The 72,089-nt window shown below is 38.1% G+C and overlaps 2 non-coding genes across 2 annotated transcripts; both read right to left on the bottom strand.

Moving 5' to 3' along the window:
• Positions 1-34,684: 34,684 nt before the first annotated feature.
• On the bottom strand, positions 34,685-34,788 carry LOC112739665 (small nucleolar RNA R71). The gene has a single exon (XR_003170598.1). It is a non-coding gene; the product is annotated as a small nucleolar RNA R71 (small nucleolar RNA).
• A 29,460-nt stretch (positions 34,789-64,248) lies between these two features.
• On the bottom strand, positions 64,249-64,355 carry LOC112739256 (small nucleolar RNA R71). The gene has a single exon (XR_003170191.1). It is a non-coding gene; the product is annotated as a small nucleolar RNA R71 (small nucleolar RNA).
• Positions 64,356-72,089: the final 7,734 nt, after the last annotated feature.

Here is a 72,089-nt window from a genome sequence, read left to right as displayed (position 1 = left end):
TCCTTTCCTCTGTGATGGTTGGCGTTGTCTCTGATGAGCAAAGAAATATTGGTTGTTTTCCACCATGTCAATGAGGTTTTGGGCCTCCTCTGCGGTCTTCATCAGTTGCAAAGAGCCTCCAGCTGAGTGATCCAGTGCTTCTTGAGCCTTCAGAGTGAGTCCTTCATAGAAGTTTTGCAGTTTGTCCCACTCAGTGAACATGTCTAGTGGGCATTTCCTGAGCAGAGCCTTATATCTCTCCCATGCCTCATATAGAGTTTCAGCATCCAATTGTGTGAATGTTTGCACTTCAGTCTTCAATCTAATAATCCTCTGAGGTGGGTAAAATTTGGCAAGAAACTTGCTTACCAAATCTTCCAAAGTGTTGATGCTCTCCCTTGGGAATGTCTCTAGCCATTGAGTGGCTTTGTCTCTGAGGGAGAATGGGAATAGTAGCAGCTTGTAGATGTCAGGATGCATACCATTAGATTTGACAGTATCACATATCCTCAAGAAGGTGGATAAATGTTGGTTTGGATCTTCAAGTGGCCCTCCTCCAAAAGAGCAGTTGTTTTGGACCAATGTGATGAGTTGTGGCTTCAGTTCAAAGTTATTTGCATTGACATTTGGGGTAAGAATGCTACTCCCACAATGTCTAAGATTTGCAAATGTATAAGAGGCCAATACTCTCCTTTGTGGTGGATTGTTGTTGACCCCTCCTTCTGGATGATTGGAATTAGAGGGATCCCCTTCCATTTCATGATATTCTTCCTCAGAATCTTCCTCTCCAACAACAGCCTTCCCTCTAGCTTTTCTTCTTACCCTTCTAAGAGTTCTTTTGTCTTGTTCACAAAAGGTAGGTATAGCTCTCCTTGTACCTGACATACAAACAAAACACAAGAAACACACAAAACCAGAAAACTAGTAACACTTCAATCTATTGCTAGAGTGAAGTTTTGGTTAGCTTAGGCAAAAATTCAAACAGTTAATGTGTTAGCTGAAAACAAAGAAAAAATGCTTAATCTAGATCACCACCTCACTTAATCATTATCAACCTAATCAATCCCCGGCAACGGCGCCAAAAACTTGATGTGTGGAAAGCGATCCAACACAAAACTCACCGGCAAGTGTACCGGTTCGCATCAAGTAATAATAACTCACAGGAGTGAGGTCGATCCCACAGGGATTGAAGGATTGAGCAACTTTAGTTTAGTGGTTAATTTAGTCAAGCGAACAAGAGTTGATTTGAGTGATTTGTAATTGACAGAAGCTAAATTGCATGAATTGTAAAGGGAGAGGGAAGAATTGAAGTAAATTAAAGAACTAAATAAGTAAAAGTGATGAATCTTAAAGAACAAGTAAAGTAAATGACAGAAACTTAGATTGCAAGAAATGTAAATTGCTGGAATCTTAAAGGGTTCAAGGAGCTGGGATTGTAGAATTTAAATAGGGAAAAGTAAATTGCAACAAGTCGGAAAGTAAAAGATGAATTGAGTCGAAATAAATCTCAAATAGAAAGGTAAATTGGCTTGAAGAAGCCTCAGCAGATAAACAGAAAGAAAAATGAAGGATCTCAGGGGTCAAGAGACTAGAAAACCAAGTCTAGATCTCATTGCCTTCCTTGATCCAATTCAAAGATCAATTGCAAGAGAATTAAAGATCAAATAGTAGAAGAAATAAATTCAAGTCTCAATTTCTCAAATGATGTAGTGAAACGAAAATAGAGAGAGATCTCAAGGTGAGATTGAGACAGAATTTCCTTAATTCTCAACACCCAAGACTCAAGCAAAGTATGTAGAAAAGAAGACAAGAAAACCCAGAGGAAGAGAATTCAATTCTCTTTCCCAATTCTCCCCAAAAACTCTAAATCTCAAGAAGAACAATGAAAAATAAAATTGAGCTCTCCACTGAAGTCCAGTAAAAAAACCTGAAAAGAAAAGCTCTTTCAAAACTTAAATCCTAAGCTATTTATACACTCTCTTCTAATGATCATTAAGCCTTGAATTTGGGCCCTTGGCCTTGATGAAATTGGGTTGAATATAGACTCTGTTGATTGCTCTGGTCTTGAGAAGAAATCCGTTTGCACTATGGACTTTGGGATCATTCACGTTTGAGTCAACGTTTGAGGCAAACATTGACTCAAACGTCTTCATGTGATGGCGTTATGCAGAACAGGTGGTTGCTATCACTCACGTTTGAGTTCACGTTTGAGGTCAAACGTGAGCTCAAATGTGATCCTCCGCAAGGCAATCTTCAGCCAACGTTTGACCTCACGTTTAAGGCAAACGTTGGCGCAAACGTGGCTCCTCCTCCAGGGTATTCTTAAGCCAACGTTTGATCTCACGTTTGAGGCAAACGTTGGTGCAAACATTGAGCTCCTCCCAGCGTATTCCTTAGCCAACGTTTGACCTCACGTTTGAGGCAAACGTTGGTGCAAACGTTGAGCTCCTCCAGGGTGGTTGTGCTGTTATCCATATTTGAGTTCACGTTTGAGGCAAACATGAACTCAAACGTGATCATCTCAATGCTGCCTTCATTTTCATTCCTGACATCCCCTTTCTTCAACCTTCCTCTAAGCCTTTTGGTCACCTATCATCAATTAACAAATGCATCAATGCTACGCTAAAATCATGAGACTTCTTCTTATCCTTGACATATAATCAATTATAGCACAAAAGCTCATGAAAATGCATCAATTTACTCATGGTTGATTGAATCCAAGTACTCATGAATTTCTACCCAAATGGCTAACTTGTAACTCAAGAAAGTGTATAAAACCTAGTAAAAACAAAGGAAAAAGACTAGTAAGACGAGGCTAAGATGCCCTGGCATTAGACTCTTCCCATCTCCGAACCCTGTGAAATAAATGTAGCAGCCTATTGATAAACCACTATGTTATGGTTTATCTTGTGCTCAATTGAGTGGTTTTTATCAACTCTTTACCCACTTATTCATACTATTTGCATGGTTTTACATTTGCCTTCCTAATTATGTGCTTTGATTGAAAACATGCTTCTTTGGCCTTTATATTGCTAATATTAATCCTCTCTTATCACCATTAGATACCTTGATATGTGTGTTAAGTGATTTTAGAGATTACAGGGCAGGAATGGCTCAGAGGATGGAAAGGAAGCATGCAAAAGTGGAAGGAATACAAGAAACTGAAGGAACTGCTAAAGCTGTCCAACCTGACCTCTCTGCACTCAAACAGTCATAACTTGAGCTACAAAGATACAAATGATGCGGTTCCAGTTGCGTTGGAAAGCTAACGTCTGGGGCTTCGATTTGATATATAATTTGCTATAGCTGCTCTGACGTTAGGTGATGCGAACGCGTGAATGACGCGCCTGCGTTTTATCTGCGAATTGCAATCCGCGCGAACGCGTGGACGACGCCTCCGCGTCACTTTCCCGCGACCTGAACGTAACAGAAACCACTGGGAGTGATTTCTGGGCTGTTTTTGACTCAGTTTTCAGCCCAGAACACACAGATTAGAGGCTATATAAAGTGGGGGAATGCATCCATTCATAAATATGCTTTCATAATTCATAATTTTTAGTTTTAGATGTAGTTTTTAGAGAGAGAGGTTCTCTCCTCTCTCTTAGGATTAGGATTTTAGGATTTCTATTAGTTTAGTTCAACTCATCTTCAGTCACAGGTTCAATATTCTTTTTATTTTATATTTCTCTTTTACTTTCAGATGCTTTAATGCTTGTATTAGTTATGTTGCCTAATTGGCTTATGAACTCCATGTTAGAATTGATTTCTTTATTTAATATAATTTGAGGTATTTCAGAATTTTGATTGCTTTCTTTTATTTATATAAATAATTTAGATTTTTCCCTTTTGGCTTTGGTTGAGTCATTGGAGACGCTTGAGTTATCAAACTCATGGTTGATTGAAAATTGGAATTCTTCCAGAATTAATTTGGGTTCCAATAACTCTAACTTTTCCCAAGGAAAGACTAGGACTTGAGGAATAAGAATTAATTCATCCACTTAACTTACCTTCATAGTTAAAGGTTAACAAAGTGGGAGAAAAATCCAATTCTCATTACAATTGATAAGGATAACCAGGATAGGACTTCCAGTTTTCATACCTTGCCAAAAGTCTATTTTATAGTTATTTATTTTATTCTTATTATCATTCAACATACTGCTTCCTTACTTTCAAAACCCCCAATTTACATGACTCATAACCAATAATAAGAACATACCTCCCTGCAATTCCTTGAGAAGACGACCCGAGGTTTAAATACTCGGTTATCAATTTTAAAGGGGTTTGTTACTTGTGACAACCAAAACTTTTGTAAGAAAGGTTGATTGCTTGGTTTAGTAACTATACTTTCAACGAGAGTTTACTATAACCTCTAAACCATCAATCTTCAGTTCTTTCAAAATGGCGCCGTTGCCGGGGAATTGCAAACGTGTGCCTTATTATTGGTTATTGTAAATATTTACTTTTTACTTGTTTATTTGTTTTTATTTTTATTTTTATTTTTGCTTTTTTTCATAAATTAAGAGGTTATTGGTTTTTATTTAGTTATTAAAAAAAATTTTCAAAAATTTAGTTATCTTATCTTATTTCAAAAATTCAAATTTCAAAATTCAAATTTAAAAATTTTCAAAATTTAATTTAAAAATTTTCAAATTTCAAACTTCAAATTTCAAAAAATTTAAAATTCAAATTTCAGAATTCAAATTTCAAAATTTCAAAATTCAAATTTCAAAAATTTAATTTTCAATTTCAAAATTTAAATACCCTTTTAATTTAAAATTTGATTTTATTTTCGTTTTTAATTTTTATTTACTATTATGAGTTCTCACCCCTCTCGCTTTGAGTTTGGTTCCAATGTTGTTACAAGGAATGGAAATTATAATAGGGACATGCATCGAGGTCAAAAGAATCAGAGATGGAAGGAGCCACGTGGATCTGATCAACCCTTTCGGCAACATCACCTTCCAAAATACCATGGACAACGACCATCCTACAATGCATGCAAAGACAATAGATATGGTGGACCCCCTTGTAGTTACCAGCAAGCTCCATCATATGCCAATAAACCATCTCCTCAACACAACTTTGAACCACCATACTCACAAGCCCCTTACCACCAAACACCACCATATAACCCTAATCCTTATCTACCACACCAACCACCATATGAACCACGCCCAGAACCACCACCTCAATATTCACCATCTCCATATCCATCAATCCAAGAGCACTATGATCCTACTTATGATAGCCGAGCACAACAAGAATCAAAGGATCGTCACAAGAAAATAGTGGAAAGATTTCATGCAACCCTTCACCAATTGAATCAAGCGATAAACAATTAGCTTCCCGATGTTCGGACACTCAAGGAACCCCCATGGCTTCATGTGGACAATCTAATGAAGAACGTAGTATGAAGGAGACATTAGAAACTCCGGTGGACAGCAAGGAGCATGAATTTGTACTGGAACAAGTGGAGGAAGCCAGAATTATTGAAGAAAAAGAAGTGGTTGAAGACTTAAGAGATGCTGAACCTCCTTGGGAAAGTCAAGACATAGAGCCTCCTTCAAAGACGTTTAAAATTGATGTTGAAGAGGGTGTACAACCTCCAAGACATATCATGGTTGAAGACTTTGAAGAGGATGATCAAGAGATGGATTCAATCATTGATGAATTCTTATCCGCAATTGAATCCTCTCCCATTGAACTTGACATGGAGATGGAAGAAGAAAAAGCACAACCTCCCACACTCTTGGTGAACAATGAAGAAGAAATTGAATTGGAAGATAGCTACCAAGAGGAAAAGGTTGAAATTGAAGAAGCTTGCAAAGAGGTGGAAGCTGTTAAAGAAGAGCCCAGGGGAATGGAGCTTGAAATTACCTTGCCGAAGTTATTGGAGACCCCTCCCCCTAAGTTGCCATCATCCTTCACAACATTCAAGTGGGTAAAATTCATATCCTTTAGCTTTCTAATCCCACTTGAATATGGTCTACTGGAGACGGATGGTCAACTTAGAGCTCTTTGTGGCATTAAGAGTAAGAGGAAGATGGTCAGTGGTAAGAATTCTCCTGTAAGGTTCATTATGGTTGGAAGCTTTAAGTTTAAACGCAAAGGTTGGTGTAGAGCTCAATTGAATGGGTCTAGGAAGTTGTTTGGATGCTTCAGTGAGAATTCTAACCCTGAACCACCTAGATGGAATCATGATAATCAGCTAGAAGACGGGTGCAAAAGCAAGATTTGGGACCCCGGAATTCATTCTGGCAATCAACACTCTTGGGGCCTTGTCACTTGCTTTAACCTGCTTGAAGGCTTTCTGCGCCTAGTTTGGGATCCCAGAGGCTACTGGAAGTACAAACATTGGTAGAGATTCCTGGATGAGTTCAAGCACAAGCCACCATAACAGGGAGCTCATCAAATGTCCAACTTAAGGACTTTAACTAAAAGTGCTAGGTGGGAGACAACCCACCATGGTATGATCGTTTCTTTTTCAATTTTATTTCGTGTTGTTTGTCTTTATTTTATTTTATTTTCATTGAACCTAGAAGTATTCATAGCATCTACATTAGCACTGCATATTGCATACTGCATAATTACATATAAAAAAAAGCACGCACGCGACGCGGCAGCGTCGCTGATGCGTCCGCGTCACCAGTGCATTGGGAAGAAAAGAAATCGATCAGAAAGTCACGCGAGAGCGTGGCTGGAGGTGTGCCTTTGGCACAAATTGATCCACGCGACCGCGTCGCTGATGCGTCCGCGTCGTGTGGGAAAAATGCCTCCCACCCGTCTGCGTCACCCACGCGAACGCGTGGCCCTGTGAAATCGACGTAAAGGGGTGCATGGCAGAGAGTTATGATGGAGCAGGGCTGGAATGGTGCTAGCAGCACAAGCCCCACCACGCAAACGCGTCACCCACGCGTCTGCATCATATTGGAAATAAGGCCACCCGCGCGATCGCGTCAACCACGCGACCGCGTCACTCAAAAATTTGGCGAAAAGAGTTTCGAACAGAGAATTATGCGAATGCGAGGCTGCACTCGGGCCAATCGCAAAAATCAGGCCACGCGATCGCGTGATCCACGCGTCCGCGTTACCTGACCTTATCGTGCACCACGCGACCGCATCACCCACGTGTCCGCGTCGCCTGCGCTGCACAGCTTATCCAGATCAGCGCCAAATATATTATCTTTTCTTTTCTAATCCTAATCCTTTCTATCTTTTCTTCTTTCTTCTTTCTTTCTTACTTCATCTTTTTAAATTCTCATCTCTCTTCACTTTCATTTTATTTTATTTAATTTATTTGCATACTTTCATCCATTGCATTTTAATTTTGGGTATATTTTTATTTTTTTTCTAAAATTATTATTTTTTTCAATTGGTGTTAAATTTTCTTTAACTGTTGCATCTTCTCTTGAATTATTTTAGGTGCTTAGTGACTTGTTTAATTCTGATTGAGTAATATTATTTAAATCAATGCCAATCTTTTATATCTGTATTACTTTTACATTGACATGAATTTATATTATCTCTCCTTCCCCACTCTCTTCCCCATTGTTGCAAATTTTGCACCATTGGTATGCCATGTGCTTCTATTATTTTCTCACGTACATGTTGAAGCTTCCATGTAAATGAGACCCTTATTATTTGGCATTAACACCCATATTTTATTTATGTTCTTATCTTTATTTCTGGGTTACTTTCCTTCTTTTTCTCTTCTTTCAGGATGGCCACCGAGGAAGGGAAAGGGAAAGCTTCTAACTGGGGAGACAGGCAAGTCAATCTGCATAATCTATAGAGAAAGACATCAGTGGGAGCAGCCCGTCCACTTGTACATCTTAGCATGCACTGAGGACGGTGCAATCTTTAAGTGTGGGGAGGTCGATACCGATCTCTATGGGTTAGCTATTTTCTTCTTTTCAACACCATTGTTTTATTTTCTCTGTTAATTCATTGTTGCATTTGCATATTTAATTGCATGTTTGTTTGATTTTATGCATTTAGTTACTACTTGGTTGAAGTAATATTTTTTTTTCAAGAAATTTTTATAGTATTTTACTAATTTAAATTGAAAAATTTGTGTGTTAAACTTGTTTGAAGTTGTATTTGGAACATGAATTATAGCTAAGAACACACAACCTGTGAGATTTTGAGCTTATTTACATGGTTACATTATTTAACCATAAATTTTTATTCTTGTGTGTTTTCTTCTCTATAATTGTAATCTTTGCTTTGTTCCATTCTATATGTCCATTATTTAGTGTATTTACATGCTTGCATATGATTGAGGCCATTATTTGTTAATTAGCTCACTTATCCCAAATAAGCCTACCTTTTACATCACCTTTGTTAGCCACTTTGAACTTTTTAACCCCCTTCTATTTCATGACCATTACTAGCCTTAAGCAGAAAAATAAAATAAAAATTCCAAGTTGAATCCTTGGTTAGCTTAAGATAGATATTGTGTATAATTTAAGTGTGGGGAATTTTATGGGAACATGGGATGATATGAAAAAAAATAGGGAAATAAATTGAATAAGTTATTTGAAAATTTGGGAAGTATGCTCATATGAAATCAAAATAATTAAATTACCATGTGCATTGAAAAAAAATATTAAGTAATTAAATAAGGGGATACAAAAAATAAAAAGAAAAAGGAGAAGAAAAGAAAAGAGAAGAAAAATAATATTACCCCAAATGCAAAATAAAAAGAATCAATGCACATGGGACAAAATTCAAAAATAAGTTTAATACTTGAGCATGAAAATACAAAAGTGAAAAAAAAATTGGGTAGCTAGGTAAAGTATTTTAAATTATATAAAGTATGTATATGTTAGGTGAGATCTTAGACTAATCAAGGATTCACTTTATAAAGCTCACTTGGCCATACATATATCCTTACCTTTACCTCAGCCCCATTACAACCCTAAAAAGACCTCATGATGTTTGCATTGATATGCTAAATATTTATTGATTGGTTAGATGAAGAACAAAGTTTTAGAAAGCATGACTAGAGAAGAGTTGAGTGAATTACCCTATACACTTGAGAGACTAGAGTGATATACACTACCAGTGAGGGTTCAATGCTTGATTCTATGTTCCCTGCTTTTATGAGCTATCTTCTCACAAGTTTACTTGTCTTTTATTATATGATTTGAATTAGTGGAATTTGAATTATTTTTGTCTTGGAGAACATGTTTACCTTTAACCAAGTAGGTCGAAACATCTTAGCATATAGTTGCATTCATATAGATAGGTTGCATTGCATACTCTCTATCATTCCTCTTCACTCCTTTATAGCTTCTCTTGAGCTTAGCATGAGGACATGCTGATGTTTAAGTGTGGGGAGGTTGATAAACCACTATTTTATGGTTTATCTTGTGCTCAATTGAGTGGTTTTTATCAACTCTTTACCCACTTATTCATACTATTTGCATGGTTTTACATTTGCCTTCTTAATTATGTGCTTTGATTGGAAACATGCTTCTTTGGCCTTTATATTGCTAATATTAATCCTCTCTTATCACCATTAGATTCCTTGATATGTGTGTTAAGTGATTTCAGAGATTACAGGGCAGGAATGGCTTAGAGGATGGAAAGGAAGCATGCAAAAGTGGAAGGAATACAAGAAACTGAAGGAACTGCTAAAGCTGTCTAGCCTCACCTCTCTGCACTCAAACAGTCATAACTTGAGCTACAGAAGTCCAAATGATGGGGTTCTAGTTGCGTTGGAAAGCTAACGTCCGGGGCTTCGATTTGATATATAATTTGCCATAGCTGCCCCGACATTAGGCGATGCGAACGCGTGAATGACGCGCCCGTATCGTATCTGCGAATTGCAATCCGCGCGAACACGTGGACGACGCCTCCGCGTCACTTTCCCGCGACCTGAACGTAACAAAAACTGCTGGGAGTGATTTCTGGGCTGTTTTGACCCAGTTTTCAGCCCAGAATACACAGATTAGAGGCTATAAAGTGGGGGAATGCATCCATTCATAAATATGCTTTCATAATTCATAATTTTTAGTTTTAGATGTAGTTTTTAGAGAGAGAGGTTCTCTCCTCTCTCTTAGGATTAGGATTTTAGGATTTCTATTAGTTTAGTTCAACTCATCTTCAGTCACAGGTTCAATATTCCTTTTATTTTATATTTCTCTTTTACTTTCAGATGCTTTAATGCTTGTATTAGTTATGTTGCCTAATTGGCTTATGAACTCCATGTTAGAATTGATTTCTTTATTTAATATAATTTGAGGTATTTCAGAATTATGATTGCTTTCTTTTATTTATATAAATAATTTAGATTTTTTTCTTTTGGCTTTGGTTGAGTCATTAGAGGCGCTTGAGTTATCAAACTCATGGTTGATTGAAAATTGGAATTCTTCCAGAATTAATTCGGGTTCCAATAACTCTAACTTTTCCCAAGGAAAGACTAGGACTTGAGGAATCAGAATTAATTCATCCACTTAACTTACCTTCATAGTTAGAGGTTAACAAAGTTGGAGAAAAATCCAATTCTCATTACAATTGATAAGGATAACCAGGATAGGACTTCCAGTTTTCATACCTTGCCAAGAGTCTATTTTATAGTTATTTATTTTATTCTTATTATCATTCAACATACTGCTTCCTTACTTTCAAAACCCCCAATTTACAAGACTCATAACCAATAATAAGAACATACCTCCCTGCAATTCCTTGAGAAGACGACTCGAGGTTTAAATACTCGATTATCAATTTTAATGGGGTTTGTTACTTGTGACAACCAAAACTTTTGTAAGAAAGGTTGATTGCTTGGTTTAGTAACTATACTTGCAACGAGAGTTTACTATAACCTCTAAACCATCAATCTTCAGTTCTTTCACCTATCAAGTTTGAACGTAAAAGTATCGTCTGCATGTTTCACTGTTTCAAACGTCACTAGGGCTTTATAAGCACTTATCTCTCTGACTTCAACAACCTAAGGCACAATCTTGCAAATAGATCTTTTCAACGATTGGATGTCAAACGATTTTAAAGTGCTACCTACTACGCTCCTCCCTAACCACTCCAAGTTCGCTTGCGCTACTGCAGTGTCAACCCTCTTCTTCCTACTATGGTCAGCTTCTTGCGCATCATCCTTGTTCACCTCACTCTCTTGTGCAATAACTCCTTCTTTTCCACTATCAGATTCCTTAGGCTCTCCCTTGCTTCCACTATCAGCTCCCTTATGCCTTCCCTCGTATAAAACCCTCTGATCCACATGCACCCATCGTTCCCGCTCTTGTAAGTGTCTTCTAAATTTTGCTTCACTAATAGACAATAACTTCCCTCGTAACCTCATATGATTCATCTCCGTGATCGCTTTCAGAGCGGCCCCTTTCGTCGTATATCGTACAAAAGCAAAAAGATAAACCAATCCCTGTTTACGTTTCCGTGAGAGGTATATGTCAATGGTTTTGCCCGTCCACCCAAACAAGTGGTATAATTCCTTCTTTGAAATATCTTCCGGTAAATTATCAACAAATACATAAAAAGATTCTTTTTCCAGGCGATAATATTCTTCCCGATTCCAAACCCTAGGATCCTTTGTACCCCATTGAAACAACCTAAGTCTACCTCGCTCAGTGTTTCCCCCCTCACATGCTCTCTCGCTCTCTCTCTCTCTCATTCTCTCTCCTTGTTTATGTTATTGTAATTAAAAAAAAAAACTTCTTAAACTTAAACTATTACTTGTCCCCAAGTAGCCAAAAACAAAGTAGCATAAAAAGAAATATAAGGATGCAATAAATTTCAGAGTTCTCAATGAAGCTCAGTTTCAAACAGATGAGCGGGACTAGTAGCTTTTTGCTTGTGAGTAGTTTTGGCATATCACTATCCATTGAAGCTTAGAATAGTTGGCATCTCTAGGAACTTAGAATCTAGATGATATTATTGATTCCCCTAGTTAAGTTCTTTTTTATCCTTGAACACAGTTTCTTTAGAGTCTTGGCCGTGACCCTAAGCACTTTATTTTCCTGTATTACCACCGGATACATAAATGCCACAAACACTTTAACTGGGTGAACCCCTTAGGATTGTGACCCTGCTTTGCTAGAGTCCCCAGTCAGTGGTGTCCAGGGTTCTTAAGCACACTCTTTGGTTTGGACCACGACTTTAACTGCTCAGTCTCATGTTCTTCACTTGACACCTTCACACCATAAGCATATAATTAGGGAAGCAGCTCATTTGAACTGCCTAGGATAAGATTTCTCTTTTAGGCCCTCCTAACCATTGATGCTCAAAGCCTTGGATCCTTACCTTGCCTTTTGGTTTAAAGAGTTACTGGCTTTTTGCTCTTGCCTTTTGGTTTAAAGAGCTATTAGCTTTTTCTGCTTTTTATTTCTTTTTACGCTTGCTATGCATATTTTTTTTGCATATGTTTTTCTTTTATTGCTTTTTTTTGCTGCTTTTTCTTACTTCAAGAATCAATTTTTGGATTTTTCAGATTAGCAATAATATTTCACTTTTATCATCATTCTTTCAAGAGCCAATATTCTTAACTCCAACATCATTTATGCACTGTTTATTTATACATTCAGAGAATAAAAGCAATGCCACCACATCACATAATTGAACTATTCTTAATATAAAACTTGAAATTCATGCATCTTAATTTTCTTTTTTTTTAAAAAAAATCTTTTAAGGAAGGTGAGAGATGCATGGAATATTTCATAACTTTAAGACATAATGACAGATGATCATGCATGGTGCATGAATCCCCACACTTCGTACAGCTGTACCAGCAAGTGCACTGGGTCGTCCAAGTAATACCTGAGCGAGTCAGGGTCGATCCCACGAGGATTGTGGTTTTAAGCAAGCTATGGTTATCTTCCAGGTCTTAGTCAGGCGGATAGAAGAGTTGTTGGATTTATTTAAATGCAGTTTGATTGTTTAAAAGTAAATAAAGAAAAAGGGCAATCAGAACTCAGAAGTAGTGTAAACTATGATAGGAAGGTGGTTAAGGCTTGGAGAGATCGCCAATGCTCCCCCAGATCTAAACACCATAGTTAGTGCGCTGATGATGGGATTTTTGAAGGTTTAGAATTCACAATAAATTCTCGTTGCAATATAGTTTCTAAACCAACGCTAATCCTTTCATACAAAAATTTGTTTGTCACTCAAACAAACTCCTAAATTTATAAACCGAAGTATTGGAACCTCGGGTCATTCTCCCTAGGAATTGTAATAAAGTGTCTTGTTATTGGTTATAAGGTAAGTTTTGGGATAAGAAACATGAAATACAAAGGGCAATAAAAATAAGCTAACAACTAGAAAAGCTCTTGACAAGGAATGAGAATTAGAAGTCCTATCCTAGTTATCCTCCTCAATTGTGACCACAATTGTCCATTGCTACCACTTAGTTAACCTCTAACCATGGAGGAAAGTCAAGTGGATGAATCAACTTGATTCCACAAGTCCTAGCCAACTCCCAAGGGAAAGACTAGCTTTAGTGGTATCCAAATCAATTAGCAACTTCTAATTGTCAATCAACAAAGGAATTAGATAACTCAAGCATTACTAATTACTCCACCTAGGCCAAGAGGAACAAAATCTACACTAAAATTCAACCAAGCATTTCATCAAACACTTGGAAGGCAAAAAAGGAAGCATAGTAAATTAATAACAAAAATAGAATCTAACAATAATTGAATGTAAGAGATCAACAACAACAATTAAAGGAAACACAATTATTATGAATTACCTCAAATTGAACTAAAAGAAAAGAGAAGGAACAATAGTAGATCTACAACAAAATATAGAAATAACTTAAAGGAAATTACAACAAAAGAATGAAAGAAAAAGATATAGAAACATAGAATTAAAAGGTAGAAGTAGATGAAAGCAAAGATTAAAACCTAGATCTAAGAGGAGAGATTATCCTAAACCTAATCCTAATCCTAATTCTAGAGAGAAGTGAGAGCTTCTCTCTCTAAAACTAACTTTCCCTCCAAAAATTAAACTAAAACTAAACTAGTGTCTAAAGTGTCTCTCATCCCTCTTCAATTCTTGGGTTAAATAGCATCATAAATGAGTTGGATTGGGCCCACAAGGCTTCTAAAATCGCTGGCACGAGTTGCATTAAGTGAATCATGTGCACCCATCGGCGTATACGCGTACTGTGCACGTGTGCACCCCTATACGCGATGCAACTATGGCAAATCTTATATCATTTCGAAGCTCTGGATGTTAGCTTTCCAACACAACTAAAATTGCATCATTTGGACCTCTGTAGCTCAAGTTATGATCGATTAAGTGCGAAGAGGTCGGCTTGACACCTTTGCGATTCCTTCATTTCTTCATGAGTTCTCTATTTCTACATGCTTTTTCTTCATTCCCTTGATCCAATCTTTGCCTCCTAAATCTGAAATCACTTAACAAACATATCAAGGCATCTAATGGAATCAAGGTGAAATAAATTTAGCCATTTTAAGACCTAAAAGCATGTTTTCACACTTAAGCACAAATTAGGAGATAATCATGAAACCATGCTATTTCATTGAATAAATGTGGGTAAAAGGTCATAAAATCTCCTAAATTAAGTACAAATGGGGTTTATCAACCTCCCCACACTTAAACCAAGCATGTCCTCATGATTAAACCAAGAGAAAGCAAAGGATATCAACATTTATTCAATGAAATCTAACTAAATGCACCCTACCTATATACAACTATCTACATGAATGTAATTGCTTGGTCAAAATAAATCAATTCCCAAGAAGCCTATATGCACAAGGGCTAAGGACTAGCAAGTCTAATCCACAATTGAATTGAGTTATTAAATATTTTTACAAACTTGCAAGAAAAGTGATGATTATAGGTGAAAACATGTAATTGAGCATCAAACCCTCACTGGATGTGTTTGCACTCTATTCGCTCAAGTGTTTAGGGTTGATTATCTCAATTCTCCTCTATTTCATGCTTTCTAAGATTTCTTTTTCTTCTAACAATCAACATTTATTCAATGCATGCACACAAGTATCATGAGGTCTTTTCATAGATTGTAATGGGGCTAGGGTCAGGGTAGGATGCATATAGGGTTAAGTGAGCTTGAAATTTGAATCTTTGATAATCTTAGACTTTCCACCTAACCTATGACATCCTATACAATTAAGTTCTAACCTAGCTACCCATCTTTCACTTTTTCTTCTCATACTCATGCATTTTCTTTTCATTTCACAACATATATGCATTGATTTTATTGAGCTTTGCTTTGGGGCATTTTGTCCCCTTTTTATTTCTTTCTTTTTCTTTTTTTTTCTTTTTTTTCTATTATTTTTTTTCTTTTCCTTTCATTTGTTTTTCCATATTCTTCTTCTTTTTTTTTTCTTTGAAACTATATGCAAGAACATCAATACATAAGGTCTTACATTCATTACACATGAGCATGTACCCAATTCCCAATGTTTACAACAAAAATACAAAACTACCCTTTTATTCAACTAATGTCCTAAGGTTCCCATACTTGAATGATACACATACTAGCCAGAGCTAGTCAAAGATCCAAATAAAGGATATTTATTATTTTTCGCTTAAAGACTTGTAATGTGCTAAAATTAGAACAAAGTGGGTTAATCGTAGGCTCAAATTTGGCTAACAATGGAAGATAAAAGGTAAGGCTATTTGGGTAAGTGAGCTAAATGAAATGATGGCCTCAATCATATAAATGCATGAATACACAAAATAATGGACATAAAGAATCAACAAATCAAAAATCACAATCATAGAAAGAGAATAATGCACACAAGAAGGAAAAATAAGTGGTTATAAGATGTAACCACGCCATTAGGCTCAAGTCTCGCTTGCTAGTGTTCTTAGCTCAAAAATCATGTTCCACAATATATATGATTCAAGCAAGTTTTATGAAAAGTTTTTACTCAAATCAATTGAGGTGCCCTAAAACAGTTTCTTGGAAAAGAAATCATCACCTTAACCAAGTAGTCCTAACATAAAAGGGAAGTGGTAAAATATGTACAAATTCTAACTAACATGCAACCTATTATGCAGTGCAACAACTAGCTAATATTGGTGTTGAAAAAGAAATTTACCCACGGAGATTGGTCGGACAACCTCCCCACGCTTGAAGATTGTACCGTTCTTGGTGCATGCAAAGGAGAGCAAGGTAGACGGGTTGCTACAACTGATGAGCTCCTTCAAAGGGTTGTGCGGTTGGACTTGTTTGTTGCCCCATTTAAAAGCTCTTCCTTTTCTTCCTTCAATGACCAACCTAAAAGGAAAGAAAAAAAAGAAAATTAAGCCTACAATAAAGATAGCAAAGCAAATAGAACATAGGCGGGGGCTAAAGCCAAATAAGAGTAAGGTTATCACCACATGGTAGCTACAACATGTGGGTGAGAAAGCAATGTAGGCAAAGGCATATTAACTGACACTTGATGCAAGGGTAAAGTCAAGGCATGAAGAACATATTGAGCATCAAGATCAAATAGGAATTGACACAAACAAGACTAGTGATAGGCATGAGAGCATTTGGTTCCATCCTAACTCAATGATAATGAAGTACAAAAACAAAGGATAATGAGTTAGGAAGGACTAAAGCACTAATCTTGTGTGTAGAACAAACATTACAATTAATGCTACAAGTCACGAAGCACCAAAATAATACAAGAAAGTCTCAACAATTGAGTAGGAGAAGTCAACACAATTATTAAAATGAGAAACTCGAAAAAATAAAGTAAAAACAGACTATAAAAACAAAATGAAAATGCAAAGAATATAAGTATGCGAATGAAGTGGACAAAAGAAAATAGAAGATGAGAAAAAAAAACTCCTTTTTTTTAGAAATACTATAAATAGCTAAAAATCTCCCTAACACTACCTACATCTAAAGATCAACTAAAATGCAAAATTAACAAAAAATTTCATGTGCAAACAAACATAAATTGCACTTTAAGCAACTAACAACCAATATATTAAGATAAAACTACATGAAGAGGAAAAACTACCTACAATGGCAACTCAAATCACTTATTAGTCAAATCTACAAGAGAGTGGAAAGAGTTTACCATGGTGGGGTGTCTCGCACCTAGCACTTTTAGTTTAAGTCCTTAAGTTGGACATTTGATGGGGTCCTTGCTATGGTGGCTTATGCTTGAATTCATCCTTGAATCCCCACCAATATTTACACTTCCAATGACCACCGGGATCCCAAATTAGGCGTATAAAGTCTTCAAAGAGGCGTAAGTAAGTGACAAGGCCCCAAGATTGATGATTGTCTATGTGTATTTCGGGGTCCCATACTTTGTTTGTCAACCCCTTTTCTTCTTGATTTTCATGCTTCCAATAGGATGACAAACTTATTGAATTCTCTTTGTAACTCCTTCTTATCATCCTAATTCCATTGACTTGAATTCCACTTCACCTTTGAATCCTAAAATTTGAGTTTTTACCCACTATGTACCTTGATTCTTGTTGCCAACCAACATCCAACTCTTTTCTACTTTCTAACCCACAAATAGTTCTAAGTTGACCATCCCTTTCTAATAATGCATATTGATATGGGCCAAGAAAATTAAAGGATGAGACGATTACCCACTCAATTTGTGATTTGGATGGTGGCTTAGCAAGGAAGATATCCAATGGTCTTGACATTATAGGCCCCACTTCCTTTGGCTCCTCCTTGATTATTTCCATCTTTTGACAACTTTCTTCAAATTCTTCTTGGTTGCTAACTTCTTGCAAATCTTCCTTATTGATCAAGTCATGTGTTGGAGGTTGCGTACCCTCCTCAACATCGGGTTCACATGTCATGGATGAAGCTTCAACAAGATCACCATTGTCGCTTGGTGTAGAGTTGTCTTCAATGATGGAGTTTCCTTCTTGTTCAACCTCCCTAGTGTCTTTTCCCACTTCTTCTTCTTCAACAATCTCCATCTCTTCCGCTTGTTGCAAAACACGCTCTATTTCATTGTGCTCAACTTGAGACTCTAAAATCTCCCTCATACTTTCCTCTTCGGTTGCTTTTTCACAATCATCCGTGGACATATTTTGCTTGTGGCATGAATCCCACGAGTCCAACTTTTGACGGATGGTTGCTTGAAGCCGATCCATTGCTTCCTTGAGATGATCCTTTGACTCTTGTTCCTCTTGATGGACATGGACATTCTTCCATGGAGAGTTGCGTTGGAAAGGAGAGTTCATCATGTGGTTGGAAAGGAGGCTCATCAAAGCTTGGAGGTTGGAAAGTGTTTTGGTTGTTGGTAGAAGGTGGAAGTATACGGGACATAAGTTCTTGGAGGGTAGAGGTGAAACTAGTGAGTACGGTTTGGAGCTCTTCTTGCTCTTGAGGAATGATACCAAGTGTATCATCCATGGGAACTTGGTTTGGAGGGTAAAGATGTTGGAGTGGTGGTGATTCAATGGTTGCTTGTTCATAATTATCACAAGGATATGCATAGGGGGAATATGAATTAGGATTGTATGGAGGCAATTGGTGGAAATAGGATGTGGATTAAGAGTATGGTGGTTGGAATGATGGTGTTTGAGGGCTATGTTGAGAGTATGGTGCATGGAATGCTGGTGGTTGAGTGGAATAATCATGATAAGAACCATCGTATCCATTGGAATGATATGCATTATAGGAGGGATTACCATCATAGTAGCTTGAATGAGGAGGTTGCCATGGTGATTGCTCATATGGATGTGGCTCCCTTTTCAAGTATTCATCTCTCCCATAATGTGAGCCATCATTCAAGTTTTCATCACCTACAACATAGTCATAACCATTTCCAAAACCACAAGGACGAGAATTCATAGTGACAAATAAAAACAAAACTAATAGAGTCCTAAAACTAACAAAAAACTAAAAAACAAGCAAAAGACAAACATATTCACAATATTCACATATATACAATAACTAATAACAAGGCACACAATTGCAATTCCCCAGCAACGGCGCCATTTTGATGATAGGATTTTTGAAGGTTTAGAATTCACAATAAATTCTCGTTGCGATATAGTTTCTAAACCAACGCTAATCCTTTCATACAAAAATTTGTTTGTCACTAAAACAAACCCCTAAATTTATAAACCGAAGTATTGGAACTTCGGGTCATTCTCCCTAGGAATTACAATAAAGTGTCTTGTTATTGGTTATAAGGTATGTTTTGGGGGGTTTTTGGGATAAGAAACATGAAATGCAAATAGCAATGAAAATAAGCTAACAACTAGAAAAGCTCTTGACAAGGAATGAGAATTAAAAGTCCTATCCTAGTTATCCTCCTCAATTGTGACCACAATTGTCCATTGCTACCACTTAGTTAACCTCTAACCATGGAGAAAAGTCAAGTGGATGAATCAACTTGATTCCACAAGTCCTAGCCAACTCCCAAGGGAAAGACTAGCTTTAGTGGTATCCAAATCAATTAGCAACTTCTAATTGTCAATCAACAAAGGAATTAAATAACTCAAGCGTCACTAATTACTCCACCTAGGCCAAGAGGAACAAAATCTACACTAAAATCCAACCAAGCATTTCATCAAACACTTGGAAGGAAAAAAAGGAAGCATAGTAAATTGATAACAAAAATAGAATCTAACAACAATTGAATGTAAGAAATCAACAACAACAATCAAAGGAAACACAATTATTATGAATTACCTCAAATTGAATTAAAAGAAAAGAAAAGGAACAAGAGTAGATCTACAACAAAATATAGAAATAACTTAAAGAAAATTACAACAAAAGAATGAAATAAAAAGATATAGAAACATAGAATTGAAAGGTAGAAGTAGATGAAAGCAAAGATTAAAACCTAGATCTAGGAGGAGAGATTAACCTAAACCTAATCCTAAGCCTAATTCTAGAGAGAAGTAAGAGCTTCTCTCTCTAAAACTAACTTTCCCTCTAAAAATTAAACTAAAACTAAACTAGTGTCTAAAGTGTCTCATCCCTCTTAAATCCTTAGGTTAAATAGCATCAGAAATAAGTTGGATTGGGCCCACAAGGCTTCTAAAATCGCTGGCCACGAGTTGCATTAAGTGAATCATGTGCACCCATCGGCGCATACGTGTACCATGCACGTGCGCGCCCTTATACGCGATGCAACTATGACAAATCTTATATCATTTTAAAGCCCCAGATGTTAGCTTTCCAACGCAACTGGAACTGCATCATTTGGACCTCTGTATCTCAAGTTATGATCAATTAAGTGCGAAGAGGTCGGCTTGACAGCTTTGCGATTTCTTCGTTTCTTCATGAGTTCTCCATTTCTACATGCTTTTTCTTTATTCCCTTGATCTAATCTTTGCCTCCTAAATTTGAAATCACTTAACAAATATATCAAGGTATCTAATGAAATCAAGGTGAATTAAATTTAGCTATTTTAAGACCTAAGAAGCATGTTTTCACTCTTAAGCACAATTAAAGGAGAATAACAAAAACCATGCTATTTCATTGGATAAATGTGGGAGAAGGCGATAAAATCCTCTAAATTCAATACAAGATAAACCCTCCAAATGGGGTTTATCATGCGCATCCAGTCTAATTGAGGGTGAAGCTCCTGCTGTCCATTCTCCTTAATGATCCTACTCAAAACGCCACAGACAAGGTCGAATCTTCCAGATCAGAGAATACTACGCCTTTGGATTCTAGCCTCTACCATAGAGACCCTAATCTCTTCGTAAATCGGCTGAATTGGTATCTCGAGAAGTCCCCAACAAAGTCGTGGATTAGCCGTCTGAGAGATGTATAATCAAGCTGGCGGTTCCTGCTTTCCAGTCACGTATTCACACGGACCCAAGTAGACACGGGTGGTTGTTAGGCACGTGATCTTAGTATGATGAACCGAGCTGATTGCCACGGATCATCTCATTCACCATGTTGAAGAACGAATATACATATTATAATTGATCAAACACGGATTGAAGAGAAACAGTAATACCTTTATTAATTCATAGAACTCAGCAAGGCTCCTCCCCTCAACCTACGAGGTTTAGAAACTCATACTGATAGGAAATACAATGACAAAAATGAAAATAATGTGTAAAAATGGTCGAAGATCCTTAACAAAGAGTGATCTTTTACTTTAAATACTAAACTAATGACTAGTAAGGATAAAACAGTCTTTTTAATGCTAAAATCCACTTCTGGGGCCCACTTGGTGAGTGCTTGGGCTGAGCTTTAATGAGATCCACGTGCTAGGGGGCCTCTAGGGCATTGAACACTGGCTAGGGGGTCCTCTTTGGGCGTTTGGATGCTAGTCTCTTCTCCTTGGGCGCTGGACTCCTAAAAAGGGGTAGGAGGCTGGCGTTGGACGCCAGTTTTGGGCCTTCTAATCTGAAGAAAAGTATAAACTATTATACATTGCTGGAAAGTTCTGGAAGTCAGCTTTTCATAGCCATTGAGAACTCTCCATTTGGACTTTGGTAGCTCCAGAAAAACTCTTCCGAGTGCAAGGAGGTCAGATCCGGACAACATCTGTAGTGCTTTCTCTGTCTCTGAATCAGATTTTTCCTCCAGCTCCTCAATTTTAGCCAGAAAATACCTGAAATTGCACAAAAACACACAAACTCATAGTAAAATTCAAAAATATGAATTTTACACTAGAACCTATGAAAACTTAATTGAAATAAAAAAAAGATGCTAAAAACTATATGAAAATGATGCCAAAAAGCGTATAAAATATCCGCTCATCACAACACCAAACTTAAATTGTTGCTTGTTCCCAAGCAACTAAAAACACAGTAGGATAAAAAGAAGATTAAGATACAATAAATCTCAGAGTTTCTAATAAAGCTCAGTTTCAATTAGATGAGCGGGGCTTAGTAGCTTTTTGCTTCAAAATAGTTTTGGCATCTCACTATCCATTGAAACTCAGAATGGTTGGTCTCTTTAGGAACCTAGAATCCAGATGATATTATTGACTCTCGTAGTTCAATTTTTTTTATTCTTGAGCACAACTTTCAAAGTCTTGGCCGTGACCCTAAGCACTTTGTTTTCCAATATTACCATCGGACACATAAATGCCACAGACACTTTAACTGGGTGAACCCTTTCAGATTGTGATTCAGCTTTGCTAGAATCCCCAGATAGAGGTGTCCAGAGTTCTTAAGCACACTCTTTTTGTTTTGGAATACGACTTTAACCACTCAGTCTCAAGTTTTTCACTTGACAGCTTCACGCCACAAGCACATGGTTAGGGACAGCTTGGTTGAGCCGCTTAGGCCAAGATTTTGTTTCCTTTAGGCCCTCCTATCCATTGATGCTCAAAGTCTTGGATCCTTTTACCCTTGCCTTTTGGTATAAAGGGTTACTGGCTTTTTCAATCTGCCCTCCTTTTCCTGCATTTTTGGGTAGTAATGGATATTTCTCTTTTCTCTTTTCTTTTTTCGCCATTTTTATTATTTTTTTGCATGCATATTTTTTTTTTCTTTTGCAACATGCTTTTTTTTTTTGCTGCTTTTTCTTGCTTTAAGAATCAATTTTTGGATTTTTTAGATTACCAATAATACTTTTCCTTTTTCATCATTCTTTCAAGAGCCAACATTCTAAAATTCCAACTTCAAATATGCACTGTTTATTCATACATTCAGAAAATAAAAGCAATGCCACCACATCAAGATAATTAAACTATTCTTATTATAAACTTGAAATTCATGTATCTCTCAATTCTTTTCAAATAAATTTTTTTTTAAGCAAGGTGAGAGATATATGGAACATTTTATAGCCTTAAGACATAAATGCAAATGATCATGCAATAAGAACAAGAGAATAGACAACACAACACAACATAATAGAAAATAGAAAATATAAAATAAGAGGAAATAAAGAGAACGAATCCACCTTTAATGGTGGCGGCTAGTGCTCCTCCTTGAGGATCCAATGTGGTGCTTGATCTCTTCAATGTCACTCCGTTGCCTTTGTTGTTCTTCCCTCATAGCCCTTTGATCTTCTCTAATGGATCTTTGGTCTTACCTTATTTCATTGAGGATGGTGGAATGCTCTTGATGCTCCACCCTCAATTGCTCCATATTAGAGCTCAATTCTCCCACAGAAGTATACCATTGATCCCAATAGCTTTGAGGAGGAAAATACATACCTTGAGGCATCTCAGGGATCTCATGCTGAGGCGGCTGCACAGGTTCTTGTGCATGCTCTCTAGTTTGCTCCATCCTCTTCTTGGTGATGGGCCTGTCCTCCCTAATGGAGATATCTCCTTCTATGACAATTCCAGCTGAATTGTATAGATGACAGATGAGGTGTGGGAATGCCAACCTTGCATCGGTGGAATGCTTATCAGCTATAGGTGCACGAATCCCCCACACCTTCGTACAGCTGTACCAGCAATTGTACTGGGTCGTCCAAGTAATACCTGAGCGAGTCAGGGTCGATCCCACGAGGATTGTTGGTTTGAAGTAAGCTATGGTTATCCTGGAAGTATTAGTCAGGCAGAATCAAGAGTTGATAGATAAATATTTGTGGGATTTAAACTAAATTGACACGTAAATAAAGAAAATAGGAAATTAATAATAAGAATATATTGTATAAATTAAAATCAGTAATAGGAATTAGGTAAAGGATTGGAGTTGCTTTGTCTTTCTGAATTAACTCTGATATCACTATCTTCTTTGCTTGTGAGTGATCTCTTCAATGGCAGGCTGTATGTTTAACGCATTTATTGAAAGGTTACAAATACTCCTCCAGATCTGAATCCCAGGGTTAGTGTGGATCCTGCTCTGCTTGAGGGTGAAGGCATACAGTCCATTCTCCTTAATGATCTTACTCAAAATGCCACAGACAAGGTCAGATCTTCTGGATCAGAGAATGCTGCATCATAGGGTTCTAGCCTCTACCACAGAGACCCTAATCTCCCCGTAAATCGGCTGAACTAGTGTCTCGAGAAGTCCCAATGAAGTCGTGGATTAGCCATCTGAGAGATGTATAACTCAAGCTAGTGGTGCGTGCTTTCCACTGAAGTATTCACACAAACCCAAGTAGACACAGGTGTTTGTCAGGCACGTTTGTCTTAGTATGATGAACAGAGCTGATTGTCACTAATCATCCTATTCACCATGTTGAAGTACGAATATACATCTTAGAATTAATCAAACACGGGTCGAAAAAGAAACAGTAATACTTTTATTAATTCATAGGACTCAGCAGGGCACCTCCACTCACCCTAGGAGGTTTAGAAACTCATACTGAAGTAAAATACAAAGTGAAAATGTGTATGCTGAATGAGATGTTCGAATAACATAAGTTAAATCCCTTAAATACTAAACTAATGACTAGTTAGGGTAAAACAGTCTTTTTAGTTCTGAAATCCAATGTTGGGGCCCATTTGGTGAGTTTTTGGGCTGAGCTTTGATGAGATCTACGTGCTATGAGATCTTTTGGGTGTGAAACGCTAGCTAGGGGGTCCTCTCTGGGCGTTTGGACGCTGGGCTCTTCTCCTTGGGCACTGGACGCCAGTTTTGGGTCTTCTAATCCAAAACAAAGTATGGACTATTATACATTGCTGAAAATCTCTGAAAGTCAGCTTTCCATAGCCGTTGAGAACACTCCATTTGGACTTTTGCAGCTCCAAAAAATCTCTTCCGAGTGCAAGGAGGTCAGATCTGGATAGTATCTGCAGTGCTTTCTCTGTCTCTAAATAAGACTTTTGCTCCAGCTCCTCAATTTCAGCCAGAAAATACTTGAAATGGTACAAAAATGCACAAACTCAAAGTGGAATCCAAACATGTGAATTTAACACTAAAACCTGTAAAAACTTAATAAAAACTAAACAAAATATATTAAAAATTATATGAAAACTATGCCAAAAAGTGTATAAAATAACCGCTCATCACAACACCAAACTTAAACTCTTGCTTGTCCCCAAGCAACTAAAAATAAAATAGGATGAAAAGAAGATTAGGATGCAATAAATCTCTGAGTTTCCAATGAACCTTAGTTTCAACTAGATGAGCGGGACTTAGTAGCTTTTTGCTTTTGAATAGTCTTGGCATCTCACTATCCATTGAAAATCAGAATGGCTGGCATCTTTAGGAACTTAGAATCTAGATGATATTATTGATTCTCCTAGTTCAGCTCTTTTTGAATCTTGAACACAGCTTTCAGAGTCTTGGCCGTAACCCTAAGCACCTTGTTTTCCAATATTACCATCGGATACAATAATGCCACAAACACTTTAACTGGGTGAACCTTTTCAGATTATGACTCAGCTTTGCTAGAGTCCCCCAGATAGAGGTGTCCAGAGTTCTTAAGCACACTCTTTTTGCTTTGGACCACAACTTTAACCGCTCAGTCTCAAGCTTTTCACTTGATACCTTCACGCCACAAGCACATGGTTAGGGACAGCTTGATTGAGCCGCTTAGGCCAAGATTTTATTCATTTAGGCCCTCCTATCCATTAATGCTCAAAGCCTTGGGTCCTTTTACCCTTGCCTTTTGGTTTAAAGGATTTTTGGCTTTTTCAATCTACCCTTCTTTTCTTGGATTTTTGGGCAGTAATGGATTTTTCTGCTTTTTATTTATTTTTTTCTTTTCGCCATTTTTTTCTTTTTTTTCGCATGCATAATAATTTTTTTTGCAACATGCTTTTTCTTTTTCTTTTGCTGCTTTTTCTTGCTTCAAGAATTAATTTTTAGATTTTTCAGATTATCAATAATATTTTTTCTTTTTTCTTCATTCTTTCAAGAGCCAACATCCTAAAATTCCAACTTCAAATATGCACTGTTTATTCTTTCATTCAAAAAATTAAAGCAATGTCACCACATCAAAATAATTTAACTATTCTTTATTGGAAAGCTCAAAAATTTATGCATCTTTATTTCTTCTAAAAAAATCTACTATTTGATTCATGTTTAATGATGATAATCGGAATAATTTATAGCTAATTAGAAAAATAAAAATTAATTAATTACTTACGAATGCTTATGTAATCCTAAAAATTAAAAGACATAAAAAAAATAAAAATAAAATTAAAGACTTAAATATGACTAGTGATCATGCAACTCTAAATTAGGATGAAAATACGTGAGACAGGAATAGGAATAGTCACAGGGTTGAAACTCAACAACCTTCAGCTTGAGAGACTTTGGGCTCTTCAGTTTGAAGGACACATGGTTCTTCAGCTTGAGGGGCACTAGGCTCTTTAGGAGAGAGCTTCTGGCACTTCAGCTCCTCAATTTCACGCTCCTGCTTCTCTTGCTTCTTGATCGGTTTGCAAATCATGCTAGTCTAATCTTTCTGCTCCTCTCTGAGCTGATTTACATTGCTCTGCAAGTGTATTACAGATGCCTTTAGCTGGTCCCAATACTCCATTGGAGGAATCTCTTGGGGAGGCTCAGGTGCCTTCCTTTTGAGTTGATCCTCTTCTATCTTGGAACTCTCCATCACCTGCTTGGTGATTGGTTTTTCCACTGGGATAAAGTTACCCGATGGAATCATAACCTTAGCCTCTTGGCATAGGCAAAAGATGAGATTTGGATAAGCTAGCATTGCATTAGTGGACACTCTATTTGCCAGCTTGTAAATCTCATGGGGGATTATTTGGTGGACTTCCACTTCATTCCCCATCATGATGCAGTGAATCATCACAGCTCTTGAAATATTGACTTCAGAGTGGTTACTTGTGGGGATTATAGAACGCCCAATGAAGTCTAGCCATCCTCTAGCAACAGGCTTGAGGTTCGCCATTTTTAGTTGGCATGGCTCCCCTTTTGTATTCTCAATCCATTGAGTTCCGGGTAGGCATATGTCCTCTAGGACTTGATCCAGCTTTTGGTTGGCTACAACCCTTCTGTTGTATGACTCACGGTCATCCTTTTGCAGAGGTAGTTTGAAGATCTCTCTCACCCTGTTCAGGTGAAAATACATGATCTTCCCTCTGACCATGGTGCGAAAAGTATGGAAGGTTGTTTTTCGTTTGCTTATCTGTCATCCATATATTTTCATAGAATCCCCGAATCATGTTGTATACAACATTTAATTCAGGATTACTTAGAATCTTCCAGCCTCTCCTTTGAATCTGCTCTTGGATCTCTGGGTATTCTTCTTCTCCTAAATTGAATCCCACTTCAGGGATTACTGGCCTTTTGCTCATTATCTTGTTATAATGTTCTTCATGTTGCTTGGTAAGGAATCGAACAGGTTTGAAAACAACTATTTAGTTGTCTTCTTTCTTGTTCTTTGGGGCAGTCTTGCCACATTTTGGAGCCATGGGATTGAATTCTTGATGAGAGAACAGGGCTCCTGCCATACCAAACTTAAAAGTTTTGCTCGTCCTCGAGCAAAAGGTAACAAAGGAAGAAGTAGAAAAGAGAATTAGAGGAGGAAGAGGGAGTAAAAATCGAATGAGAGGTGGTGAGTTAGGGGGAGAGGCACGGTCACATATATATAGGGAGGGGGAGGGATTTTTGAAAATAATTATTAAAGGAAGATAAAGATTTTGAAAAAGATAGAAAAAGATAAGTTGTTAAACTTGAAAGATAAGAAAAGATTTTTGAAAAGATAGAAAAGGCATTAAAGATAAGATATGAAAAAGATTTGAAGGTTTAATAAAAGATATGAACAAAATAAGAAAAGATTTTGAAAGAAATTGAAAGCAAGTTGTAAAAGATATGAAATTTTGAAAAGGATTTGAAAAGTTTTGAAAAAATGGTTTAATTTTGAAATTAAATTGAAATTGAGTTACTTGAACAAGATTTGATTTAAAAATCAAAGAATATTTGAAATTGAATTGGAAAAAGATAAGTTGAATCAAGAGAAGATTGAAAATTTTGAAGTTACCTCCATGATGCCTTGCTGGCGTTTAAACGCCTAGAATGCTGGCATTTTGGCATTTAACACCAGAGTAGTCCTCCCTCTTGGGCGTTAAACGGCCAGCTAGAGCTCCCTCGCTGGCGTTTAACACCAGTATGTGCACCTTCTTGGGCGTTAAACGCCCAGCCAGGGCCTCCTGGCTGGTGTTTAACGCCAGGCTGATGCTCCTTCTTGGGTGTTAAACGCCCAGCCAGGGCTTCCTGGCTGGCGTTTAATGCCAGACTTGCTGTCTCCATGGGCATTTGAATGTCCACTTGCCTTCCCTTTCTGGCGTTTAACGCGAGAAAGATCCTTACTCCAAGGTATTCTGTTTGCTGTTCTACATCATTCTATCTTTGTTTAAGCAATGTATATGATCACTAATATTAAAATTAACTTAAAACATAATGAAAAACTATTTGAAAAGAAAACTAATTAAAATGGAAACAACTAGAAAATTAATAATGTATGAGTGAATATTGGGTTGCCTCCCAAGAAGCGCTTCTTTAATGTATTTAGCTAGACTTCACTGTACTTAACTTAGTAATAGTGTTGAGCCTCCTGGCTCTATATCTCCTCCAAGGTAATGTTTGACCCTCTATCCATTGACAGTGAACCTTGTCTCAGGATCTTTACCTTGAAGTTCTATGTGCCCATAAGGGGATACTCTAGTAATCATATTAGGTCCTTTCCAACAGGATTTGATTTTTCCAGGGAAGAATTTGAGTCTTGAATTGAAGAGCAGGACCTTCTGTCCTGGTTCAAAGACTCTGGAAGCTATCTTCCTGTAATGCCACCTCTTGGCCTTTTCCTTATAGATCTTTGCATTTTCAAATGCAGCTAAGCGAAATTCATCCAACTCATTTAGTTGGAGCAGCCATTTTTCGCCTGCTGTTTTAGCATCAAGGTTAAGGAATCTAGTGGCCCAATAGGCCTTGTGTTCTAGTTCCACTGGCAAATGACAGGACTTCTCATATATCAACTGGTATGGTGAGGTTCCAATGGGAGTTTTGAAGGCTGTTTTGTATGCCCACAGAGCATCATCAAGCTTTCTAGCCCAATCCTTTTTAGAGGAACATACTGTCCTCTCTAGGATTCGCTTTAGTTCTCTATTTGAGACTTCAGCTTGCCCATTTATTTGGGGATGATACGGTGTTGCTACTTTATGGCGAACTCCATAACGACTTAAAACATAATCCAACTGTATGTTGCAGAAATGAGTATTTCTGTCACTAATTAGTGTCCTAGGGACATCAAATATGCTGAAGATATTCTATTGGAGGAACTTCATTACTACTCTGGTGTCATTAGTGGGTGTTTCTATTGCCTCAACCTATTTAGACACATAATCTACTGCCACAAGGATGTAGGTGTTTGAGTATGAAGGCAGGAAAGGTCCTATGAAATCTATGCCCCATACGTCAAACAACTCAATCTCTAAGATTCCTTGCTGAGGCATGCTATGACCATGGAGGAGATTGCCAGCCCTTTGGCAACTATTACAGTTACAGATGAACTCTCTAGAATTCTTAAAGAGAGTAGGCCAGTAAAAGCCACTTTGAAGTACCTTAGTGGCTGTCCGCTCACCTCCAAAGTGTCCTCCACAGTCTGAACCATGGCAATGCGATAGAATTCTCTGTGCCTCTTCTTTAGACACACAGCGTCGAATTATTCCATTCGAGCATCTCTTAAAGAGATATGGCTCATCCCATAGGTAATATTTTGCATCATGCATGAGTTTCCAGGCTTGCTGCCTGGTAAACTCCTTAGGAATGAACCGTATAGCCTTGTAGTTTGCAATGTCTGTAAACCAAGGTACTGTCTGGATGGCATAGAGTTGCTCATCTAGAAAAGATTCAGATATGTCAGTGGAGGGAGAAGAAGTCCCTGCTACTGGCTCAATTCAGGACAAATGATCAGCAACCTGATTTTCTGTCCTTTTTCTGTCCCTAATTTGTATATCAAACTCTTGCAGGAGTAGTACCCATCTTATAAGTCTGGGTTTAGAATATTGCTTAGTGAGTAGATACTTTAGAGTAGCATAGTCAGTATAAATAATGACTTTAGATCCTACTAAGTAGGATCTAAACTTGTCAAAGGCATAAACCACTGCTAGTAGCTCTTTTTCTATAGTAGTGTAGTTTTTCTGCGCATCATTTAGTACACGACTAGTATAGTAAATGACATGCAGAAGCTTGTCACGTCTCTGCCCTAGGACTGCGCCAATTGCATGATCACTGGCATCACACATTAGCTCAAATGGTAAGTCCTAGTTGGGTGCAGAAATGATAGGAGCAGTGACAAGCTTGGCTTTCAGAGTTTCAAAGGCATGCAGGCATTCTTGGTCAAAGACGAATGGAACATCAGTGGCCAAGAGATTACACAGGGGTTTTGAGATTTTAGAGAAATCTTTTATGAACCGCCTGTAAAATCTTGCATGTCCCAGGAAGCTTCTGATTTCCTTGACACTAGTAGGTGGAGGCAAGCGTTCAATCACTTCCACCTTATCTTGATCCACTTCTATCCCCTTTCTTGGGATCCGATGTCCAAGAACAATGCCTTCAGTTACCATGAAGTGGCATTTCTCCCAGTTTAGAACTAGGTTAGTCTCTTGGCATCTTTTCAGAACTCGGGTTAGATGATCAAGATAGGAGTCAAATGAGTCTCCAAAAACAGAGAAGAGAAGTCATCCATGAATACTTCAAGGAACTTTTCTACCATATCAGAGAAGATGGATAACATACATCTCTGAAAGATGGCAGACTGATGAGCGAATAATTTATACCCTTTTTGGCATTGTTTTTACATAGTTTTTAGTTTGTTTTAGTTACTTTTTATTATATTTTTATTACTTTTTATGAAAAAATCACATTTCTAGACTTTACTATGACTTTGTGTGTTTTTCTATGATTTCAGGTGTTTTCTGGCTGAAATTGAGGGACCTGAGCAAAATTCTGATTCAGAGGCTGAGAAAGGACTGCAGATACTGTTGGATTCTGACCCTCCTGCACTCGAAGTGGATTTTATGGAGATACAGAAGCCTAATTGGTGCACTCTCAATTGAATTGGAAAGTAGACATATTGAGCTTTCCAGCAATATATAATAGTCCATTCTTTGCCCGAGATTTTATGGCCCAAACTGGCGTCCAGACGCCCACCAAAGACACTTTTTGTGGCATAAAACGCCAGAACTGGCACCAGAACTGGAGTAAAATGCCCAAACAGGCACCCAAGCTGAAGTTTAACTCCAAGAATGGCCTATGTACGTGAAAGCTTCAATGCTCAACCCAAGCACACACCAAGTGGGCCCCGGAAGTGGATTTCTGCACTATCTGCACTTAGTTACTCATTTTCTGTAAACCTAAGTTACTAGTTTAATATAAATAGCACTTTTTACTATTGTATACTGGGAGACTTTTATGCTTCGAACCCCTTTGGGAGGCTGGCCACACGGCCATGCCTAGACCCCTTTCTCTTATGTATTTTCTACGGTGGAGTTTCTACACCTCATAGATTAAGGTGTCGAGCTCTGCTGTTCTTCATGAATTAATGCAAGTACTATTGTTTCTCTTTCAATTCACGCCTAATTCTTCTCCAAGATATACTCTTGTACTTAATTAAGTTAAGTCAGAATGAAGGGGTGACCCGTGATAATCACCCACTATCTTCGTTACTCGCTTAGCCAAGATCTGTGTGCCTGACAACCATAAGCGGTCTACATGATGTTCAACGTAGTCATTGGATGACAGTCAGTGTATATTCTCTTGGGTCTCTAAGCCACGGCTCGCATTGTCTCTCCTGACAACAGAGCATCTGAATTCGTGATTAGAACCTTTGTGGTATAGGCTAGAACAATTGGTAGCATTCCTGAGATCTGGAAAGTCAAAACCTTGTCTGTGGTATTTTGAGTAGGATCTGGGAAGGAATGACTGTGACGAGCTTCAAACTTGCGAATGTTGGGGCTAGTGACAGTGTGTAAAAGGATAGAAAGATCCTATTCCGACGCTAGTGAGAACCGACAGATGATTAGCCATACGGTAGCTGTACCTGGTATTTTTCATCCGAGACGTTAAATCCGATAGTTGATTAGCTGTGCAGAGATGGTACCTGGTATTTTTCATCTGAGAGGATCATACAGCTTGCCATGAAAGGGAGCACGTATGATTGGAGGAAGACAATAGGAAAGCAGAGGTTCAGAAGCAACAAAGCATCTCCAAACGCTTATCTGAAATTCCCACCAATGAATTACATAAGTATCTTATTTTATTTTATGTTTTATTTATCTTTTAATTATCAAAACCTCATAACCATTTGAATCTGCCTGACTAAGATTTACAGGATGACCATAGCTTGCTTCAAGCCGACAATCTCCGTAGGATCGACCCTTACTCACGTAAGGTATTACTTGGACGACCCAGTGCACTTACTGGTTAGTTGTGCGGAGTTGTGAAAAGTGTGAATCACAATTTCGTGCACCAAGTTGTTGGCGCCGTTGCCGGGGATTGTTCGAGTTTGGACAACTGACGGTTCATCTTGTTGCTTATATTGGGTAATTTTATTTTATGTTTAAGCTTTTTATTTTTATTTTTCGAAAAAATAATATAAAAAAATATATGTGTTTTCGAAAAATTCAAAAAAAAATATGTGTTCTTCAGAATTTTTAAGAATGAATTCTTGAGCTTCATGAAATATGTTGAGAATTTTTAAGAATGAATTCTTGAGCTTCATGAAATATGTTGAAACCTGGCTGGCTGTTAAGCCATGTCTAATTTCTTGGACTGAGGTTTCCACTTTCCATTGCAAAAAGGACATGTCTGTATTTGTTATGCTAAAGCTTGGCTGGCCATTTGGCCATGTCTAATTCTTTTAGACTGAAGCTTTAGACTAACATTACAGGAATCCTGGAATTCTTATTAAAAATTTTGAATTTCTTTATTTTCATTTTTCCAAAATAATTTCGAAAAATATACAAAAAAAATTAATAAAATCATAAAAACCAAAAAAAAATTGTGTTTCTTGTTTGAGTTTAGTGTCAAATTTTAAGTTTGGTGTCAATTGCATGTCTTAATTTTTCTTTAATTTTCAAAAATATATGCATTGTGTTCTTCATTGATCTTCAAGTTGTTCTTGATGATTTTGCTTGTTTGATCTTTAAATTTCTTGTTTTGTGTCTGTTCTTGTTTTTCTTGTGCATTTTCGAATTCATTGTGTTTAAAAGTCAAAATTTTTTAAGTTTAGTGTCTTGCATGTCTTTCTTTTCTTAAAATTTTCAAAAATATGTTCTTGATGTTCATCATGATCTTCAAAGTGTTCTTGGTGTTCATCTTGACATTCAAAGTGTTCTTGCATGTATTATTTGTTTTGATCTTAAATTTTTATGTCTTGAGTGATTTTGTTGTTTTTCTCTTTCTTCATTAATTCAAAAAATTTAAAAATAATATATTTCCCTTATTTTACTCATAAATTCGAAATTTTGGGTTGACCTAGTCAAAAATTTTTAAAATTTAGTTGTTTCTTGTTAGTCAAGTCAAAATTTCAATTTAAAAAAATTCTATCTTTTCAAATCTTTTTCAAAATCAAATCTTTTTCAATTTTCTTTCATGTTTTTCGAAAATTCTTCAAAATAAATTTTCAAAATCTTTTTCTTATTTTTATTTCATAATTTTCGAAATCTTTGCTAGCATTTAATGTTTTGATTCAAAAATTTCAAGTTTGTTACTTTCCTGTTAAGAAAGGGTCAATCTTTAAATTCTAGAATCATATCTTTTAGGTTCTTGTTAGTCAAGTCATTAACTTTAATTTTAAAAATCAAATCTTTTTAATTCCCTTTTCAATCTTTTTCAAAATAAATTTCAAAATCATATCTTTTTCAAAACTTTAATTTCAAAATCTTTTTCTAACTTCTTATCTTTTCAAAATTTACTTTCAAATCTTTTTCAATTAACTACTTGACTTTTTGTTTGTTTTACTATTTCTTATCTTTTTCAAAACCACCTAACTACTTTTCTCTCTCTAATATTAAAAAACCACTAACAACTTTTTCAAAATTCTTTTTAATTAACTAATTGTTTTAAATTCTAGTTTTATTTTATTTCTTTTAATAATTTCGAATTCTAACTATTAATTAAAATAAAAATAAAAATATTTTTCTTTTCTTTTAAATTAATATTCGAATACTCTTTCTCACTCATCTCTTTCTATTTATTTATTTAATTACTAACACTTCTCTTCTTCTTAAAATTCGAACCCTCTCCCTCTCTCTGTGTTCGATTCTCTTTATTCTCTCTCTACCTTATTCTTCATTCTTCTCTTCTTCTACTCACATAAAGGAATCTCTATACTGTGACATAGAGGATTCTACTTTTCTTTTTGTTCTCTTCTTTTTCATATGAGCAGAAACAAGGATAAGGACATTTTTGTTGCAGCTAATCCTGAACCTGAAAGGACTCTGAAGAGGAAGCTAAGAGAAGATAAAACACTACATTCTGGAGAAGACCTTACAGAAATTTTCAAAAAAGAAGAAGACATGGCAGCCAAAAACAACAATAATGGTGGAGATGCAAGGAAGATGCTTGGTGACTTTACTGCACCAACTTCCGACTTCTATGGAAGAGGCATCTCAATTCCTACAATTGGAGCAAACAACTTTGAACTTAAGCCTCAATTAGTTTCTCTAATGCAGTAGAATTGCAAGTTTCATGGACTTCCATTGGAAGATCCTCATCAGTTCTTAGCTGAATTCTTGCAAATCTTTGATACTGTTAAAACCAATGGAGTTAATCCCGAGGTCTACAGACTTATGCTTTTCCCTTTTGCTGTAAGAGACAGAGCTAGGAGATGGTTGGACTCACACCTAAAGAAAGCCTGAACTTTTGGGAAAAGTTGGTCAATGCTTTCTTGGCCAAATTTTTCCCACCTCAAAAGTTGAGTAAGCTTAGAGTGGAAGTCCAAACCTTTAGACAAAAGAAAGGTGAATCCCTCTATGAAGCTTGGGAAAGATACAAGCAATTAATCAGAAGGTGTCCTTCTGACATGTTTTCAAAATGGAGCATCCTATGTATATTCTATGATGGTCTGTCTGAATTGTCCAAGATGTCATTGGACCACTCTGTTGGTGGATCTCTTCACCTGAAAAAATGCCTGCAGAAGCCCAGGAACTCATTGAAATGGTTGCAAATAACCAGTTCATGTACATTTATGAAAGAAATTCTGTGAATAATGGGATGACTCAGAAGAAAGGAGTTCTTGAGATTGATACTCTAAATGTCATATTGGATCAGAATAAAATATTGACTCAGCAAGTCAATATGATTTCTCAAAATCTGACTGGATTGCAAGCTGCATCCGGTAGTACTAAAGAAGCCTCCTCTGAAGGAGAAGCTTATGACCCTAAGAATCCTGGAATGGAAGAAGTGAATTACATGGGAGAATTCTATGGAAACACTTACAATCCTTCATGGAGTAATCATCCTAATCTCTCATGAAAGGACCAACAGAAGCCTTAACAAGGTTTCAATAATAATAATAATGGTGGGAGAAATAGGTTTGGCAATAGCATGCCTTTTCCATCAACTTCTCAGCAACAGACAGAGAATTCTAAGCAGAGCCTCTCTGACTTAGCAACCATAGTCTCTGATCTATCTAAGACCACTCTCAGTTTCATGACTGAAACAAGGTCCTCCATCAGAAATTTGGAGGCACAAGTGGGTTAGCTGAGTAAAATAGTCACTGAAATCCCTCTAAGTACTCTCTCAAGAAATACAGAAGAGAATCCACAGAGAGAGTGCAAGGCCATTAATATGTCCAAAATGGCCGAACCTGTAGAGGAGGGAAAGGTAGTGAATTCCAGTAAGGAAGACCTCAATAGACATCCATTGACCACTAAGGAGTTCCCTAATGAGGAATCAAAGGAATCTGAGGCTCATACAGAGACCATAGAGATTCTACTGAACTTACTGTTGCCATTCATGAGCTCTGATGAGTATTCTTCTTCTGAAGAGGATGAAGATATTGTTGAAGAGCAAGTTGCTTAGTATCTAGGAGCAATCATGAAGCTGAATGCCAAGTTATTTGGTAATGAGACTTGGGAGGATGAACCTCCATTGCTCATCAATGAACTGAATGCCTTGGTTCAACTGAAATTACCTTAGAAGAAACCGGATCCCGAAAAGTTCTTAATACCCTGTACCATAGGCACCATGACCTTTGAGAAGGCTCTGTGTGACCTGGGGTCAGGTATAAACCTCATGCCACTCTCTGTAATGGAGAAACTAGGGATCTTTGAGGTACAAGCTGTAAGAATCTCACTAGAGTTGGCAGACAAATCAAAGAAACAGGCTTATGGACTTGTAGAGGATGTCTTAGTGAAGGTTGAGGGCCTGTACATCCCTGCTGATTTCATAATCCTAGATACTGGGAAGGATGAGGATGAATCCATTATCCTTGGAAGACCCTTCCTAGCCACAGCAAAAGCTGTGATTGATGTGGACAGAGGAGAGTTAGTCCTTCAATTGAATGAGGACTACCTTGTGTTTAAGGCTCAAGGATATTCTTCTGTAACCATGGAGAGGAAGCATGAAAAGCTTCTCTCAATACAGAGTCAAACAGAGTCCCCACACTCAACTTCTAAGTTTGGTGTTTGTAGGCCACCATTAAGCTCTGAGCCTCTGTGAAGCTCTCTAAGAGCTCACTGTCAAGCTATTGACATTAAAGAAGCGCTTATTGGGAGGCAACCCAATGTTATTTAATTATATTTATTTATTTTCCATTATCATGTTATGCTTTTTTTTAGGTAAGATGATCATGTGAAGTCACAAAAATAACTGCAGAATTGGTAGACAGACTGGCGTTTAACGCCAGAAAAGGGTGTCTGGTGTCTGGTTGGTGTTAAACACCAGAAAAGGGCATCAGCCTGGCATTTAACGCTAGAAAAGGTAGCAGAGTTGACGTTAAATGCCAGAAATGGCACACAAAGGGCATTTAAATGCCAGAAAGGTGCAGGGAGCAGAATTCCTTGACACCTCAGGATCTGTGGACCCCACAGGATCCCCACCTCTCTTTCTCTCCTCTTCACACCTTTCCATAACACTCTTCCCCAAATACCATTCACCTATCAAATCATACCCTCTTCCCTATACTCTCTTCCCCACTCATATCCATCTACTATTCCCAAAACCCACCAACCCCACCTACCTCACCATTCAAATTTAAAAACATTTCCCTCCCAACCCAACCCGCTAATACACGACTTCCCTCTCTCTTAACCTATAAATACCCCTCCTTACCACCTTCAACTTCACACATCATAAACACTTACACCCCCCTTGGCTGAATCCAAAACACACCTCCATCTCCTCTATTTCTTCTTCTTCTCCTCATTTCTTTCCTCTTTTATTCGAGGACGAGCAAACTTTTTATGTTTAGTATGGGAAAAAGCTCTGCTTTTTGTTTTTCCATAACCATTAATGGTACCTAAGGCCGAAGAAACCTCTAGAAAGAGGAAAGGGAAGGCAATTGCTTCCACCTCTGAGTCATGGGAGATGGAAAAATTCATCTCAAAAACCCATCACTAGAAAGAGGATGGAGCAAACAAGAGAGCCCACTCATGGACCTCAACAAGAGCATGAGGAAATTTCTCATCAAGAAATCCCTGAGATGCCTCAAGGGATGCACTTTCCTCCACATAACTATTGGGAGCAACTCAACACTTCTTTAGGAGATTTGAGTTCTAACATGGAGCAACTAAGAATGGAGCACCAAAAGCACTCCATAGGATCTTCAAGAGGAAGAACTAGCCGCTGTCACTAAGGTGGACCCTTCTTTAATTTTCTTGTTCTTATTTTTCTATTTTTCGTTTTTATGCTTTATGTTTTGTCTATGTTTGTGTTTATATTACATGATCATTAGTGTTTAGTGTCTATATCTTAAAGCTATGAATGATTCCATGAATCTTTCACCTTTCTTAAATAAAAAATGTTTTCTAAAAAAGAAAAAGAAGTATATAAATTTCGAATTCTATCTTGAAATTAGTTTAATTATTTTGATGTGGTGGCAATACTTTTTGTTTTCTGAATGAATGCTTGAACAGTGCATATTTTTTATAGAGAAGTTTATGAATGTTAAAATTGTTGGCTCTTGAAAGAATAATGAAAAAAGAGAAATGTTATTGATAATCTAAAAAATCTTAAAATTGATTCTTGAAGTAAGAAAAAGCAGTGAAAAACACAAAGCTTGCGAAAAAAAGGGGGGGGGGCGAAAATAATAATAATAATAAGAGTAAAGTATCGTTTTTGTCCCAAATGTTTGGGGTAAGTCCTGTTTGTGTCCCTAACGTTTAAATCGTCCTATTTGTATCCTTAACGTTTATAAAAGTGATTCAATGTTATCCTACTATCAATTATACTAACAAATCAGATTATATTTTTCAATTATTCTCATTTGGATGTATTCATTCTCAATTAGGTCTCACATGGATGTGGTCAATTTTAATATTATACCCACTATTTGTGTTTAGATTCAATTATATCCTTAGAAAAGTGAATTATGTAAATGTTATAGGAATTAGTTTTAACATTTGATGAGCAATTTTTCGGAGTAGATCATCGATTCTATCCCAAACATTTATATTCTAACTTCAAGAAGAGGTTTTTAAAATTCAAACTAAAGCGTTCATGATGTGTAATTGACAACAGGATAACATTGAATCACTTTTACAAACGTTAGGGATACAAATAGGACGATTTAAACGTTAGGAACACAAATAGGATTTACCCCAAACGTCGGGGACAAAAACGATACTTTACTCTAATAATAATAATAAAATAAAAAAAGAAAAAGAAAAAGCAAGAAGAAAAAGCCAATAACCCTTTAAACCAAAAGGCAAGGGTAAAAAGGATCCAAGGCTTTGAGCATTAATGGATAGGAGGGCCCAAAGGAATAAAATTCTGGCCTAAGCGGCTAAATCAAGCTGTCCCTAACCATGTGCTTGTGGCGTGAAGGTGTCAAGTGAAAAGCTTGAGACTGAACGATTAAAGTCGTGGTCCAAAGCAAAAAGAGTGTTCTTAAGAGCTCTGGGTACCTCTAACTGGGGACTCTAGCAAAGCTGAGTCACAATCTGAAAAGGTTCACCCAGTTATGTGTCTGTGGCATTTATGTATCCGGTGGTAATACTGGAAAATAAAATGCTTAGGGTCACGTCCAAGACTCATAAAGTAGCTGTGTTCAAAGATCAACATACTAAACTACGAGAATCAATAACACTATCTGAATTCTAAGTTCCTATGGATGCCAATCATTCTGAACTTCAAAGGATAAAGTGAGATGCCAAAACTGTTCAGGAGAAAAAAGCTACTAGTCCCGCTCATCTAATTGAAACTAATATTCATTGATATTTTTGAGATTTATTGTATATTCTCTTTTTTTTATCCTATTTTGTTTTTAGTTGCTTGGGGACAAGCAACAATTTAAGTTTGGTGTTGTGATGAGCGGATAATTTATACCCTTTTTGGCATTATTTTTACATAGTTTTTAGTATGTTTTAGTTACTTTTTATTATATTTTTATTAGTTTTTATACAAAAATCACATTTCTGGACTTTACTATGAGTTTGTGTGTTTTTCTATGATTTCAGGTATTTTTTGGCTGAAATTGAGTGACCTAAGCAAAAATATGATTCAGAGGCTGAGAAAGGACTGCAGATGCTGTTGGATTCTGACCCTCCTGTACTCGAAGCAAATTTTCTGGAGTTACAGAAGCCCAATTGGCACAATCTCAATTGCGTTAGAAAGTAGACATCTTGGGCTTTCCAGCAATATATAATAGTCCATAGTTTTCCCGAGATTTGATGGCCCAAACTGGCGTCTAGACACCCACCAAAGACCCTTTTTCTGGTGTAAAACGCCAGAACTGGCACTAGAACTGGAGTAAAACGCCCAAACTGGCACCCAAGTTGGCGTTTAACTCCAAGAATGGCCTATGCACATGAAAGCTTCAATGCTCAGCCAAAGCACACACCAAGTGGGCCCCGGAAGTAGATATCTGCACTATCTGTACATAGTTACTCATTTTCTGTAAACCTAAGTTACTAGTTTAAAATAAATAGCACTTTTTACAGTTGTATACTGGGAGACTTTTACACATGGAACCTCTTTGGGAGGCTGGCCACACGGCCATGCCTAGACCTCTTTCTCTTATGTATTTTCTACAGTGGAGTTTCTACACCTCATAGATTAAGGTGTGGAGCTCTGCTGTTCTTCATAAACTAATGCAAGTACTATTGTTTCTCTTTCAATTCACGCCTACTTCTTCTCCAAGATATACTCTTGTACTTAATTCAGTTAAGTCAGAATGATGGGGTGATCCATGACAATCACCTACTACCTTCGTTACTCGCTTAGCCAAGATATGCGTGCTTAACAACCATAAGCGGTCTACATGATGTTCGACATAGTCATTGGACGACAGTCGGAGTATATTATCTTGGGTCTCTAAGCCATGGTTCGCATCGTCTCTCCTGACAACAGAGCATCCGAATTCGTGATTAGAACTTCGTGGTATAGGCTAGAACAATTGGCAGCATTCCTGAGATCCGAAAAGTCTAAACCTTGTCTGTGGTATTCCGAGTAGGATCTGGGAAGGGATGACTGTGACGAGCTTCAAACTTGCGAATGTTGGGGGCAGTGACAGTGTGCAAAAGGATAGAGAGATCCTATTCCGACGCTAGTGAGAACCGACAGATGATTTGTCGTACGGTAGCTGTACCTGGTATTTTTCATCCGAGACGAGAAATCCGACAGTTGATTAGCCGTGCAGAGATCGTACCTGGTATTTTTCATCCGAGAGAATCATACAACTTGCCATGGAAGGGAGCACGCATGATTGGAGGAAGACAATAGGAAAGCAGAGGTTCAGAAGCAACAAAGCATCTCCAAACGCTTATCTGAAATTCCCACCAATGAATTACATAAGTATCTTATTTTATTTTATGTTTTATTCATCTTTTAATTATCAAAACCTCATAACCATTTGAATCCGCCTGACTAAGATTTACAAGATGACCATAGCTTGCTTCAAGCCGACAATCTCTGTGGGATCGACCCTTACTCACGTAAGGTATTACTTGGACGACCCGGTGCACTTGCTGGTTAGTTGTGCGGAGTTGTGAAAAGTGTGAGTCACAATTTCGTGCACCACAGATGCATTGCACAGGCCAAATGGCATTCGTCTATAGGAGAACATGGCAGATGGACATGTGAATGCTATCTTCTCTTGATCTTGTGGATCTACTGTTATTTGATTGTACCCGGAATATCCATCTAGGAAACAATAAAAATCATGATCTGCTAGTCTTTCTAGCATTTGGTCAATGAAGGGTAAAGGAAAGTAATCTTTCCTGGTGGCATCATTGAGTCTTCTATAGTCAATGCACATACGCCACCCTGTAACTGTCCTTTTAGGGATTAGATCATTCTTTTCATTATGAACCACTATCATGCCTCCCTTCTTAGGAACAACTTGGACAGGGCTCATCCAGGGGCTATCAGAAATGGGATAAATAATCCCAGCCTCATAGAGCTTAGTGACTTTCTTCTGCACTACTTTTTTCATAGCTGGATGTAATCGCCTTTGTGGTTGCACTACTGGTTTGACATTATCCTCAAGTAGGATTTTATGCATGCATCGGGCTGGGATAATGCCCTTAAGTATCTCCATCTCTCAAAAATGCATATTTTAGGGAAGATGATAATAGCTTAAGCTCAAGCTTTGGAGGCTTCTCCTTTTCCTCAGAGGTTTCCAGAGGTTCTTCTGAATCAGGCTGAATATCATCAAGGATATCATCTAGCCCTTCTTTGAGGCTTTTGGCCATGTTGACCTCTTCTACTAGGGAATCAATGAGGTCAATGCTCATGCATTCCTCAGGAATGTTTGGATGCTGCATAGCCTTGACAGCATTTAGTATGAACTTTTCCTCATTGACTCTCAGGGTTACTGACGTTAGGATTTTTGCTGGTAAAGAATTTTATAAAAATAGTCGCGTTGTAAGTATAGTTTCTAAACCAACAGAAAATCCCTTCGTACAAACGTTTTGGTTGTCACACGTAACAAACCCCTTTAAAATTGATAACCGAAGTATTTAAACATCGGGTCGTCTTCTCAAGGAACTGCAGGGAAGTATGTTCTTATTATTGGTTATGAAGATTGTAAATTGGGGTTTTGAGAGTAAGGAGCAAATAATTTCAATCGCAATTAAAACAAAGTAAATGACTGTAAAATAAACTTTTGGTAAGGTATGAGAAATTGGAAGTCCTATCCTAGTTATCCTTATCAATGGAGATGAGAATTGAATCTTAATCCCACTTAGTTAGCCTTTACTAAAGCAAGGGAAGGTCAAGTGGACTAATTAGTTTGATCTTCAGGTTCTGGTCAATTCCTAAGAAAGGAATGGAATTATTGAAGTTCAATTCAATTTGCAAAGATAACAACTATCGATCACGTTGAGTTTGATAACTCCTGAGTTACTGATTTCTTAACCAAGACCAGAAGGGGAAAAGTAAATCTACTGGAATAAAAATGTCTTCAGATTGGAAGCAACAGTAACATAAATAAAAGAGAGCAATCATAAACTGAAATACCTCAAATAACATTAATTAAGATAATTATCCATAACATAGAAAAGTTCATAAATTAAATTGAGAAGATAATAAAAAGGAAAGTTGAACCTGATAAAAAGGGACAATCATGAAAGCAAGAAAAATAATCCTAAATCCTAAACCTAAGAGAGAGAGGAGAGAACCTCTCTCTAAAAACTATATCTAAATCATGAAAAGTGAATAATTGGAGACTCTCCTTTGAATGGATGCATTTCCCCACTTTATAACCTCTAATCTGTGCTTTCTGTACTTGGATCTGGGCCAAAAATGGCTTCCGAAATCGCTGGGAGCATTTTTTGTAATTTCTGGCGCGTGGCCTCTCTCAAGCGTCTGCGTGGGTCATGCGGTCGCGTCATCTGGAGTTTTCCTTATCACGCGTTCGCTTCGGTCATGCATCCGCATCATCTGCGTTTTGCTGATGGCGTTCACGTCATTCACGCATTCACGTCGCGCTTTCTTTGCACCAGGCATGCGGCCGCGTCGCCAACGCGTTCGCGTCGCTGCCAGTTTCTTCAAAAACTCCATTTTGTGCTTTCCTTCCGTTTTTGTATGTTTCCTTTCCATCCTTTAAGTCATTCCTGCCTTAGAATATCTGAAACTACTCAACACACAAATCACGGCATCGAATGGTAATAAAGGGTAATTAAAATAGTTATTCTTAAGGCATAGGAAACATGTTTTTCACATATCTCATATAATAAGGAAGGGAAAGTAAAACCATACAATTAACATGAATAAGTGAGTGAAGGATTGAGTAAATCACTTAAATTATGCAAAAAATATATCATAAAATATGGCTTTATTAACCTCCCCACACTTAAACAATAGCATGTCCTCATGCTAAATCCAAGATAAAGGGTAAGGCTAAAGTGGTGGAATCTCATGCAATGCAATCTATTGATGCCAGGGCATCTTGGCCAGTTTCACTGACCTTTTCTTTACTGTTTTTAGGTTAGTTTCATGCATTTCCTTAGGAAATAAGCTAGTTTTGGGTAGATATTCACTTACACCTTGACTCAAGCATACATTGTGCATTTTACATTATTTCATGAGGATTTTGCATAAGTTTAGTGACAAATTGTATGTTGCATTGCCCATGACTTGGACTAGAACTTTGATGCACTCTATTGCTTGATTTCAGGACCAAAGGAAGCAAGGAAAGGGAGGAAACTTGCAAGGTTAATGAGAAAAGTGATTGCCAATGACACTCTCATAGCCATCATTGCCCACGTTAAGAGTCACGTTAACTAAGTTAACGTGAACTCTAACGTGGAAAAGGGAAGTTGAGCCAACGTTAGTGACACTTAACATTGTCACTAACGTTGGCAAACACTCATGAGTGGCCACGTTAGAGCCCACGTTAACCTAGTTAACGTGGCCTCTAACGTTAAAGGGGGAAGAGAAGCCAACGTTAGTGACATTCAACATTGTCACTAACATTGGCCTAAGGATGCAACACACCACATTAACTCCCACGTTAACTTGGTTAACGTGGGAGCTAACGTAAGAAGTGAGAGTTGTCGCCAACGTTAGTGACACTCAACATTGTCACTAACGTTGGAAGCAACCACACAACCCCCCAAGGAGCCACGTTAACTTCCACGTTAACTTAGTTAACGTGGAAGCTAACGATGAGGAATGAATGATGAGCCAACGTTACTCAACATTGTCACTAACGTTGGGATGGCTAAGAATGGCCACGTTAGAAGCCACGTTAACCTAGTTAACGTGGACTCTAACGTGAGATCTAGGGGCACATTGGAACGTTAGTGACAATGTTGAGTGTCACTAACGTTCTCGAAGGTTGGCAAGGCCACGTTAGAAGCCACGTTAACCTAGTTAACGTGGAGCTTTAACGTGAAGCAAAAAGGGGCACACTGGAACGTTAGTGACAATGTTGAGTGTCACTAACGTTCTCGAAGTTTGGCAAGGCCACGTTAGAAGCCACGTTAACATAGTTAACGTGGGCTCTAACGTGAGGCAAATGGGTACATTGGAACGTTAGTGAAAATGTTAAGTGTCACTAACGTTCTCGAACTTATACTTTCACTAAATGTTAACACCCCTAACGCCCTGAGCTGAAGTCTCTGCCCACTTAGCACTTTCTCTCTGCAAGTAAAGCCAAGCCCAAATGAAGAAAAGAACTGCTTCAAACTCAAGATCCAAAGGCCCAAGACTTGAAGAGTAAACTAGAAGCTGAGAAGAGTAGTATATATAGGAATAGCTTTGAATTGTAAAAGGAGTTCTGGAGGCGGGAAAAAGAGAACTACTCTCTGTATTTTACTTTCTCTGCATTTTCTAGTTTTATGATGTATTCTCCATCTTTGTTTTCATTTTCTAGAGCTATGAACAACTAAACCCCTTTCATTGGGTTAGGGATCTCTGTTGTAATTTGATGGATCAATACTAATTTTCATTATTCTTCTTCTATCTTTTCTCTTGATTTTACTTGAAAGCTTTCGATCTTCATCCAATTGAGTAGTTATCTTGGAAGAGAAGCTATTCAAACTTGGATCTCTTTTGAACCTTGAAAGAGGAATGAAGAGATCAAGCAAGAAATGCTTTTTCATGCTGGACCAAATTGGGTTTGGATGGGTATGTGACTATAACCCTCTCAATACTTGATTTGGGAAATGCATGTGGTATAATCAGTGACCATACTTCATCTCTTCTCATGAGCAATTGACCAAGGAATTGGCTATTGATCAAGATTTGAGAGATTGAATTGCAAGAAATTATAATTCAATCACTTAAGATTGCCAAGGAGATCAATGAGTGCATTGATTGAGGAAGAGATGAAAATGAACTTGATCCGGAGAATTGCAACATCTCCTAAGCCCAATGAACTCCCCATCTCTGATCTTACCCATTCTCTTTAATTTCTGCCATTTACTTTTATGAGCAAATCCCCCATTCCCATTTACAATTCTGTAATTTACTTTCAGTCATTTGCTTCCAGTCCTTTAATTCTAGCATTTACTTTTCTGTTATTTACATTCCCGCCATTTTATTTTCTGCAACTCTCAACCCAAATTCTGGATTCGCTCAACTAGAACATTCTTCTAATTAAAGTTGCTTGATCAATCAATCCCTGTGGGATTCGACCTCACTCTATTGTGAGTTTTTACTTGACGACAAATTCGGTACGCTTGCCGAAGGGAGATTTGTTGTGAGACAAGTTTTCTGTGCATCATCTATTCTAAATGCAACTACCTAAATGAATCATGCAATTCTGATTGTCATTCACTTGTATATAAAACTTACATGTAGTTGAATTAATTCACATTCTCAAGGAGTCATATATGCATAGCCAAACCTTAGATAATGTTAAAGCACTTTTACAATTGAGATGGGAAAGAAAAATAAATTATAAACTTGCAAGACAATTAACAATTTAAGCAGAGATATATGTTGATGAGCTATTGAACCCTCACTGGAATTTGTGTTTACTCTCTAGTCACTCAGTGTTTATTGGGTTAATCACTCCATTCTTCTTTTTATCCTTACTTTCTATAACTTTGTTCTTCATCTAACCAATCAACAATTATAGAATACAGACATACAAAAATCATGAGGTCTTTATTTAAGGTTGTAATGGGGCCAAGGTAAAGGTAAGGGTATATGTATAAGGCTAAGTGAGCTAATAAGTGAATCCTTGATTAGTCTAAGATCTCACCTAACATACATATTTTGTAATTCAAAGTTTTCTTTGCCTATTTACCCAAATTTTCTCACTTTGTATTGCAAGCTCATATATTAACTTTAACTTTTGTCCCATGTGCATTGATTCCTTTTATTTTGCAATTCGGGAATTTTTGTATCCCTTTTATTTAAATAAAAATATTTTTATTATATATTTTTTTTTAATGCACATGGTCATTTAATTGTTTTGATTTCACATGAGCATGCTTCCCAAAACTTTTATTTTGAAATGTCTTTATTCTTTTTAACTTTCTACCTTTGTTTTTATCATCCATGTTCCCATAAGGTTCCCCACACTTAAACAATACATAATTTCTATCTTAAGCTAACCAAGGATTCAACTTGTGATTTTTATTTTGTTTTTCTGCTTAAGGCTAGTAATGTGGTTTATAGAACAAGAGGGGATTTAAAGCTCAAAGGGGGCTAACAAGGGTGATGTAAAAGGTAGGCTAATTTTAGGATAAGTGAGTTAGAATCAAACAATGGCCTCAATCACTTTATTGGTATGTATCTATATTCTATAATTGGACATATAGATTAAAACAAAGTAAAGAATATCAGAATAAAAAAGAAGGGCAAAACACACAGGAATAAAATATTATGGTTTGAATGTAACCATACAATTAAGCTCAAAACTCACAGGCTGTGTGTTCTCTAGCTCAAAAATCATATCTCAGTTATATATGTCATGCAAGTGAAAAATTAAGAGTTTCCATTATTCTCAATGTAAACCTTAGGGTGGCTTTAAAGTTTTAATGTTTCTCCTTGATGAAATGTTGTTAACTAACTAACATGTAATGCTATATATAGAAGGTGTGGATTGTTTTTATATTAAGGTCTCTAGTTTACTTCCTTTTTATTTTCAATTTAAACCAAACTATCATATACTAAAAGGGTAAACTATACTAATTAATCCACATATTCTATAACTAATAAGTTAGAATTGCAACTAAACTAACTGGCTAAAATATAAACCAAAGTGCAAAATGCAGAAATAGAGTAAAAATACATGAAAAGAGCAATGTATAAGTACTGAGAAATAAAAATAAAGATAAAAATACAGAAAAATAACAAAATAAAATAAAAAGAGTCTATAGTGGTTCACCAAGAAAAATACGCCAGAGATGGCGACCTCCCCACACTTAATATAAAGCATCATCCTCGATGATCGCTCAAGCAAGGTGTGAAGGAGTGTCATCACTGGAAGGATGTGTGGCTGGAGTCTCTGTGGTGGTGGCCTAAGGGTCTGCCTGCTGTAGAGGAGGTGCTGACTGAATATGAACCTCTGGGTCTGCAGCCTGAATCTGATGCAGGGCCTCCTGCTGTGGTGCAGCCTGCTCCGGACCTGCCTATTCAGCCTCTCTCTGTGGATGGGTCTCCGCCTCATGATCATCTGCCTCCTCCTCAGATGGCTCTGATGGTGTGTCAGGCTCGGAGGGATGTCGCCGCCAGATCGTATCATCAGCTTTAGGTGCTCATAGCATCGCTTGCTGCGACGCTCAGATCTCTCATATCGGCACCGGTTGCGGCGCTCCATCTGGTCTAGCTGCTGAAATAGGCGGTGCACAAGGTGATAAACTGGCTCTGAGGCAGGTGGAGGTGCAGTGGTGGTAGCTGGGGTAGCAGTAGATGAAGAGGGGCCAGTTGTAGGTGTGGCTGTCTCATCAGGGGCAGTGAGGAATGGAGGGCTGTAGCCCAAAGCCAGAAAGTTCCTGCTGTGAGGGATAATCTTCTTGCATTCTGCAGCAGGTGGCTTCTCATCAGCATCCTCCCAAGGCACGTCAGCTCGACGGCCGAGCTGGGTAATCAGATATGGAAAGGGGAGAGTGCCTCTGACGTGGACCCTGGCCATGTAGTACCGGATGAATCGTGGCAGGTACAGGTCCTTACCCTCCATCACACACCAGAGGAGGGTGATCATAGCGGCAGGTAGCTCCGTCTCGTGAGTACTCGGCATAACAAAGTTGCTCAGGATCTGGTGCCAGAGCCGAGCCTCATCATTTAAGTATATCTGCTTAATTCCCTTAGGTATCGTGGTGTTCTGACCCATGACCCATGGGACAATCGGGTCAAGGGCTATCCATGCCTTGACCGCATCCCAGTCAAACTTCATGAAGCGCATGTCCTCCTCAGCCTTTTGGTAACCATCGAGCTGATCGGATTTAGGCTGAAGCTTCAGAATATCCTCAATGGCCTCTTCAGTGACCAGTATCTGCTTCCCTCTTAGGTTCACTGCATCTAGGAAAATTTTGAAGTAATTGCAGTAAAACTCTCTTACCCAAGAAGCATTGACCTCTGTCAGGTTTCTCTCCAGGAAGAACCAGCCTCTTTGTTTGATTTGATCGGAGGTGTATTGCTGGAGTTCTTCCGGAATTTTCAGAGTTTGCTCCAGGTACAGGTTTCTGGAGGTTGCAAACACCGGATACTTCAGCTCGCAGTATCTGTTTGCAAACTTAATGGGATCAGTGGCAGGGAGTGGCTGGTCAGCCTTCTCCTGCGGGGTAAAGTGTTTCTCCCGCCAGGAGTCATCATGCATGATGTCCAGGATGGACATAGAGGGTTCTCCTCTTTTTCATTTGCCATTTGTTGCCTTTCCTTTTCCTTTTCTTTGAGTGTCAGACATCCTGAAAAACAGAAATCTATGAGATAATAAAAACAAGAAAACAAGTAGGCAAATAACAAAATAAGCACAAAGTGGCAAAGGAGCAGTAGAATAATTAAATGAGTTGAAGAATGGTGCATTTTGGATTGGTTCGGGAATAAAAGCTTAGATGAGAAATTTCAATCCAAAATGTAATATAAATAGAAGTCATGTTAATTAGGAAAAATCTAAAATCATGCCTTGGTTAGAAGGTTAAAGAGAATAGTGAAAAACTAAGAAGAGATGTTTGGGAAATTAGGTTGGTTAGGATTGAAAAAGAGGTTAGAAAGTTGAAAGCATGGAGTTAGTAAAAAGAAAGTCAGAGTAAGTGGCATGATGAACAGTTTCTAAGTAACAAGAATTCACAATTATAAGCAACAGTCAACTCATATTCAAACAAGGAAATCAAGTTGATGATGATTCATATAGATATGGAAATAGCAAAACTGGAATTGAATCATCAAAAATGCAATTAATTAACCAGGAAATCGAAAAGAATAAGAAAGCTTGCCCTTGGATTCATGAATTGGTTTAGTAAAAGCTGAGTAAAGCAGAATGCAAATTGCCAAAACCAAAATATGAAGGAAAATCAGAACAATTTACAGAAATTTGGGCAGCACTTCGGCTAAAATTGGATGTTCCCGGGTAATAAACCGCAAGCAGAATAGTTCATATGAATTAAAATACAGCTTCAAATACAGATACGGAATATGAACATGAAAAAGCAGTGTAAAAAGCAGTATGCAACAGTAAAGAACAACATATGAACAGTAACAACATAAGAATTGCGAAATTGATAAAACAAGAAGTACGAACAGCGCAATTTATCAGGCCTAAATCCACTAACCACATCCTAGGCTACCTAACAACCTAGAATCTACTACAACATGCATATCTAACTAGCCTAAATTTGAACATAAACGGAAAAAATATGCAATTAACTACGAATTGAAAGAGTGGTGTTTGGCAGAACCTGGTAGGCGTATGAATGAAAGTAGGGCAGAGAGATGGTAGGGGGTGGTTGTGGTGGTGGCTGACGTGGCGGTTGTGGCTGTCCGGTGGTACAGGGTTCGGATAGGGGTAATGGGAGGGGTAGGGGTTAAGGAGGAAGGATGGGAGAGGGTGTGGGTGGTGGTGGAAGGCGCAGCTGTGATGGCGCGGTGGCGGTGGCTGTGCGGCGGAGGGAGCAGCGGTGGTGGAGGGAAGAAGAGAAGAGAAAGAGAAGAAAGAGAGGGAAGAAAGAAGGCGGTGGCGTCGCGGCTGGGTGGTCGACGGTGGTGCGGCCGGTGATGGCGGTTGTGGGTGGCGAAGGGTGGAGAGGGGTGGAGAGGGTGGTTGCAGAGAAGAGGAAGAAGAAAGGGGTTGGAGGGGGCGCGACAGGGTAGGGTTTCGCGTGACTGGGGGGTTAATGAATTTGAATCCACGTGATCACGTGGGGCACGCGGTCGCGTGGGTTACGCGATCTCATGGAATGGGTAAAATGGTGAGTGACGCGGTCGCGTGAGGCATGCGACCACGTCGATGGAAATTATGCGAAACACACAATTCCAGCGTCGTTTCAGCGCAACTCTCTGTCTCCACTGGGGGTGCTATGATATCCGCGCGACGCGGTCGCGTCGCTCGTGCTATCGCGTGGGATGGGTGTTGTGCAAGTGATGCGATCGCGTCAGGGACGCGACTGCGTGGGCCGTTTTGTGCTAAACGCACAATAGCCGCACAATTCCAGCCCAACTTTCTGGGCGTTGGATCTTTATGCCAATCTCCAGATCACACGGCCGCGTGATTGACGCGGACGTGTGGGAGGTGATTTTCGCAACTGACGCGATCGCATGAGCAATGTGGTCGCATCACTCGCCTTTTTTTTATGAAATTATGCAATTATGCAGTAAGCAATGCTAATGAATAATATTCAGGTTCAATTGAAAAAAAATAAAAATAAATAACACGAAATAAAACTGAAAAAGAAACGACCATACCATGGTGGGTTGTCTCCCACGTAGCACTTTTAGTTAAAGTCCTTAAGTTGGACATTGGATGAGCTTCCTATTATTGTGGCTTATGCTTAAATTCATCCAGAAATTTCCACCAATGCTTGGAATGCCAACAGCCTCCGGGGTCCCAAACTAGGCATGTAAAGCTTCTGAGCAGCTTCAAACAGATTCTTAGGCTCCCGGTGTGGCAAATGTCAGAATAGATTCCAGGACCCCAAACTTTGCTTTTAAATCCGCCTTCATCTTGATCTATATTTTTTCATCCGGACGGTTTAGAAATTAGATTCTTACCAAGATAACCAAACGTTTTCTGAGATCCATTTGATTGAACATGAGACCAATCCGTGCACTTCGAGTTGAAGCGTGGAACCTTATTGAACCTTGTGCACCAGCTCTGAGTGTGAGCCATTTCTCTCTTACTCTTAAAGCCGCAGAGAGCTCTAAGCTGGCCATCTGTTTCAAGCAAACCATATTCAAGTGGAAAAGCAAAGTTAAAGGTTAAGGATTGTACCCACTTGAAGCTTGTATTGGGTGGTAATGGCCTTGGGATAGGTGTTTCTAGTGGTTCTGTAAGTTCTACTCCCTTGTGGCTCTTTTGTGAATTCCTCCACTTCTTTGCAAACTTCTTCAAATGTATCTGTGTCCTGATCAAAGTCTTCTATGTCTTCCGCATCACTCAAGTCATAAGCTGGAGGTTGAGAGAAATCTACCTCCACATCTTCTTCGTATTCACTTGGATAAGGTTCTTCAATCTCAGAGAATTCACTTGCGGATGCAAGTTCATTACTAGGAAAACTTGACTTGTGACTATCATCATCAAGGAAACTTGCTTCCTCCTTAGCATCAATTGTAACGTCCTTGATAGAATTCTCCACAATTCTGGATTCCCATGGAAGTTCAGCGTCTCCTAAGTCTTCAACCAACTCTTCTTCTTCTATAATGACAGCTTCCTCTACTTGTTCCAGTACGAAGTCATGCTCTGTTCTGTCCACTGGAGTTACTAGTATCTCCTAATGCTACGTTCTTCATTAGATTGTCCACATGGGGTTGTAGAAGGTTCTTGAATGTTCGAACGTCTAGAAGATAATTGACTTATTGCTTGCTCCAGTTGATGAAGGGTTGTTTGAAGTTGATCTACTGTTTCCTTGAGGCAAACCTGTGATTCTGGAGGTGATGGATTTGGACATGGTACATAGGGAAATGGTGGTGTTTGGGAGTAATCGGATTGGGATTGGGGTAAATAAGGATCATATGGTGGTGAATGGAGAAAAGGCGCTTGTGAGTGTGGTGGTTCAAAGCTACATTGAGAGGGCGGTCTATAGGCACAGGGTGGGCTTGTTGGTAGTTACAAGATTGTCCACCATATCTGTCAGCTTAGTATGCATTGTAGAATGGCCTTTGTCCATGATATCTTGGAGGATGTTGTTGCCTAAAGGGTTGATCAAATCCTCTTGGCTCCATCCATCTTTGATCTCTCTGACCTTGATGCATATTCCTGTTATAGCTTTCACTCCTTTCAACAATATTAAAACCAAACTCAAAGCGAGAGGGGTGAGAATTCATAGTAGCTAATAAAAATTAAAAAGCAAAAAAAAAATAGATAAACAGGAAAAATAAAATATTTACAATAACCAATAATAAAGCACACGTTTGCAGTTCCCTGGCAACGGCACCATTTTGACGTTAGGATTTTTGCTGGTAAAGAATTTTATAAAAATAGTCGCGTTGTAAGTATAGTTTCTAAACCAACAGAAAATCCCTTCGTACAAACGTTTTGGTTCTCACACGTAACAAACCCCTTTAAAATTGATAACCGATGTATTTAAATCTCGGGTCGTCTTCTCAAGGAACTGCAGGGAAGTATGTTCTTATTATTGGTTATGAAGATTGTAAATTGGGGTTTTGAAGGTAAGTAGCAAATAATTTCAATCGCAATTAAAACAAAGTAAATGACTGTAAAATAAACTTTTGGTAAGGTATGAGAAATTGGAAGTCCTATCGTAGTTATCCTTATCAATAGAGATGAGAATTGAATCTTAATCCCACTTAGTTAGCCTTTACTAAAGCAAGGGAAGGTCAAGTGGACTAATTAGTTTGATCTTCAGGTTCTGGTCAATTCCTAAGAAAGGAATGGAATTATTGAAGTTCAATTCAATTAGCAAAGATAACAACTATCGATCATGTTGAGTTTGATAACTCCTGAGTTTCTGATTTCTTAACCAAGACCAGAAGAGGAAAAGTAAATCTACTGGAATAAAAATGTCTTCAGATTGGAAGCAACAGTAACATAAATAAAAGAGAGCAATCATAAACTGAAATACCTCAAATAACATTAATTAAGAGAATTATCCGTAACATAGAAAAGTTCATAAATTAAATTGAGAAGATAATAAAAAGGAAAGTTGAACCTGATAAAAAGGGACAATCATGAAAGCAAGAAAAATAATCCTAAATCCTAATCCTAAGAGAGAGAGGAGAGAACCTCTCTCTAAAAACTACATCTAAATCATGAAAAGTGAATAATTGGAGACTCTCCTTTGAATGGATGCATTCCCCCACTTTATAACCTCTAATCTGTGCTTTCTGTACTTGGATCTGGGCTAAAAAGGGCTTCAGAAATTGCTGGGAGCGTTTTCTGTAATTTCTGGTGCGTGGCCTCTGTCACGCATCTGCGTGGGTGACGCGGTCGCGTCATCTGGAGTTTTCCTTATCACGCGTTCGCTTCGGTCATGCGTCCGCGTCATCTGCGTTTTGCTCATGGCGCGCGTTCGCGTCATTCACGCATTTGCGTCGCGCTCTCTTCGCGCCAGGCATGCGGCCGCGTCGCCCACGCGTTCGCGTCACTGCCTGTTTCTTCAAAAACTCCATTTTGTGCTTTCCTTCCATTTTTGTATGTTTCCTTTCCATCCTTTAAGTCATTCCTGCCTTAGAATATCTGAAACTACTCAACACACAAATCACAGCATCGAATGTTAATAAAGGGTAATTAAAATAGTTATTCTTAAGGCATAGAAAACATGTTTTTCACATATCTCATATAATAAGGAAGGGAAAGTAAAACCATGCAATTAACATGAATAAGTGAGTGAAGGATTGAGTAAATCACTTAAATTAGGCACAAAATATATCATAAAATATGGGTTTATCAGTTACTTACCCTTTTTCAACATCAATGAGGGTCCGTCCCGTAACTAGGAAGGGTCTTCCTGGAATAAGGGGTGCACTCTTGTGCCCTTCCATGTCCAACCCCACAAAGTCAGTGGGAAAATCAAAGGGTCCAACCCTGACAATCATGTCTTCAATTACTCCTGATGGTATCTTAATAGACCCATCAGTAAGTTGAAGGCATATGCGGGTTGGTTTGACTTCATCAGTCAAATAAAGCTTCTTTATTAAAGAAGCAGGTATTAGGTTGATGCTTGCTCTAAGGTCACATAGAGCTATCCTTGTACAAGCATCACGTAGAGTGCATGGTATCATAAAGCTTCTAGGATCCTTTAGTTTCTCTGGTAAGCTGTTCTGAATGATTGCACTGCACTCTTTAGTGAGGAGGACTGTTTCTGTCTCTCTCCAATCCTTCTTATGACTTAAGATGTCCTTCATGAACTTAGCATAAGAGGGTATCTGTTCAAGAGGTTTTGCAAAAGGGATCTTGATCTCTAATGTTCTGAGATACTCTGCAAAGCGGGCAAACTGTTTATCCCTTTCCTCTTGACAGAGTTTCTGAGGAAATGGCATCTTAGCCTTATATTCATCAATCTTGGTTGATGAAGGCCGAATGCCATATATGTTGGAAGGGGAGTTACTAGCTTGTTTAGGAGGGTTGTTATCAGTGAGTGACAGACCTCCCTTGCTTGGGGTTTCAATGCCCATGTTGCTGTCCCCTTCCCGGCGTTTGACGCCAGGGGCATCACTCCCTTGTGGGCGTTCAACCCCAAAGGTGCTGCCTCCTTGGGCATTTGAATGCCCAATCTCTGCCCTTTCCTGGCGTTCAACGCCCAGTCTCTTCCCTTTCCTAGCGTTCAACGCCAAGAGTGATAAGAATTATCTTGTGCAGAGTCCTGGTTATCCTCTAATCTCCTGTTCTTCTGAGGTTGGGTGTTCACTGTTTTTCCATTCCTCAGTTGAATGGCCTGGCATTCCTCTGTTATTTGCTTAGATAATTGATGCCTTGTCTGGCCCAGTTGTGCTTCTACATTCCTGTTAGAAGCTTGAGTCTCTCGCAAAGCCTCTTGCAGTTCTAGTAATTGTTGGGCAAGGGGGTGCAGTTGCTGAGTCAATGGGCCATCATGTTTTGGAGGGTTAGGTTCAGTATATACTACCTTGGCCTCTCCTTTTATAGAAGTCTCAGCAGATGAGTACAGATGCTGATTAATGGCAACTGTCTCAATAAGCTCTTGGGCTTCTTGAATGGTTTTTCTCATCTGTATAGAACCACCAAAAGAGTAGTCCAAAGACATTCTAGCCATGTCTGAAAGCCCATAGTAGAAGATGTCTAACTGTACCTATTCTAAAAATATTTCAGTGGGACATTTTCTTAGCATCCTCCTGTACCTCTCCCAGGCATTATATAGAGATTCACTATCTCCTTGTTTGAAGCCTTGGATGTCTAGCCTTAGCTGGGTCATCTTTTTTGGAGGGAAGTATTGACTTAAAGACTTGTCCATTAACTGTTTCCAAGTTGTCAAGCTAGCTTTAGGCTAGTTATCCAACCACCTTTTTGCTTGATCTTTTATAGTAAAAGGAAAGAGCAATAATCTATAGACATCTTGGTCTACTCCCTTACTGTGTACTGTGTCAGCAATCTTTAAGAAATCTGCCAAGAACTCTGTAGGTTCTTCCTGAGGAAGCCCAGAAAACTGGCAATTTTGCTACACTAGAGTAATGAGTTGAGGGTTTAGTTCAAAGCTACTTGCTCTGATGTGAGGTATGCTAATACTTCTTCCATAGAAGTTAGCAGTGGGATTTGCATAAGATTCCAAAGTTCTTTTGAACTCTTCATTCCCATTTGGATTCATGATGAAGAAAGGTAGAAGAAGAGAAAGAGGGATGAAGATAGAAGGAGTAGGAGAAGAGATGGAAGTAGAGAAGATAAACAATAATTACAATATATTTTTTTATTTAAACCGAAATTAAAATTAATTAATTAAAAGGAATGAAATTCGAAAAAGAAGAAGGAAGAGTAAAGGATGAGATTTTGAAAATTATGAAAGAGAAAAGTTAGTTTGGAAGTTTTGAAAGAGAAGAGAGAGAGGATAAGTAACTAATTAAAAAGAGATTTGAATTTAAGATTTGAAATTTGAAAATTAAAATTTAAGTTTTGAATTTGAAATATTTGAATTTTGAAAAAGTTGAATTTTGAGATTATGAATTTTGAAATAAGATAAGATAAGATATTGAAAAAGATATGATTTTTTTTAAAAGATTTTATTTTTGAAAATTCACAACTAAGATAAGATAAGATAAAATTTTAATATCAAAATCTGAATTTTTAATGATATTTTTGAAAATTCAGAAGAAGATAAGAAAGAAAAATATATTTTTTTTATTTTTGAATTTAATGATGAAAGAGAAAAACACACAAAAGACACAAGACTTAAAATTTTTAGATCTAGTGCACCTTATTTTTGAAAATTTTGGAGGGAAACACAAAGAAACATGAAACTTAAAAATTTTAAGATCATACACAAAGAAAACTCAAAAATACTTTGAAGACTAATAAGAACACAAAGAACAAGACTCAAAGAAATTTAAAGAACACTAGAACAAACAAAGAATACCAAAATTAAAATTTTTGAAAAACTAAAAATAAATTTTCGAAAATCAAAAGAAAAATAACAAGAAGACACCAAACTTAAAGAATTGAAACAAGACTCAAACAAAAAGACACTAAATTTAAAAATTTTGGAAAAAGGACTCAAGACTTTCGAAAATTGACTCAACGAGAATAAGAACAAAGACTGAAATAAAAGAAGAAGGTGACAAGAAAGATAAAGGTTTTTGGTAAAGTTTTAAAATTTTTGGAATTGAAAAACAGGAACATGTAAGACTCAAACCAAGAACAAAAATTAAACAAAGAAAAAAAAATATTTTTTTGAAAGAGGTTTTTAATTTTTTCGAAAATAAAGCAGAGAAAAATAAAAATAAAAGACTCAATTAAAATTAAAAGACTCAATTAAAAATAATCAAGAAACGAAGTACCTGATCTAGGGAGCAAGACAATCCATCAGTTTGTCCAAATTCGAACAATACCCGGCAACGGTACCAAAAACTTGGTGCACAAATCCCCCACACCTTCGTACAGCTGTACCAGCAAGTGCACTAGGTCGTCCATGTAATACCTGAGCGAGTCAGGGTCGATCCCACGAGGATTGTTAGTTTGAAGCAAGCTATGGTTATCCTGCAGGTCTTAGTCAGGCGAAATCAAGAGTTGATAGATAAATATTTATGGGATTTAAACTAAGTTGACATGTAAATAAACAAAAAGGGCAATTAATAGTAGGAATATATTGTATAAATTAAAATCAGTAATAAGAATAAAGTAAAGGATTGGAATTGCTTTGTCTTTCTGAATTAACTCTGATATCACTGTCTTCTTTGCTTGTGAGTGATCTCTTCAGTGGCAGGCTGTATGTGATTAATGCCTTTATTGAGAGGTCATCAATACTCCTCAAGATATGAACCACAGGGTTAGTGTGGATCCATCTCTGCTTGAGGGTGAAGCGCTTACAGTCCATTCTCCTTAATGATTCTACTCAAAATGCCACAGACAAGGTCGGATCTTCCGGATTAGAGAATGCTGCATCATAGGGTTCTAGCCTCTACCACAGAAACCATAATCTCCCCATAAATCGGCTGAACTGGTGTCTCGAGAAGTCCCCAACAAAGTCGAAGATTAACCGTCTGAGAGATGTATGATTCAAGCTGGTGGTGCGTGCTTGATAATGAGGGATTGTTGTGTCGGTCTAGAATTTCTCTTATAGAAATAAGAACTTCGTTGTAAGCATAGCTCCAAACCAACAAACAAATCTCACATAAAAAATTTGAGTTGTCACATGTACAAACCCCAATAAAAATTAACCGAAGTATTTAAACCTCGGGTCGTCTCACAATGAATTGTAATGAAGTGGTCAATTATTGGCTATGAAGAAATACGGGGGGTTTGATTTGATAAGAGGACAAGAAAATAAATTGCAAGAAAAGTAAAGAAAACAATTAAAGAAAGCAAGTAATAAAGAGAGACATTCATGGCAAGGATTGAGAATATAGGTTTCTATCCTAGTCACTAATCATAACAATAATTAACAAGAATTTATCTTTTTTCGTCATCTCCAGAAATGGAAGAAGGTATAATGTTATCTTCACATTGAGAGAAAGTCAAATAAGACTAGTTAATCTCAATCTAAAAGTTCTAATCAACTTACTAATTGAATTAGCAAGAGATTAGAGTCAATGGAAACAATACTAGCTAACAACCCTAGATCACCAACATAGGCTGGGTATTCATGACTCAAGATTGCCTAATTCCTCTTTCCAAGCAAAGAATGCTCAAAAAGCTACTTTAATATCCAGCCAAGCATTTTATCAAACACTTAGGAGGCATAAAGGGAAAGCATAATAAATTGGAAGAAAAAAATAAATTCTACAACTACCAATTGCAAGGAATTAATATTAACAACTCAATTCAACAATAAAAGAACATCGAACGTTAAATTGCATTAAAAGTGATCCAAATACAACATGAATTCATTAACCTAAAAGAGGCATAAAGGGGAAATTAACATGAAAACTAAGAGAATCAAACTACTAGAGCATGAAAACGTAAAGGAAACAACATGAGAACAAGAATCAAAGCCTAGATCTAAGATGCAAAGTACCCTACTAAACTACATGATGCTATCCTAAAACTAATTACACCCCCTTTGTCCAAGCATGAATTCTACGTGAAATACCCTCGGAAATGAGTTGGATTTGGGCTTGGGCAGCTCAGAAATAGCCCTCAGTGTTTTCACTTTAATGAGGTCACGTGCCGAGTGTCACGCGTGTGTGTGGGTGACGCGTGCGCGTCGCTGGCCGAAATTCCTCCTCATGCGTACGCATGGGTAACGCGTGCGCGTGGCTTGCAAATCTTCAACGCACGCGTACGCGTGGATGACGCGTGCGCGTGGCCCTCAATTCTCCAAATGCTCATTTCTTCATGAATTCTCCACTTTGCATGCTTTTCTCTTCACTTCTTCTATCCAATACTTGCCTTATAAACCTGAAATCACTCAACGAACACATCAAGGCATCGAATGGAATTAAGGTGAATAAAATCACCAATTTTAAGGCCTAAAAAGTATGTTTTTACACTTAAGCACAAATTAAGGGAGAAATATAAAACCATGATATTTCGTTGAATAAATGTGAGAAAAGGTGATAAAATCCCCTAAATTAAGCACAAGATAAACCACAAAATTGGGGTTTATCAAACCTCCCTACACTTAAACTAAGCATGTCCTCATGCTAAACTCAAGAAAGAAACTAAAGGTATCAACATTTATTCAATGCAAACTACCTAAATGCAAACTACCTACATGCAATCTATCTAAACGAATGCAAGTGCTTGGTCAACATAAATCAATTCCCTAGAAAATATATATAAGCATAAGGGCTAAAGCAATAGCAATCAAAGCAAACCCACAATTGAATTGAGTTATTGAAAGATTTTACAAACTTGCAAGAAAAGATGATCATGGGTGGAAACACATGTAATTGAGCGATCGAACCCTCACCGGATGTGTATCCGCTCTAGTCAATCAAGTGTATGGGGTTGATTCACTCAATTCTCCCCTAATCATGCTTTCCAAGATTTATTGTTCATCTAACAATCAACAATTATTTTATGCATGCATACAAATATCATGAGGTCTTTTCCATAGGTTGTAATGGGGCTAGGGTCAAGGTGAGGATTGATGCCAGGGCATCTTAGGCTAGTTTCACTATCCTTTTTCTTTGTTTTTGATAGGTTTTATGCACTTTCTTGAGCTACAAGTAAGCAATTAAGTTAGAAATTTATGTATGCCTAGATTCATTCAACTGTGATTAATTTGATGCAATTTCATGAGAATTATGCTATAATTACTTATATGCTAAGAATAATGAGAATTCTCATAACTTTAGCAAGGCTTTGATGCATGTATTGGTTGATGATAGGTGAAAGAAAGCATGAAGGAAGGTTGAAGAAGGAGCCTGGAAAAGATGAAGAAGAAGCAATGTTGGTGGCCAAGTTGGACCACCAACGTTGTTGCAAACGTTGAAAGGGAAGCAGAGCAATTGTCTGCATAATCTGCTGATGCTCAGGTTGGACGGAGCGCTGGACATCCAACGTTGCCCCCAACGTTGCCCCCAACGTTGTGAAAAATGAGCTTTCTGGAAATTCTAAAAAACTGTAACGACGCGTATGCGTGCTGTATGCATACGCGTAGATTGGAAATTCTGGCAATCCACGCGCACGCGTGGGTGACACGTACGCGTTGATGGGTAACGTTGGACTCAAACGCTACCTCCAACATTGAAGGTCAACGTGCGCAATGGTAAACTCCAAAATCTGAATTTGAAAACGCACAACGACGCGCATGACGCGTACGCGTAGGCCTAGTTTTTGAGAATCCACACGCTCGCGTGGAGTACGCACACGCGTGGAGTATGCGCACGCGTGGATATGCAAACATTGGAGGGAACGTTGGAGGTCCAACGCTGAGGCCAACGCTCCCCTACATGATTTTAAAACTGGGAAATGAAATTTTTGCATCCACGCGCACGCGTGCAGCACACGCACGCGTGGATGAGCATTTTTAACCCTTGTGCGCAAATGCGCAAAGCACGCGTATGCGTGGGTAGCAGAACGTTGGGCCCCAACGTTGACTCAAATGCCAATGACAGCATATTTATCTGGTTTTATTGAAAGGCGTTTGAGTCAACGTTGGCCCTCAAACGTTGACTCCAACATGAAGCACCAGAACTTGCAATTAAAGCATATCTCTTTTCAACAGCAAGGGAACCCAATTGGAGCCATTTCAACCCAATTCTATCAAGGCCAAAACCTAATTCAGAGATTAAAGATCAATGGAAGAAGTGTATAAATAGTTTAGAATTTAAGTTAGAGAGATCATCCTTTTTTTTCCTCACTTTGGATTTTACTGCACTTTCCACTTCTTTTCTCTTGATTTTACTAGAAAGCTTTCATTTTTCATCCAATTGGATAGTTATCTTGGGAAAGAAGCTATTCATAATTGGATCTCCTCGGAACCTTGGAAGAGGAATGAGGAGATCATGCTAGAATTTCTTTCTCACATTGGATTAGATTGGGGTTTAGATGGATATAGTGACATGTAATCCTACCAATACTTTGATCTATGAATTTGTGTGGTATAATAAGTGACCAAACTTTATCTCTTCCCATGAGCACTTAAATCAAGGAATTGGGCAATTGTTCATGCTTAGAGAGATTAGATTACCAAGGAATTGGGATCTAATCACTTAAGATTGCCAAGGAGATCAATGAATGCATTGATTGAGGAAGAGATAAAAATGAATTTGATTCGGAGAATTATCACATCTCCTGACCACAATGAGCTCCCCCATTTCTGATCTACCCATTCTTTTATATTCCGCTTCTTTAATTTCATGATTAATCCCCATTCCCATTTAATTTCTTGCAATTTAAGTTTCTGTCATTTAATTTCATGCAATTTAACTTCTGTCATTTAATTCTTGCAATTTAAGTTTCCCGCCAAATTTACATTATGCTATTCTCAACCAAATCTAATTCTGCTCAACTAGCACAATTCTCCAATTAACATTGATCAATCTACCAATCTCTATGGGATTCCAAAAACTTGGTGCACGAAATTGTGATCTCCAGGCTCGAACAAATCCTGGTAATGGCTCCAAAGCTTGGTGCTCTGATCTTAATTCATAATTGTCACAACTTCGATACAACTAACCAGCAAGTGCACTGGGTCGTCCAAGTAATACCTTACGTGAGTAAGGGTCGAATCCCACGGAGATTGTTGGTATGAAGCAAGCTATGGTCACCTTGTAAATCTCAGTCAGGCAGATATAAAGTGATAATGGTGTTTTCGAAAATAAGTAATAAAAGAAGGATAGAGATACTTATGTAAATCATTGGTAGGAATTTCAGATAAGCGAATGGAGATACTTTCGTTCCTCTGGACCTCTGCTTTCCTGCTATCTTCATCCAATCAGTCTTACTCCTTTCCATGGCTGGCTTTATGCAAGGGCATCACCGTTGTCAGTGGCTACATCCCCTCCTCTCAGTGAATAATATGCTCACGCACCCTGTCACGGCACGGCTATTCATCTGTCGGTTCCCGATCATGCTGGAATAGGATTCACCCTCCTTTTGCGTCTGTCACTAACGCCCAGCACTCGCGAGTTTGAAGCTCGTCACAATCATTCAATCATTGAATCCTACTCAGAATACCACAGACAAGGTTTAGACCTTCCGGATTCTCTTGAATGCCGCCATCATTCTAGCTTACGCCACGAAGATTCTGGTTAGGAGATCTAAGAGATACTCATTCTAGCTTAATTCATGTAGAACAGAAGTGTTTGTCAGGCACGCGTTCATAAGGGAGAAGGATGATGAGCGTCACACATAATCATCACCTTCATCACGTTCTTGGGTGCGAATGGATATCTTAGAAGCGAAATAAGAAGAATTGAATAGAAAACAGAAGTACTTTGCATTAATCTTTGAGGAACAGCAGAGCTCCACACCTTAATCTATGGAGTGTAGAAACTCTACCGTTGAAAATACATAAGTGAAAGGTCCAGGCATGGCCGAGATGGCCAGCCCCCTAAAATGTGATCAAAGGATCATAAGGTAATCCAAAGATGCCTAATACAATAGTAAGAGGTCCTATTTATAATAAACTAGCTACTAGGGTTTACATGAGTAAGTATTTGATGTATAAATCCACTTCCGGGGCCCACTTGGTGTGTGTTTGGGCTGAGCTTAAGTGTTGCACGTGCAGAGGCCAATTGTGGAGTTGAACGCCAGTTTTTGTGCCAGTTTGGGCGTTCAACTCTGGTTTTGGATCCTTTCCTGGCGCTGGACGCCAGATTTGGGTAGAAAGCTGGCGTTGAACGCCAGTTTACGTCGTCAATTCTTGGCCAAAGTATGGACTATTATATATTTCTGGAAAGCCCTGGATGTCTACTTTCCAACGCAATTGGAAGCGCGCCATTTCGAGTTCTGTAGCTCCAGAAAATCCACTTTGAATGCAGGGAGGTCAGAATCCAACAGCATCAGCAGTCCTTTTTCAACCTCTGAATCTGATTTCTACTCAAGTCCCTCAATTTCAGCCAGAAAATACCTGAAATCACAGAAAAACACACAAACTCATAGTAAAGTCCAGAAATGTGAATTTAACACAAAATCTATTAAAAACATCCCTAAAAGTAACTAGATCCTACTAAAAACATACTAAAAACAATGTCAAAAAGCGTATAAATTATCCGCTCATCAGATTCGACCTCACTCTACAGTGAGTTTTTACTTGATGACAATCCAGTGCACTTGCCGGTAGGAAATTTATTGAGAGGCAAATTTTCGTGAATCAAGTTTATGGCGTCGTTGCTGGGGATTCGCTTTGTATTGACAATTACTAAATTGAAGGATAACTAGATTGAGCACTTTTCTTTTCTTTTGGTTAATTGAATTTTATTTTTGGCAGTTCATTTTCATTTTCTGCAATTTTTAGTTGTTTTTCTTTAATTTTACCTTAATGCTTTACTTTCAGCAAAACTAACCCACTAACTCATTAACTGTTTGATTAATTGCCTCAATTGCTCTAACCACACTTTTTCATTAATTGTGAAATTCTTCACTTGCTGGTTATTGCGTGTTATGCCACTTGTATAACAGGTAAAAGAGAGGTTTCAACCTCTTTTGACAGTGAACCAAAAAGACCCTTCTTGAGATTAAGAAGGGAAGCAAGAGGAAAGAGGGTTGTTGGTGCAGAAGAAGAGGAGGAAGACTTTGACATAACTATGGAGGATGATATGGAAAAACATCATGAAGGAGAGGTGAATAATCATGCCAGAAGAGGTGGAGCCAATCCTGCTGGATAAGAGAGGAGAGTTCTGGGATCATACATCAATCCAAACCCAGGAAACTGTGGTAGCAGTATTCAAAAGCCAAATATCCATGCTAATAATTTCGAATTGAAGCCTCAACTCATAACTCTTGTCCAGAACAACTGCTCTTTTGGAGGAAGTGCCCAAGAGGATCCTAATGAGCATCTCACTAAATTCCAAAGGATATGTGACACAGTTAAATCTAATGGTGTTCATCCTGACACTTATAGATTGCTACTGTTTCCATTTTCTTTGAGGGACAAAGTATCAAAATGGCTAGAATCATTCCCCAAGGAAAGCTTGACAACCTGGGAAGATTTAATGAACAGATTCTTAACAAGGTTCTATCCTCCACAAAAGGTAAACAGGCTAAGAACTGGAGTGCAGACATTCAGACAGCAGGATGGTGAGACTCTTTATGATGCCTGGGAGAGATTCAAGGATTTGACAAGGAAATGCCCACTGATATATTTAATGAGTGGGTGCAAATTCATATCTTCTATGAAAGGCTGAATCATGAATCAAAAAAGGCTATAGACCACTCATCTGGAGGTTCCCTAAACAAGAAAAAGACCATTGAAGAAGCCATTGATATTATAGAGACAATGGCTGACAATGAGTATTTTTATGCCTCAGATAGAAGCAACAACAGGGGAGTCCTCGAATTAAACCATATGGATGCAATCTTGGCTCAGAACAAGATAATCACCAAGCAACTAGCTAGATTGACCAAGCAAATGGAGAAGAATCAGGATGCAGCTATCCACACTCAACCGTCACCTGATGGGTGAAAATTAGATTTCCACACAAACTCACCGGCAAGTGTACCGGGTCGCATCAAGTAGTAATAACTCACAGGAGTGAGGTCGATCCCACAAGGATTGATGGATCAAGCAACTTTAGTGAGGTGATTAGTCTAGTCAAGCTAATAGTGGTGAATTGGATGAAATTGAGGAAACAGAATATAAATTACAGGAATTATAAATTGTAGAAGGTAAATTGACAGAATCTTAAAGAGCAAGAAATGTAAATTGCATCAAATGTAAAGGGAATTAGGTGCAGGAAAATTAAAGAAAGCAATAGATCAGAACTCAGAACAATTGCAAAAGATTTAAATTGCATGAAAAGTAAATTCCGATCACAGCAAGCTCAAATTTAAAGTGCAGAGGAACAGAATTGCAGGAAGATTTAAATTGAATTCAACACTGAAATGTAACAAATGCAGAAAGATAAAAGTGTATTAACTATGCTAAGCTCTTTGGAGTCTCTAATCCTCCAAGAGAGATTTGGAGTCTCTAATCCTCCAGCCTGAGCCTCTATTCTACTCCTACTCCTACTGTGCGCTTCTTTTCTCTAACAGAACTAAAGCCTTTTTATAGACATTCCTAAATTACAAATGAAATTGAAATTGAAAACAAATTACAACTAAATGCAAAATTCCTATTCTAAATGATCCTTGTGCCTTTGAGTGATGTCAATTGGACTCTGCTTGCTTTGGGGCTTCAATGGGCTTGAATTGGAATTAATTGAGCCAGAGTTAAAGCTTCCAGGAGAGCGTAGCATTCATTTAGAGAACGGGGCGTTCGGGCACCCACGCGTACGTGTTCCTCATGCTTGCGCGTGCTTTTGCATTTTCACCCATCGACGCGTACGTGTAACCCACGCATATGCGTCCTCTTAACGAGCACTACGTTTGCTTAATGAACGCTACCCCACGCGTGCGCGTCATATACGCGTCTGTGTGGGTAGCAAAAATCTCAATTCCATGCTTCAGCGCCAGCCACGCGTGTGCGTGCTTTGTCCCAGGTGCACCATTGACGCATGCGCGTTAAGCACGCGTGCGCGTCATTTGCAAAACTTTGCCTCCAAATTTTAACTTGCCTGAAAATGCTGGCTTAGTTAATGTAGCGCTCTCTTTTGAAAACGAGTGCCAAACACATCCACGCGTACGCATCCTTGACGCGTACACGTGGATCTTCGAAAATTGCCACTGACGCGTAGGCGTCCAGTGTGCGTGCGCGTTGCTTACTGAGCGTGGCGTTCTTTGTTTGAATGCAGCGTTACTCTACTCTGCCATTCTTCCTCTTCATTTTTCACCTGAAATCAACCAAACAAATACATCAAAGCCTTGGCGTGATCATCAAATCTTGCATCTTTCATATTATCAACTAAATCTTGCAAGAAATCCAATGAAAATACATAAAATTAACAATGTTTGATTGAAAAAAGAAAAGCCTGAAATTCTCACTCAAATAATTATTTGTTGCCTAAAAATGCATGAAAACCAAATAAAAACTAATGAAATAGGCTTGTGAAACTAGCCTAGGAAGACTTGTCATCACAACACCAAACTTAAATCTTGCTTGTCCCCAAGCAAGCAGTAAAGCATAAGAAAAATTAATGGAAGCAGAGAAGTGTCTAAGCCCTTTATTGGAAGACATTTAATACTGATTAATGGGGTTTTCATGCATGGTATCTTATAGACTTTTATTCTGTGACTGAGATATCAACATTCCTTTGGATCCTTACTTGAATTACACAAAAAAAATGAGACTTGTTATTGCTTGGTCCTTAGTTTTTCTTTTTCTCTTTCTTGGCTGAGGTTTATTGTTTGCTGAGGCTCAATGTTATGTGGTAAGGCAGCTTTTTAGAGTAAGCAAGCTTTCAGCCAGCATTCCCGCCCCAGTTGGTTCAAGATGCTAGGTTTTGGAACACCCCTATGGGCTTACTTGCTCAAGCCTCTCCTTAGCACACACGCTTCACAGGCATTTAGCTTTGTTTTAATTTGTTCTTTGGAAATTGATGCCCAGCACCTCTTTGGGTTACTAAATGCTTTGTCTCAAAGTAGCTCTTGATGGTGGACTTTCGGTTGGCAATCCCGGGTTAGTTAACCCAAGTTGCCGGGTGATGAAGAACCCCTTAGAACCTAGTTATCCAAGCTTATCTTTGTACAAGAACATCACAGGCATTTATCCAAATTTCCAGTTATTGGTGCCCAGCCTTGTTTATTTTTTTTGTTTCTTTCTCTTGCATTTTCTTTCTTTTATTTTGGACCTTTTTCATTTGTCAAGTCTCATAAAATGCAACTCAAGTTCATATCACAAAGTTACGCCAACATTCGGCCTTATTTATAAATCAATGACCTAGAACATACCACCACATAACCTCATTCTGTCTCATATCATACCAGACTTTTACTTTTTCTCTATTTCACAGTAATTTTTCTTTTATTCAAGCATGAGGAACAAAGCATATAATTTAAGTAAGATGAAAGTGAATCAAGCACTTAGACTAGCAAGCCAAAACAGCATGGAAACAAACAAACTAACAGACAGTAAATAAATCTAAGAAGACGCTACTCAACAGGGGACATTTGCACTTTCAATTAGCATAATTAAGCTAAAGTCAGTCAGAGAATAATACAACCTCTTGGAGTCCATTTGTTTCCTCTGTGTCATTATCATTGTTAGGTTCCTTGTCCTTCCTTTGTCCATCCACCTAATGATGTATGTTTCTCTCCAAGAGATTGAATGACTTCCTACAAGAGATATTGAAAGTTGCTTATTCCCCAAGCACTTGAGAAACAGTTATCATGCATGTATGCTTGTGATTCTCTGAACCTAAGTTGGTGTGGGAACACCAAATGTAGTTCCTTTCCTACTTCTATATGCAGCAGAATGGATACATGCATGAAACATCAAGTACTTTTTTATTAAGAAAATAAACTATGAACTAGAAAATAAGTTATGAACTAGAAAACAAACTAAAAACATAACAATTATTAAGTAGTTCCTCTGATTGTTTGGAGCTGATACTAGTCATGCTGAGGGTGTAATGTGTCCTTAATAAAATTTTTTGGTGGAACACCAAACTTAGCATCCAATATTCACCCCTTAATTATTTTGGTGTGCAACACCAAACTTAGCTCTTTGCAATACAGAAAAATCCACTTAACTCCTTTATTGAAATAACTAAGAAAGGAAAAACTACTGACCTGTAGCTGATGACTTTCTTCCTCTTCTTCCAGTTTGTTAAGAGGAATGACCTCAATGGTAAAGAGGAGCCAGTCAGTGCCCCCTTTCTTGGCCTCTCCCCAGCAAGATTCTTTTTGTTAATTACTTGATTGAGCTTTCTTGCTAGTTATCCAGGGGTTGGATTGCTTGTGGTTAACCTCTCCTTCTTCCTTGATATGTTCAATGGTAGCTTGGTCACAATCCTCTCTTCGGTGTTGTTGTTGGTTGCCTTCACTTCTTTGAATTCAAGACTTGGTTGCTGTGTGATTGTTGGAGCTTTATCTTCATCAAAAGCCTTTTGAATTGGTGGCTCAATGAGCCCTTCTTCTATGCAACTTTCTGCCTAACTTGAGTATGGACTTCCTTGATTGTCTTCCTCATTTTCTTGTTCTTCCACTTCCTCTTTTGCACTCAACATTTGATGTAATAGTATTTTCATGGAAGAGGTTTGTTGTTCTTCCCAAGATTTTTTCATCTCCTCTTCATATCTTTCAATCACAGATTCAAGTGTTGAGAGTCTTTGGTTTAAGGAAATTTGTGGTAGTTGTGAGTTTTCATGTTCCCTTGTCATCTCAAGTGGCTTTTGTAGATGTGCAGTTTCAGGTTCAAATACCTCCACCACCTCATTCTTCATCAAATTTTTGCTTGACACAGGTGCCTCTTCTTCTTGCTCTTCCACTTCCTCCTTCACATCCACCAATTGGTCTTCATCTTCCTTGCTCAGCAATTCTAAGGTTCTCCTCATTTGCTCTAAGTGCCCATCCATCTTCTTGAAGAGGGTCTCTTGTTCTTTCCAGGATTGTTCTTGTCTTTCCAAGAGTTCTCTAGTTCTCTCCCTAGAGTCTATGGCACTTTGCAGGCATTGTTCTGCTTGAAGTAAGAGAGAAGCAGATTGAGGTGTATTTTGTGGGTTTGTGGGTATTGTGGTGAAATTGTGTTAAGGAATATGGAATGAATCTTGTGAGTTATGAAATAAGTTTTGTGACTGTTGAGATGAGTTTTCTGTGTAGTGGATCTTAAGGGAGGCTTTGTGTTGAGGCAAAATCAAGTGAAAATTTTTTAAGTGAAAAACTGGGAGGTGAGGTTGGACAATTTAGCATGAATGAGTTGAAGGTTTGCTCAAGTGTTGATGGCTCTTGATAAGTGGAATATGAGCTATCAAATGCTTTCTGGTTTTGATCCTCCCATCCACAATGTGAATTATTGTAGAATTCATCAGAGTGTGGATTATCTTGTGGCATTGGGGAGCAATTTTGCATGAAATTATTGAAAGCACGCTCTAATGATGATGTCTCTTGATGAACAAAGTATGGATCATCAAGATTCCTTTGATTTTGACCCTCCCAGTCACAATATAAGTGGTTGTTATAGCAGTACGAGTCATCTTGTGGCTCTGGGAGGTGTTCATACTCTTTCATTCCTTGTTGATACTCCCATCCACCATTAGTATAATGACCTGAATCATCTTGTGATGGTGGGCAATATCTTATGGAATTGTCTTGATTATTTTCTGAAGTATATCCCCATTGATTGGACCATCGACAGTTGGACAGCAGCCTCATCTGCAATGTCATCCTGCCATTGATATAGTCCAACCCATCCGTCAGCATCCTTGATCTAAAAGGTGCAGTTAGGCAATGCTATCACTTTAGAACCTCGTATAGAAAGGTCTGGATGGCGAAACAAAAGCCAATTGCTGGTGATCGAAATTGTGATTACACTTTTTACAACTCCGCACAACTAACCAGCAAGTGCACTAGGTCGTCCAAGTAATACCTTACGTGAGTAACGGTCGATCCCACGGAGATTGTCAGCTTGAAGCAAGCTATGGTTATCTTGTAAATCTTAGTCAGGAGATTTAAATGAGAGAATTGATTTTGTTTATAAAAAGTAAATAACATGAAATAAATGGTACTTGTGATTCAGTAATGAGGAACAGGTTGAAGTTCCGGAGATGCTCTATCATCTGAATCTCTGCTTTTCTACTGTCTTCTTCTCCAAACATGCATGGCTTCCTTCAATGGCATGCTGTATGATCCTCTCGGATGAAAAATACCAGGTACAATCTCTGCATGGCTAATCAACTATCGGATTACTCGTCTCGGATGATAAATACCAGGTACAGCTACCGCACGGCTAATCATCTGTCGGTTCTCACTAGCGTCGGAATAGGATCTCTCTATCCTTTTGCACACTGTCACTGCGCCCAACATTCGTGAGTTTGAAGCTTGTCACTGTTATCCCTTCTCAGATCCTACTCGGAATACCACAGACAAGGTTTAGACTTTCTGGATCCCAGGAATGCTGCCAATTGGATCTAGCCTCTACCACGAAGGTTCTGATCTCACGGACTCGGTCCGTGAATTAGAGACCCAAGAGATACGCACTCAAGCTGTCGCCCAATGACTACATTGAGCTCAGATAGAACGGAAGTGGTTGTCAGGCACGCGTTGATAGAATTGAGAATAATGATGGGTGTCACGGATCATCACACTCTCTATATTGAAGTATGAGTAAGTATCTTAGAATAGAATCAAGCGTGATTGAATAGAAAACAGTAGTAACTGCATTAATCCATTGAAACACAGCAAAGCTCCTCACCCCCACCTATGGGGTTTAGAGACTCATGCCGTAGAAGATACAATATGAAGGGTCAAATGTCATGAGTTACTAAAATGAATCTCTAAAAGTAGTTTTTATACTAACTAGTAACTTAGGTTTACAGAAAATGAGTAACTAAGTGCAGATAGTATAGAAATCCACTTCTGGGACCCACTTGGTGAGTGTTTGGGCTGAGCTTTCAAGTTTTCACGTGCATATGCCTAAAGTTGGAGTTAAACGCCACCCTGGGTGCCAAAATGGGCGTTTAACGCCAAGAATTATGCCAGTTTTGGCGTTTTACGCCAGAAAGTTTTTGGTTGGATTTTAACGCCAGTTTGGGCCATCAAATCTCGGATAAAGTATGGACTATTATATATTGCTGGAAAGCCCAAGATGTCTACTTTCCAACGAAATTGAGAGTGCGCCAATCAAGCTTCTGTAGCTCCAGAAAATTCACTTCGGGTGCAGGAGAGTCAGAATCCAACAGCATCTGCAGTCCTTTTTCAGCCTCTGAATCAGATTTTTGCTTAGGTCCCTCAATTTCAGCCAGAAAATACCTGAAATTACAGAAAAACACACAAACTCATAGTAAATTCTAGAAATGTGATTTTTGAATAAAAACTAATAAAAATATAATAAAAAGTAACTAAAACATACTAAAAACTATGTAGAAACAATGCCAAAAAGGGTATAAATTATCCGCTCATCACAACACCAAACTTAAATTGTTGCTTGTCCCCAAGCAACTAAAAACAAAATAGGATAAAAAGAAGAGAAAATACAATAAATTTCAAATATCAATGAAGCTCAGTTCCAATTAGATGAGCGGGACTAATAGCTTTTTGCTTCTGAACAGTTTTGGCATCTCACTTTATCCTTTAAAGTTTAGAAAGATTGGCATCCATATGAACTCAGAATTCAGATAGTGTTATTGATTCTCCTAGTTCAGTATGTTGATTCTTGAACACAGCTACTTTATGAGTCTTGGTCGTGACCCTAAGCAATTTGTTTTTCAGTATTACCACCGGAAACATAAATGCCACAGACACATGACTGGGTGAACCTTTTCAGATTGTGACTTAGCTTTCCTAGAGTCCCCAGTTAGAGGTGCCCAGAGCTCTTAAGCACACTCTTTTTGCTTTGGACCACGACTTTAACCGCTCAGTCTCAAGCTTTTCACTTGACACCTTCACGCCACAAGCACATGGTTAGGGACAAGTTGGTTTAGCCGCTTAGGCCAGGATTTTATTCCTTTGGGCCGTTCTATCCATTAATGCTCAAAGCCTTGGATCCTGTTTACCCTTGCCTTTTGATTTAAAGGGTTATTGGCTTTTTTTGCTTGCTTTTTCGTTTTCTTTATTTCTTTTTTTTTCAAGCTTTTGTTTTTCACTGCTTTTTCTTGCTTGAAGAATCAATTTTATGATTTTTCATATTATCAACAACATTTCTCTTTTTTCATTATTCTTTCAAGAGCCAATAATTTTAACATTCATAAACTTCACAATAAAAAATATGCACTGTTCAAGCATTCATTTAGAAAACAAAAAGTATTGCCACTACATCAAAATAATTAGAATATTTTCAAGATAGAAT

The sequence above is a fragment of the Arachis hypogaea genome, chromosome 13 (assembly GCF_003086295.3).
Source record: "Arachis hypogaea cultivar Tifrunner chromosome 13, arahy.Tifrunner.gnm2.J5K5, whole genome shotgun sequence".
Lineage (NCBI taxonomy): Eukaryota > Viridiplantae > Streptophyta > Magnoliopsida > Fabales > Fabaceae > Arachis > Arachis hypogaea.
The sequence above is the reverse complement of the archived record's forward strand: the minus strand, read 5'-3'. Positions and strand labels throughout refer to the sequence as shown.